The sequence below is a fragment of the Piliocolobus tephrosceles genome, chromosome 12 (genome assembly GCF_002776525.5).
Source record: "Piliocolobus tephrosceles isolate RC106 chromosome 12, ASM277652v3, whole genome shotgun sequence".
Taxonomy (NCBI): domain Eukaryota; kingdom Metazoa; phylum Chordata; class Mammalia; order Primates; family Cercopithecidae; genus Piliocolobus; species Piliocolobus tephrosceles.
Window position 1 is genome coordinate 124,192,498 of NC_045445.1, and position 64,353 is coordinate 124,256,850.

General features: G+C 43.0%; 1 protein-coding gene across 1 annotated transcript; it reads left to right on the plus strand.

Annotated features, from left to right (window-relative positions):
* The first annotated feature begins 12,301 nt into the window (after nt 1-12,301).
* KLHL15 (kelch like family member 15) lies at nt 12,302-59,672 on the plus strand. The gene is made up of 4 exons (XM_023202605.1): nt 12,302-12,474; nt 12,558-12,759; nt 32,016-32,727; nt 54,367-59,672. Exons 3-4 carry the CDS (start codon nt 32,023-32,025, stop codon nt 55,474-55,476), a joined length of 1,815 nt encoding a protein of 604 aa, XP_023058373.1. The 5' UTR covers nt 12,302-12,474; nt 12,558-12,759; nt 32,016-32,022; the 3' UTR covers nt 55,477-59,672.
* Nucleotides 59,673-64,353: the final 4,681 nt, after the last annotated feature.

Below are 64,353 nucleotides of genomic sequence, written 5' to 3' on the forward strand. Positions count from 1 at the left end.
ACCCAGCTGGGTGCCCATTTTTTTTTGAAAAATTTAAAAATTTTTTTGAAATAGAATCAGGGTCTCACTATATTGCCCAGGCTGGTCCTGAACTCCAGAGCTCAAGCAGTCCTCCCACTTCGGCCTCCCAAAGTGTTGAAATTATAGGCATGAGTCACCGCACCAAGCCCATGTTTAAATTGGGTTATTTACTTCCTTAATATTGGGTTGCAAGAGATTTGTTGTTTTTTTTTTTTAATATTCTGGATACAAGTCCTTTATCAGATATTTGATTTGTAAATGTTTTCTCTCAGTCTGTAGTTTGTCTTTTCATTTTCTTACTGGTGTCTTTGAAGAGTAAAAGTTTTTAACTTTCATGAAATCAATTTATATATTTATTTTCTTGTTTATGGATCATGCTTTTGGTATCATATATAAGAACACTTGGCCGGGCGCGGTGGCTCAAGCCTATAATCCCAGCACTTTGGGAGGCCGAGACGGGCGGATCACGAGGTCAGGAGATCCAGGCCATCCTGGCTAACACGGTGAAACCCCGTCTCTACTAAAAAATACAAAAAACTAGCTGGGCGTGGTGGCGGGCGTCTGTAGTCCCAGCTACACGGGAGGCTGAGGCAGGAGAATGGCGTAAACATGGGAGGCGGAGCTTGCAGTGAGCTGAGATCTGGCCACTGCACTCCAGCCCTGGCCACAGAGCAAGACTCCGTCTCAAAAAAAAAAAAAAAAAAAAAAGAACACTTTGGGCCAGGCGTGGTGGTTCACACCTGTAATCCCAGCACTTCAGGAGGCCGAGATGGGCAGATCACGAGGTCAGGAGTTCGAGACCAGCCTGGCCATCATAGTGAAACCCAGTCTCTATTAAAAATACAAAAAATTAGCCAGGCATGGTGGCAGGCACCTATAATCTGAGCTACTTGGGAGGCTGAGGCAGGAGAATCTCTTGAACCTGGGAGGAGGAGGTTGCAGTGAGCTGAGTTTCGCCACTGCACTCTAGCCTGGACGACAATGCGAGACTCCACCTCAAAAAACAAAAAAAGGAACACTTTGCCTAACCCAAGGTCACAAAGATTTATTTTTATGTTTTCTTCTTAAAGGTTTGTAGTTTTAGCTCCTACATTTAGGTATGTGATCCATTTTGACTTAATTTTTGTGTATGGCTTGAGGTGAGGTTTTTTTTTTTTTTTTTTCTTTTCTTTTCTTTTGAGACGGAGCCTGGCTCTGTTGCCCAGGCTGCAGTACAGTGGCGCGACCTCAGCTCACTGCAACCTCCACCTCCCAGTTTCAAGTGATTCTCCTGCCTCAGCCTCCCGAGTAGCTGGGACTACAGACGTGCATCATCATGCCTGCATCATCAATCAATCGCTCATCATGCCATTTCAAGCGATTCTCCTGCCTCAGCCTCCCAAGTAGCTGGAATTACAGGCATCTGGCACCATGCCCAACTAATTTTTGTATGTTTAGTAGAGATGGTTTCACTGTGTATTTTTTGTATTTTTTTTTTTTAGTAGAGACGGGGTTTCACCATGTTGGTCAGGCTGATCTGGAACTCCCGACCTCGGGTGATCTGCCCACTTTGGCCTCCCAAAGTGCCTGGATTACAGGTGTGAGCCACTGCACCTGGCCAAAGTGAGGGTTTAAGTCCATCTCTCTTTTTGCCTGTGGATATCCAGTTGTCCCAGCACTATTTGTTGAAAAGACTACCCTTTCCCTATTGAATTGCTTTGGCACCTTTGTCAAAAATAAATGGACCATTAAAAAAAGAGTTTATTTCTGGACTGTCAGTTCTGTTCCATTGATCCATAAGTCTATCCTTATACCAGTATCACACTGTTTTGATTTTTGTAATTTTATATCACATTTTGAAATTGGGAAATATAAGTCCTTTAACTATGTTCTTTTTCAAAATTATTTGGTTATTTTTGGGGCCTTTGCATTTCCATATCTATTTTAGGATCAGCTTGTGAATTTCTATAAAAAAGCCTGCTGGAGGCAGTTGGGACAAAACTATAGAGCCCAGGGGCAGTCCCTGAATGACCAGGCCAGTGTTGCCCCTGGTGTCACTGAGTGGTCCCCTGCTGGTTTGCTGGGAGTGAAGGGAATCCAGGCTGGCAGAGCTGGAGCCAGTTGGGGAGCAGGGTTCTGGGAGCTCTGCAAAATCAGTAGCAAGTGCTGGGAAAGGTGCATGCTGGAGACACTTAAGAGTTCCCAAGACTTGCTTGAGGCTAGCCCAGTGAAGAAAAATGCAGAGACTCATGTTTTCCAGAGGTCAGTCTGTCAAGCAGGAAGGACCCAGGGTTTGAACCCAGCTTCAGTCTGCAGGCTCTGAGGCTGCTCAGGCCGGGAAAGTTCAAGGAAGGGGCCTGGTGGTGCTCCACTTCCAGTTCTTTAAAGAATGTTGCTTTTTATTCTCTTAACCCCTTCAAGTGGGTGCAGACTTCTTATTAGCAGCTGGAAGACATTCCTCCCACACTACTCTTCCTGGCCCAACAGAGCATCCAGAAGGCAGTAGGACTTGGTTTTTCAGGTACTGGGAACAAGGGGCTCACTGCTTGGACTCTGCTTAGAGTAGGGATGGTAAATATCCTGCTTGCATGGCTTTACCTTCCCTCTAATCCCAAAGCAGGTATGTTCTGGTTGTCACAGAGTTTCATTGAGCCCAGCTGCAGCCACGTGGCCATCTGGAGCTGGTGCTGTAGGTGACCATCTGGTACATTGAGGGGACCGGTTTTCCTCCTTCACTCTATAAGCTGTCATCTTGGGAGACAGGGAAGAGAAGGTGGGCCAGTCCTGTGTCCTCCTCCACTTCCCATGCCCCTACGTTACCCTCTGTGTCTCCTCTGCAAAAGGAGAGGGAGAGGCATTAAGGGATGAAGGGTGATTATGTATTACTTATCCATTTCTGAATAAACATTTGTTATTCCAAAAAAAAGAAAAAGCCTGTTGGATTTTCTTTTATTGTGGTAAAAATTTACCATCATAACCATTTTTAATTGTACAGTAGTGTTAGTTTTTGTTTTTTTTTGTTTTTTTTTTTTGTTTTTTTTGATGGAGTCTAGCTCTGTCATCCAGGCTGGAGTGCAGTGGCATGATCTCGGCTCACTGCAACCTCCGCTTCCCAGGTTCAAGCGATTCTCCTGCCTCAGCCTCCCAAGTAGCTGGAATTACAGGCATCTGGCACCATGTCCAACTAATTTTTGTATGTTTAGTAGAGACGGTTTCACTGTGTTGGCCAGGCTGGTGTCAAACTCCTGACTCCGTGATCCGCCTGCCTCGGCCTCCCAAAGTGCTGGGATACAAGTGTGAGCCATGGCACCCGGCCAGTAGTGTTAGTTACATGTGCATTGTTGTGCAACTGATCTCTAGAACCTTTTCATCTTGCAAAATTGAAACCCTGTACCCATTTAATTTTTAAGACAGGGTAACGCTATGTTCCCCCCAGGCTGGCCTTGAACTGGGGTTTAAGGGATCCTCCCGCCTTAGCCTTTTGAGTAGCTGGGACTACAGGCATGTGCCATCACACCCAATTAAGTTTTACCCTGCTCTCCTGTTGGATTTTTTTTTTTTTTTTTTTTTTTTGAGATGGAGTCTCGCTCTGTCGCCCAGGTGGAGTGCAGTGGCGCCATCTCGGCTCACTACAAGCTCCGCCTCCCAGGTTCACGCCATTCTTCTGCCTCAGCCTCCCGAGTAGCTGGGAGTACAGGCACCCGCCACCACACCCAGCTAATGTTTTGTATGTTTAGTAGAGTCTGGGTTTCACCATGTTAGCCAGATGGTCTCGATCTCCTGACGTCGTGATTCGCCCGCCTCGGCCTCCCAAAGTGTTGGGATTACAGACGTGAGCCACCGCGCCCGGCCATCCTGCTGGATTTTTAATGGGAATTGTTTTGAATCTGTAGATCAATTGGGAAGAACCATCACTTGACAACATGAGCCAGGCGCGGTGAGCCAGGCGCGGTGGCTCACATCTGTAATCCGAGCACTTCGCGAGGCCCGAGGCGGGTGGATCACGAGGTCAGGAGATCGAGAGCATCCTGGCTAACACGGTGAAACTCCGTCTCTACTAAAAATACAAAAAAAAAAAAAAAAAAAATAGCGGGGCGTAGTGACGGGCGCCTGCAGTCCCAGCTACTCAGGAGGCTGAGGCAGGAGAATGGCGTGAACCGGAGAGGCGGAGCTTGCAGTGAGCCGAGATCGCACCACTGCACTTCAGCCTGGGCGACAGAGTGAGACTCCGTCTCAAAAACAACAACAACAACAAAAAACCTCCAATCACAGAGGGCTATCCTGCCTCACCTATGCTTAACATTCTCACCTCCCTCACCAAGACAGTGCTGCCTCTTCTCCCAAGTCCCTAAGACAGCATGAAATTCACTCCTCCTTTTGTCCAGGCCTGTGCCAAGACGTCTATGTGTGAAATTATACCCCTACTTTCTCTTCCACTACCCACACACAAAGCTGAGGAGGCCAGAATTGACTTACCTAAAGTCCCTCTCTGCCCTGTATCTAGAAAGAAATTCTGTCTTAGAGATAGTTTTGCAATCACTAGGTTTCTATTTGTTTTTTTGTTTTGTTCTGTTTTTTGAGACAGAGTCTCACTCTGTCACCCAGGCTGGAGTACAGTGGTGCAATAACGGCTCACTGCAGCCTTGACCTCCCGGGCTCAAGCGATCCTCCTACTTCAGCCTCCTGGGTAGCTGGAACCACAACTTCACAGCATCACGCTGGGCTAATTTTTTGTATTTCTGTAGAGATGGAGTCTCCCTATGTTGCCAGGCTGATCTCAAACTCCTGGGCTCAAGCCATTCGTCCCCCTCGGCCTCCCAAAGTGCTAGGATTACAAGTGTGAGCCCCTGCACTCAGCCTCACTGTTTTTCAGTTTTTTAAATTTTAATTTAATTTTTTTTGAGATGGAATCTCACTCTGTCATCCAGGCTGGAGTGCAATGGTGTGATCTCGATTCACTGTAACCTCCGCTTCCTGGGTTCAAGCAGTTCTCCTGCCTCAGCCTCCTGAGCAGCTGGGATTACAGGTGCCTGCCACCACGTCCGGCCAATTTTTTTTTGTAATTTTAGTAGAAACGAGATTTCACCATGTTTGCCAGGCTAGTCTTGAACTCCTGACCTCAAGTGATCCGTCCGCCTCTGCCTCCCAAAGTGCTGGGATTACAAGCATGAGTCACTGCGTTTTTGTTTCGTTTTGTTCTGTTTTTTAGACGGAGTCTCGCTCTGTCACCCAGGCTGGAGTGCAATGGCATGATCTCGGCTCACTGCAACCTCTGCCTCCTGGTTCAAACGATTCTCCTGCCCCAGCCTCTTGAGTAGCAGGGATTACAGGCGCTCGCCACCACGCCTGGCTAATTTTTGTGTTTTTAATAAAGATGAGGTTTCACCATATTGGCCAGGCTGGTCTCGAACTGCTGACCTTGTGATCCGCCTGCTTGGGCCTTCCAAAATGCTGGGATTACAGGCGTGAGCCAACGTGCCCGGCCATCACCGCGTTTTTAAAAGAACTTAGTTTTAGAAACAATAAATAACCTAAGAGCCTACATTCAATCTTGTCTCTATCCTTAACCACAGTCCCCAAACCCTGAAGTTGTGCTGCTGGCAACAGTAATTACTGGAGTCCGTCCGTCCTTCCTCCCTCCCTCCCTCCCTCCTTTCCTCCCTTCCTTCCCTCCCTCCCTCCTTCCCTCCTTCCTTCTTTTCTCTTTCTCTTTCTTTCTTTTTCTTTTTCTTTCTTTCTCTTTCTTTTTCTTTCTTTCCTTCCTTCCTTCCTTTTGTTTCTTTTCTTTCTTTTCTTTCCCTCCCTCCCTTCCTTCCTTCCTTCCTTTCTTATTTTTCCACTTCTTTCATCATACAACACCATGTAGCAGCTCTTTATTCCTGCTACTCACCTCAGCTCTGGCACTCACTTAGAATGTGTGCATGTTTGGGTACACATCTACTGAAATGCAGTACTTAAGAACATGTAGCTTGGGCTGGGCATGGTGGCTCACGCCTGTAATCCCAACACTTTGGGAAGCTGAGGCGGGCAAATCACCTGAGGTCAGGAGTTCAAGACCAGTTTGGCCAACATGGTGAAACCCCGTCTCTACTAAAAATACAAAAAATAAGCCGGGCATGGTGGCGGGTGCCTGTAATCCCAGCTACTTGGGAGGCCGAGGCAAGAGAATCACTTGAACCAGGAGGCGGAGGTTGCAGTGAGCCAAGACTGCACCATTGCACTCCAGCCTGAGCAACAAGAGCGACACTCCATCTCATAAAAACAAACAAACAAACAAAAAGAATATATGGCTTGTATCTTGAGGCTTCTAAACCATAGTGCTATTTTTCATTGGTTCATAAAGAACTTAAAAGTGATTAATTTTTGCTGGGAACAGTGGCTCAAGCCTGTATTTTGAGCTACTCAGGAGACTGAGGCAGGAGGATCCCTCGAGCTCTGGAGTTCTAGGCTGCAGTGAGCTATGATCACTATGATCACACCAGTGCACTCCAACCTGGGCTACAGAGGGATACCTCATCTCTTTTAAAAAAAAAACTTTTTTTAATGATTAATTTTGGGAAAGGGGGTGTGTTACTCCTTTTAACATTTTCATTTACTAAGAGGCATTGTCTACGTTGCATTTCAAAGTAAATAGATTTAGTTAAAATGGTGACATTCATTTCATCTTTCATTGATAGTGGATGTTTAGCAATTACAGTATTTTTCTATCTGGCTTAGCATAGCACAGTCTTTGTCTTACTCTTATCTCACTGGCTGCTCCTTCTCTGTCTCCTTGACAGTCCCCTATCTTGTCCCAGATGACTCCCTCACATTGCTGTGCCCCAAAGCCCAGTCCTCGCTGTACACTCAGCCCCTTGATAATCTCATAACTGAAGCTGAAGCATAATGTTATTTTTCATTGGTTCATAAGGAGCACAAAGATGATTACTTTCTTTGTAAGGTTTTCATTTACAAGGGGGCATTGTCTACACCATATTTCAAGGTAAATATATTCCGTTAAAATGGCAATATTCATTGCATCTTTTATTGATAGTGGATGTTTAGCAACTTCCAGTAACTTTCTCTCTAGCTTGTAGCATTTCACACTCTTGTCTGATCTCCTAGAACCAGTTCTCTCTGTTCTCCAGGATGGCTCCCTAGCCCAGGCATGCCTCTGGGCCCAGTCCTTGCAGCTTTTCCTTCCTCCCCACTCCCTTCAAAACTGATCCTCCTGAGGTCTTTGCGATGTCAGGAAATGACAATTTCATCCTTCCAGTTGCTCAGGACGGAAAACCTTGATGTTATCCATGACTCCTCTCTTTCCCTTATCCCTGCCTCCAGGAAATCCTGTTGGCTCTTCCTCCAGAATATCTGCAAAGTCTAAGCACTTCTCACCATCTCCACTGTAGCCTCCATCCCATTCCATTCCATTATCGTAATAGTCTCCTAACCCATCTCCCTGCTTCTGCCCTAGTCCACCTAAATTCTGTTATTTACATAGCAGCCTGAGTGTCAAATCATATTGGTCCTCTTCACAAAACCTTCCAGTGGTTCCCAGTTTCTCACAGGCCAAAGACCTTACAATTGCCTACCAGGCTTTATACACTCTGGTCCCTAATTTCATTCAAGTCAAGGCTCAAATGATACCTCCTACTTTGATCATCCCAGTTAAAATTGGAACACCCTTCCCAAGCTCTGTTATTTTCCATAGCATTTATCACATTCTGATTGGGGGAATAGATGCCACAGAATTAGTCCAGGCTGACCACCACACAAACAACAAATCTAAAAACAGCAAACCCCACCACCACCTGGATTGGGAGTGGGTTAATGAAGAGTCCAGAGTTGCTACAACATATTATCTAAAAGAAACAGGATGTACAAAGAAAAAGCAAAGTGTGACCCATACTCAGGAAAATAAGGAGTCAACAGAAAACTGCCTCTGAGGGGACAGTGTTATTGCGATCAGTGCAATTATAGTTTTTTTTTGTCCTGCATTTTCACATAAGATTATATTAGAAACAATTTCATAAGTCATTAAAACTTCTGTAAAAATAATATATATATATATATTTTGAGGCAAAGTCTCCCTCTTTCGCCCAGTCTTCTGGGTTCAAGCACTTCTCCTGCTTCAGCCTCCTAAGTAGCTGGGGTTAACAGGCATGCGCCACCATGCCTGGCTAATTTCTTTGTATTTTTAGTAGAGATGGGGTTTCCCATGTCGGCCGGGCTGGTCTTGAACTCAAGTAATCCACCCACCTCAGCCTCTCAAAGTGCTGGGATTACAGACGTGAGCCACCGCACCCAGCCACATTTACCACATTCTAACAGGCCACATAATTTGCTTATTTATTTTGTTTATTGGCTGACACGTGTAATCCATACAAGAGCTAGTTTTCATATGTTTTATTCACTGATGGATCCCCAGTGGGTAGAACAAGACTTGGCATGTACTAGGCACTCACAAATACTTATGGAATGAATAACTAAATAGTATAGTAGATTGCAAACCAACAATTTATGGAATTAAGTAGGAATAAACATAAAACGATGTGAAGATCATTTACTATGTTAATTAATATAATAACATGGTACAGTGGAAAGATCATGGGGTGACTGGGTGCGGTGGCTCATGCCTGTAATCCCAGCAGTTTGGGAGGCCGAGGTGGATGGATTACTTGAGGTCAGGAGTTTGAGACCAGCCTGGCCAACATGGGAAAACCTATCTCCACTAAAGTGACAAAATTTAGCCGGGTGTGGTGGTGTGTGCCTGTAGTCCCAGCTACTTGGGAGGCTGAGGCAGGAGAATCACTTGAACCTGGGAGGCAGAGGTTGCAGTGAGCCGATCATGCCACTGCATTCCAGCCTGGGTGATAGAGGGAGACTCCGTCTCAAAAAATAAAAAAATAAAAAAAAAATATAATAATAATAATAATAATAAAAAGTAAAAAGAAAAGCGATTACCAAGACAACTACCGCAGACTGGGAATTTCTGAAAAGCCTCAACTTTATTTATTTATTTTTTTTGAGACAGCTTCTAGCTCCGTTGCCCAGGCTGGTGTGCAGTGGTGCAATCTCGACTCACCGCAACCTCTGCCTCCTGGGCTCAAACCATACTCCTACCTCAGCCTCCTGAGTAGCTGGGACCGCAGGTCCGCGCCACCACGCCAGCTAATTTTTAATAGAGATGGGGTTTCACTATGTTCGTCAGGCTGGTCTCCAATTCCTGACCTCTAATGACCCCCCCCCCGCACCCTCCCCCTTCCCCTCGCCCGCACCCTCCCTCCCCGCCCGCCTCGGCCTCCCAAAGTGCTGGAATTACAGGCGTGAGCCACCACGCCCGGCCTGAATTTCTTAAAAAACAAAAACAGGAGGGAGGAGGAGGGTATGCAGTATCCTAAATCCTCAGAACCCCTGCGGAGGAACCTTATTCCAACTCCACCAGCACTCCCAGGCCCAAGCCTCTAGCATACTTCCGACCTTGCTGGCTGCTAGATAGCTATTGAGGAATGTGTATTCTCAAATACTTAGGCTACAGGGCTAAGAAAAGACTGCTTCCATCTGCCTCAGTGGGACTCTACCAGTGTGAAAGGATACTCTCAAGGTATTTAACGACTCCCATTACAGTCCAGAAATTGGTGGGGAAAGTTAAAATATCTTTTCTTTTCTTTTTTTAGAGACGGAGTTTTTGCTCTGTTGCCCGAGCTGGAGTGCAGTGGCTCACGCTTGTAATCCCCGCACTTTGGGAGGCCGAGGCGGGCGGATCGTGAGGTCAGGGGTTTGAGACCAGCCTGGCCAACACAGTGAAACCCCGTTTCTACTAAAAATACAAAAATTAGCTGGGCGTGGTGGCAGACGCCTGTAATCCCAGCTACTCGGGAGGCTGAGGCAGGAGATTTGCTTGAACCCGGGAGGCGGAGGTTGCAGTGAGCCAAGATGTGCCACTGCACCCCAGCCTGGGCAACAGAGTTAGACTCCATCTCAGAAACAAACAAACAAAAACAAAAACAAACAAACAAAAAACAAGAAAAGTTAGCCGAGCATGGTGGGACGCGCCTGTGGTCCTAACTATTCGGGAGGCTGAGGTGGATGGATCACTTGAGCCCGGCAGGTCAAGGCTGCAGTGAGCTGTGATCATGCTTCTGCCCTCCAGCCTGGCCGAGAGTGAGACCGTCTCAAAAAATAATAACATGAAAATAAGAAATAAGAGTGAAAGAGGCATCATTGATTGAAGATAACTTTGGGGGGGGTTTTACATAGTAAACGTATAGATTGATTGAAAGACACAGCAGTTTTAGAAACTACAATAACTATCCAAAAAAGCACATTTGAAATTCCCCATATGAGACCTTGCAATGTCAAAATAAGGAGGGGTGGGGGGCACGGTGATCACACAATGGCTATGACATCACTCACTACATTTATACCTGGTACACAGAGCGCAGAAACATTTCAGCTCTTGCTTGAATGAAGAACAGAAGCCTCTCTTTAGACAGGTCAGTGCCAGATAGTAATGTATAGCTTAAAATGTCTGTTAGTTAATGTACAAAAATCCAAATTCAGCGTTTAGATGTTCGGGAATACTGTATGAAAATTTCAATATTCAAAGTGGAATGTATGCATTTTTAAAGTTTATGGTTTAATTTTTAAAATTTTGTTCTAATGTGATAAATTCTGGGGTAATTTGTCATGTAGTCACAGATGCAAATACAGCAAGCAGGGATTTTAAAATAATGAACAGAAATACCTTAAAGGAGCTATTGGAAAAGATGGAAAGAAAGTGTGAACAACTTGGGAATTTCAGTGTCTTAGTTTTTTTTAGGCTTGTAAGTTTAAATCGGAATAAGGAAGCTTATTTCCAAAAGATTGAGGTGATTCTGTTATCTCTCCCACGAAGTAGTCTACTTCAGCAAAACAGTACACCGTGTGCTGTTTTGCCCTCGGGAAAGATAGAATGTTCGAGTTTGCTAGAAAGAGATAATGATCGCTTTTAGCGACACCTCTCACGGAAAGTTCATCGGGATATTGGTCTAGAGAGAAAATGGCGGCGGGGGGTGGGGGTGGGGGAAGCCGAAATACCTCACTTTAGGATCTGCTATGGGCAATGGATGCCCTAATTTAAGGTTAATTGTAGAATCACGGGCTTCCAACTGTGTATTTCCGTCATCTACACTTTTCCCACAAAGAAATGCCATAATAAATTTACAAAACAGTCCTATAGTCTAGTTTTATATTCTTAAGTCAAGAAAAGGTAATATTTTAAAAGTACCAGCTAGAATTCTATAGCTGATGTGTTAAAAACGAACAACAAAAATCACTGCCCTCTGAATGTTCGTTCTTATTTTGACGCAAGTGGAGACAGAACAGCTTTTTTAAATCCGGCATTATCTCCGGGTGGTGCAGACATGCAATTTTTTATGAATTTTCCCACCCCTGGGAAATCGATTTCTGAAACGTGTAATTGTTGTGCAGTAAGCCAAGTGGACAGTGACGCAATAATCCACTGCAAGTTGCCTTACAAAAATGATGTCATTTGGCGCAGATCTAGTCACTTTTATAACAGGTAGCTATGGAAAAGCTCCCTGCACGTTGTCCCCGATTCCCCCACCCCCACCGTGGCCAAGATGCAAAAAGACACTTTCCTGGCTTCCTAGCCCTCAACTTGTCGAGGGTGGGCACACCGCAGTGGCTCGGGGCCCATCGCTCGTGCAGGCGGAGAGGGACCAAGGGGACGAGGACAGCTGAGTGTCCTCAGCCCCGACGGCGGCGCCGCGGGGAAAGCTGCGTCGGGCCCAGTCCGGGGCCGCGACGCGCGGTCGCCTGTTTTCCTGGGTGGGAAACCGCTGGCGTGGCGGGCCGGCAGCCGGGACGCGGGGCGCCGAGGGCGCGGGACGGCCTTCCCCGCCAGCCCCCCACCCCAGTTCCCACACCCGCTCCCGCTCCCGTGGCGCCGGAAGTGACGCGCTTTAGGCTGAAAGATGGCGGCATTGGCGCTCGACCAGGGGGAAGGTAAACACCCGCCAGGCCACAGGCTGGCCCCCTCGGGGCGCCAGCAGGGGCCGAGGGGGGCCTCCCGGGCCAGCTCCCCGCCCCCAACGGCTTCCCACCCTCCGCCCTCTCTCCCAGCGTGGCGGGCTTCCGCGTCAAGACGACGGCGCACGGGGCCCCGTGCCGACCAGCCCCGCCTCCCTGGGCGGGCCCCGGGCGGCTCCCGCGGCCCGCAGGGGGCGCGCGGCCCGGAGCGGCCCCCGGCTCGTGGCCCCGCACGCCCCGCCCCTTCCCCACCCCTTTCCCGCCTTCCTCCACCCCCGGCGTGGGTGATCCCGAGGCTCGGCGCGCTTCGGGGCAGAAGCCTGGAGACGCCGTCCTCGACGCTACCTTCTCTGGTGCTTCTGTCTCTGCCTGCTGCCCCCCCAGCCCTTTCCCCCGCCCGCGGCCCCACTCGGCCCTCCGCCGAGCCCCGCCGGGTGCTGCGAGGTCCCCGGCGTTGGCAAGGTCGGTCCGGGCCCCGACGCCGCGCCGCCTCGTGCGGAGCCCGACTGTCTGGTTTCGCGACTCAGCGCTGTCTTCTTTCCCAGGACTTATCCAGAAGGTGCTGCAGGCGAGCACGCTCGTGCCCCGCCGGAGCGACCCGGCTCGTGCCGGGAGCGGCCGCTCGTAGACGTCCGAGGAGCCTGCCGAGTGCCGTCCCGGCGCCCGACCGCCCACCCATCGGCCCGCCGGCCCGGTTCTTCCTGATGCAGACTGCCGTCCACTAGAGGCTGGACAGGACCCCCCGAGGTACGTAGCCGCCCCTGGCCGCCGGCCTGCGGAGCCCGGGCTTCGCCCGCGGCCCCGAGCTAGGCACAAATTCGCCGGCCCTCTCTACACGGACCCGAGTCAAACATTTGGTAGACGCCGGGACCTCATTTGTCTTTGAGTTTACTTAAATTGTTTGAAATGTAATTTTTTTTTTCCCCCAGAGAGAGCGAGAAAGAAAAAGGAAGAAGCATAATTCAGCCATTTTTTGCAGCACACAGCTGCAGGTACCATGATTATTTTTTCCCTAACCCGTTCCTTCCCTTTAACAATTCAATTTATGCCTGAAATAGAACTATGCGAAATGCGAGGCATAAAACTAGGAATCGGAAGGTCTGGGTTCGACTTGGGTGACTCTGAGAAAAAATCGCGTACCGAGCCTCGGTTTCTTATCTATGAAATATAGTCGGTAGTACCAACATCGCAGGGTTGAGAGGACTATATGAGGTCATATATGTGAAAATAATCCTTAACAGTAGAGTGTTGTAAGAATGCAAGGCCGTTTTTTAAGTAACCTTTGCTAGAGTGGTTAATGTAGTGGCTAACTGTTGCTGCCTCTTTATTTCTATATTACAAATATAAGCAAATAAGTACGGAATGATAGTAAAGCAGTGCTGTGAATCCATAGATCTATAATAGTCACGTTGCTTGGCCTTCCTCCTACGAAGTGCTAACTGCTTATTTAAATAACGGTATTCTTTAATTCAAATGTAACGTTACTGTGGGCGCTTTGCTTTTCCTCGTTCTAGGCCGCTTTAGGCCCCTTTTCTTACTCTGAATATTTAGTTAACACCTTACATTTGTTTAGTCTTTTCTGTTTTCTGAATTTGTTTGCCTTTGGTGATCTGATTAAGTGGTAATTTAGAAAATGCCTTGCAGACATATATACCCTAATTTTAATGCCTGTTTTTCATATCTAGGGAGCAGGATGCTCTAATACTTCTACTAATTTGAAAATTGGTTAAGAGCTTATCAATGCATTCATGTTTCAGTAATCCTTAATAGATCTAGAAATGTATAGAACATTTCAACTTTTTAGCACTTAATGTAATTACATAATTTGATTCTCATTTTTAATCATCACAACATGTAGTAGGTGCTTAGAGTCACAGTTTATCAGTGGTAGAGGATGTTAACTTGCACTCTTGCTGATTAATTTGGGGAAATAATAGGATAGTAAATATTTGTGGTTTGAAAATTGAATTTATTTTGCCAGAATTTATATGTGTAACAGATCAGTATGGATCATTTTTACTTGGCACATCAAAAATACAGTATGGTTTGGCTTAAATGGTCCACAAAAAGTGAAGGAGAAGCATTTTTGGGTATATTGTTATTTTTAGCTAACAAATGGTTTTGAGTAGTTAAGTGTTTTATTAAATTTATAATCGTCTAGTCCAATATCAGTTATCTTTTCAGAGTATGCTTTTGTGTTTTGTAAAAAGGCAGAATAATAGAAGTTGGACAGGATTAACATAGTAAAAGGAAGAGCCTACTTCAAAGTGGTTGGTTTTATAGATTGGATTTATCACTTAACTTGAAGATAAAATTTTGACAAATCATTGCTTTATTGGGAATTTCAAGGTTTGACCTTCTCTCTACCTCGAGTCGGGTTATCTCAGAAACCTAACCTTGACCAGGGCAGGCTTGGCTTCATGGATGTTCAGAAGGGCCCCACACTTGGTTTAATAATCTGCATGTAAAACTGGGATTGTACAGTATAAGGGTGAATGGTAAAAGTCATGCTAATTTAAATTTTTAATTTTCCTTTACTCAGAACGACATTAAACATAAAATTTAAAAAACACCCATGAGAGCCGGGAGCGGTGGCTCACGCCTGTAATCCCAGCACTTTGGGAGGCCAGGAGTTTGAGACCAGCCTGACCAACGTGGAGAAACCCCGTGTCTACTAAAAATACAAAATTAGCCGGGCGTGGTGGCACACGCCTGTAGTCCCAGCTACTCTAGTTCCAGCTACTCTGGCGGCTGAGGCAGTAGAATCTCTTGAACCCTGGAGGCGGAAGTTCTGGTGATCCAAGATGGCGGCATCGCACTCCAGCCTGGGCGACAAGAGCAAAACTCCGTCTCAAAAAAAACACCATGAAATAGTCGAGAGACACAGAAGAAAGGAAAAAGCTTTATATTTTACTGCCTTTAACGACTTTTTTTTTTCCCTTTTAAGACGGAGTCTTGTTCTGTCGCCCAGGCTGGAGTGGAGTGGCGCGATCCTCGCTCACTGGAACCTCCACCTCCTGGCCTCAAAGGATTCTTGGGCCTCAGCCTGCTGAGTAGCTGGGATTACAGGCATGCGCCACCACGCCCGGCTAATTTTTGTATTTTTGGTAGAGACGGGGTTTCACCATGTTGGCCAGGCTGGTCTCAAACTCCTGGACTCAAGTGATCCGCCTGCCTTGGCTTCCCAAAGTGCTGGAATTACAGGCGGGAGTCGCGGCACCCAGCTTTTTTTTTCTCTCTCTTTTGAGAGACAGCCTCGCTCTGTCTCCCAGGCTGGAGTGCAGTGGTGCGATCTCGGCTCACTGCAACCTCCGCCTCCCGGGTTCAAGCTATTCTCCTGCTCAGCCTCTCCAGTAGTTGGAGTTACAGATGCGCATCACCATGCTCAGCTAATTTTTGTATTTTTAGTAGAGACGGAGTTTCATCACATTAGCCAGGCTCCTCTCGAACTCCTGACCTCAAGTGATCCGCCCGTCTCGGCCTCCCAAAGTGCTGGGATTGCAGACGTGAGCCACTGCGCCCAGCCGTCGCCCAGCCTTTTAACGCCATTTTCCCCTGATTTTGAACAAGAGTCCCCGCAAATGATGTAGGTGGCCTGTTGTCAAGCCTGGCCTTTCCCAGTGCAAATGTTTTGAGAGTGAATAATGTTAACTGTGAGGAGAATGAATCTTTAGCTTAGAGGAGGTGGATTACTTTATTAGCATCTATTTTCTCTGAATTGGAGTGCTGTATCTCATGTGGTTTTTATTGAAGAGAAATGAAAGATGGAGCAATGCGTGAGGCATTGTAGAACAGTGTTTAATCAGGAAGGCTCTGAAGTCAGGCGGACCCCAACTTCACAACTTACTAATAATTATATAGCCTTGGGCAAGTTACCTAACCTGTGAGCTTTGATGTTCTCATCTTTAAGTCTGGGATGGATACAAAACATGGAAGGTTGTGAGAATTAAATTTATCCGTCTTTCCAACAAATATTTATTAAGCACTTATTATGTGCCAAGCACTGTTTTAGGTGCTGGAGATATAACAGTCAATGAAGCAAAACCGCCAAATTGAAGCAGAAAGGAAACTAAGTAAAATGGATAGTCTGTATTGCCATTTAATATACTGCAGAGAAAAATAAAGAGGAGGAGCATGGGGATTGTCTGGTTGATGGGGCAGATGGGGTTTTGCGACATTAAAAGAGGGTGTTTGAGGAAGGCCTCACTGAAATGACACCAAAGACCCTAAGGGAACCATATATATCTGGGGATAGTGTGATCCTGGCGGAGGGAACAGGGTGTAGAGAGGCCTTAAGTTGGGAGTGTAGCTGGTTTTCAAGGAACAGCAGCACCAAGGGAGATAGTAATATAAGATTATTATTATTGCCATTTTAAGAATCATTGGAAAGGCTCTCATAATTCATTTCTGCCAAGGGTATATGTTGTATTGCTGCTGGTCCAAAAGTGGAAGACCTTTTCAGAATTTGAAATTTTAACTTTGGAAACAAGAAATTAGGAAAGGCAAAATATGTTGTCAGGTTTTCTGTTTTTAATGTAAGACCCTTAAAACTCATCAGGCTCAATCACTGAAACATATAAGAATATAAGAATGGATAGAAAAAAAATTCTTTGCTCTGATAAGATCTTTGAATTTAGTTAATGATACATATCGTAGACTTTTAATGATTTGCAGGAAATCTGTATCATAACAGCAAGACCTTCCAAAATATTTAGTTTGGTTGTATAATTCTTATGAGGAACTGAAAGGCTAACATTACAGTATTTGTGATTTCATGTTAGAATAGAACTTAGATGATTTGGGGTTTTATTCCCCAGTAGAGGCTTTTCCTAGAATTCTCACTGGATCCAATCTCTAAAGGCTAAGGGAAGCTGTTTTCCATGACATCACTCTTGGACTACTACTAGTCATAGTGTGGAATAAGCAGAGAAGCATTAAATTAAAGTCTTCTGATGAAAAATAGCATTCAAGCAGGAGTGTTTTTTTCTTATAAGGCTTCTTGTATTATAGGATGACTAAATGCTAAACATACCTGAAAAGTGAAGTAATTTGGTGCCGGTCTGGAGGCTGGAGGACCCAGGGCCCTCCTAATAGTTTAGTTAAATGGTCATTTGCAGTTTGGTCCTGAGTTATAAAAATATTTTGATGACAAGAAAGAATTTCCAGTATTAAACACATTAAAGTTAACTTACACAACCGCTCCTCCCATATTAAAGTGAGTTTTCAATTTGAGTAGTGTATTGAGAGTAAAGTGACCACTAATAGAGCTAAAAATTTAGTCTGTCTTTAAATTTGTCTTTTGTTTTAGATTGGTATGTTGAGAAGTTGGCTGCTTTGTGATTGTCGAATTTACATTTTTTTGCTTTATAGGTTACAGAAGTGAGAAATGTTATGACTCAGAAATTAATTCTGTTTTTATCTGTAGTAAGCCTTTGCATTCTCTTTTCAGTATGCAACTGTGGCATTTTCTGCATAGACATCAATTTTGGTAGGAGAACAGTTTGGGGATGAAGATAGTATGAAATTATTTAAATTTTTCATTGAGGATAAGTATATTATATCAACCTCTGAGAATCTAGCTTTTGCATTGAATACGTTAAGCTTTTGTATGAATTTTCAAGCAGCTGTGGAAGGAATGTGAAAGCAATAAATTATTGCTTATGGCATAAACATAGAGGTTAATTTTGAAATGTCTTTTAATTAATTGCCTAGAATTTTGCCTTCACATCAGAATGACAGCCTTATAACTGAAAAGGAAGCATTTAATTTATTTGCCTTTAATTTCCTGTCCAGTTTTACACCCCCCCAGACTTCTTTTTTTACTGGTCACTAGAGAGTTTGAAGTGTTCAAAATTTCTGTGACATAAATAGCAGTAATAGTCTTCCAGGGCAGAGGTAGGAGTAAGAAGAGGTTGAGGTTTGTACGTGCACGTGTGTGTGTGTGTGTGTGTGTGTGGTCACTTATCTCTTATACTTTCAGTTCTCAAACCTGTGGTCTCAGGACTTCTTTTTACTCTTAAAAATTAGTGGGGGCCGGGCTTGGTGGCTCATACCTGTAATCCCAGCACTTTGAGAGGCCAAGGCAGGTGGATCGCTTGAGGCCAGGAGTTTGAGAACAGCCTGGGCAACTTGGTGAAACCCGGTCTCTACTAAAAATACAAAAATGAGCCAGGCGTGATGGCGGGCGCCTGCAATCCCAGCTACTCAGGCAGGAGAATCGCTTGAACCCCGGAGGCAGAGGTTACAGAGATCATGCCACTGTACTCCAGCCTGGGTGCAGAGTGAGACTGTCTCAAAAAATAAACAAATAAAAATTAAGTCTGTTGCATGGTAACCTAAATAACTTTTTTTTAATGAAAAATAACTTTTCTAAAACAGTTAAGAACTTGGTGGAAAGATTAGCATTGTTTTAAATTTTTGTAAATCTCTTTAATATCTGGCTTAATAAAAGCCAGTGAGCTTCTCATCAGCTTCTGCATTCAGTCTGTTGCAATATCACATACCATGTGTAAACCTCTGGAAAACAATGAAAGTGAAAAAGACAAATAACTATTCTTTATTTGTGTATTTATTTTGAGAAGGAGTCTTGCTCTGTCGCCCAGGCTGGAGTGTGGTGGCGCAATCTTCGTTCACTGCAACCTCTGCCTCCCGGGTTCAAGCAATTCTCATGCCTTACCCTCCTGAGTAGCTGGGATTAGAGGCACATGCCACCACCTCTGGCTAAGTTTTGTATTTTTTAGTAGAGACAGGGTTTCACCATATTGACCTGAGCTCAAGTGATCAGCCCACCTCTACCTCCCAGGGTGCTAAGATCGTGGATGTGAGCCACCGTGCCTGGCTGACCAATAACTTAAAAAAAAATTATTTTGATAATAATTTTGACATTGGGAAGCCCCTTTAGTGGGGACTGGAATCTTTTAGGACAACTGGATTCACTTGTCCCCAGATCATGCTTTGAGAATCCCTATACTATTCATTCTTAGGCACAAAAATGTGAGGCTTTCTTTTATTTAGTCAGTACCAAGTTTATGAAACAAGATACATTCTTCAGTATTTCCTTCCTGGTAGTATAAGTATGCTTTGTCATTTGGTCTAATTTAGGTTGGTTCCCCTCTCGGGGAAAAAAAAACCTACCATTTGAAATTCTGAAGGGCATGTATAAAATGTTGATAAACCTATATGTGAAAAGTAAGGATACAGAATTTTTGTACATTGAACATTTTGTCAGTAAATGTTTTTTTCTCAAAGCCTCTTAAATTTTTCCTCCAGCACTCACTGATTTAAAGAATTCTTATATAAGGTTTTTGTGTTTTACAATGATTCGTTTTCTTTTGGGAGAGTGGGGCTACACACTTCTTGTTGAGCATGCTGCTGCCGCCGCTGCTGTCTCTGCCATTGCAAAGTAGTTCTTATAATAGTTTTCTTCCTTAAATTGATATAATTCTGTACTTACATTTCTTTTTAGAGACAGGGCCTTGTTCTGTCGCCCCGGCTGGAATGCAGTGGCTTCATCGTGGTTCACTGCAGCCTCGACATCTTCAGCTCAAGCGATTTTCCTGCCTCAGCCTCCCAAGTAGCTGGGGCCACAGGAGCATGCCACCAAGCTCTGCTATTTTTTTTTTTTTTTTTTTTTGAGACGGAGTCTCGCTCTGTCCCCTAGGCTGGAGTGCAGTGGCGCAATCTTGGCTCACTGCAAGCTCCACCTCCCGGGTTCACGCCATTCTTCTGCCTCAGCCTCCTGAGTAGCTGGGACTACAGGCGCCCGCCACCGCGCCCGGCTAATTTTTTGTATTTTTAGTAGAAACGGGGTTTCACCGTGGTCTCGATCTCCTGACCTTGTGGTCCGCCCGCCTCGGCCTCCCAAAGTGCTGGGATTACAGGCGTGAGCCACCGCGCCCGGCCAAGCTCTGCTATTTTTTAAAAAATTTTTTTGTAGAGAAGAGGTCCAGCCACGTTGCCCAGGCTGGTCTTGAACTCCTGTATCAAGTGATCCTCGTGCCTTGTCTCCCAAAATGTTGGGATTACAGGCATGAGGCTGCTGCACCCAGTTAAAGAGTTATATACACAGTTTTGTTTGTTTGTTTGTTTGTTTGTTTTTGAGACACGGTCTCACTCTATTGCCCAGGCTGAAGTTCAGTGGTGGATTATAGCTCAATGCAGCCTCGGCCTCCCGGGCTCAGTTTATCGTCTGACTTCAGCCTCCTGAGTAGCTGGGACTACAGTCACACACCACCACATCTAACTAATTTTTGTGTTTTTAGTAGAGATGGGGTTTTACCACATTGCCCAGGCTGGCCTCGAACTCCCGGGCTCAAGTGATCTGCCCACCTTGGCTTCCCAAAGTAGTGGGCTTACAGACATGAGCCACCACGCCTGACCCTGATCTGTTGTAAATCTGCATTATGATAAACCCTAGGGAGGCATGCGATCGGTAGAGAGGAGATTGAGGGTTCTCACTTAACGTTAATTCATTTATTCACCACCCTAACTTGATAATAAGATGACGATGATTATTAGTAATGTATGGATGGAAACCAGTATTAGGAAGTTAACAACATTTCTCTAGGTCACACAGTAAATACTAGTAAGCACTTTGATTTCAGAGGTTTTGCTTTTTCCGACCACACTATTTTGTATTTTTTGCAAATAGACTCTAATCTTTTTTTTTTTTTTTTTGAGACAGGCTCTTACTCTGTTGCCCAGGCTGGAGTGCAATGGCGCCATCTCAGCTCATTGCAACCTCTGCCTCCTGGGCTCAGGCAATTTTCCTGCCTCAGCCTCCCAAGTAGCTGAGACTACAGGCACACACTGCCACGCCCAGATAATTTTTGTAGAGACAGGGTTTTGATATATTGCCCAGGCTAGAATCTAGTCTTAACTTTATTTCTAACTACTAATTCTATGACCTTGAATAAAAAGTCAGTTCACCCGTGGACATTACAGTCTTTATCTGTGGAGTTAGAGTTGACCTGGGTCCTGAGTCCTGAGAAACTATACTCAGAAGGTGGGCTGGGGAGTTTCTTCAGAGTTAACTATATCAGGCTTACTATTTTGGCTCTAGTAGCACAACATGAAGGGGCATGATAATAAGCCTTAATATTACAGTGTACTTAAGGTCCATGCACCGTTCTGAGTGCTTTACATCCTTTAATTCATTTAATCCTCACGGCAACCTGTAAGGTAGGTTCTATTGTTAGTACCCCAGTTTTTTTTTTTTTTTTTTTTTTGAGACAGGGTCTCACTCTGTTGCCCAGGCTGGAGTGCAGTGGTGCAATCTCTGCTCATCTCAACCTCCACCTTGTGGGTTCAAGCAGTTCTCCCAGCTCAACCTCCCGAGTAGCTGGGATTACAGGCGTGAGCCACTGCACCTGTCCAAGTACCCCAATTTTTTTTTTTGAGATGGAGTCTTGCTCTGTCACCCAGGCTGGAGTGCAGTGACGCCATCTCGACTCACTGCAAGCTCCACCTCCCAGGTTCACGCCATTCTCCTGCCTCAGCCTCCCGAGTAGCTGGGACTACAGGCACCCACCACCATGCTCGGCTAATTTTTTTTGTATTTTTAGTAGAGACGGGGTTTCACCACGTTAGCCAGAATGGTCTCGATCTCCTGACCTTGTGATCCGCCCGCCTTGGCCTCCCAAAGTGCTAGGATTACAAGTGTGAGCCACTGCACCTGGCTTGAGGTACCCCATTTTTAAAGTTTTCGATTTTATACTTTTTAAATTAATTAATCAATTTGAGATGGAGTTTCACTCTTGTTGCCCAGGGTAGAGTGCAATGAACTGATCTCGGCTCACTGCAACCTCCGCCTCCCAGGTTCAAGCGATTCTCCTGCCTCAGCCTCCCAAGTAGCTGGGATTACAGGTGCCAGCCACCACACCTGGCTAATTTTTGTATTTGTAGTAGAGACGGGGTTTCACCACATTGACCAGGCTGGTCTAGAACTCCTGACCTCAGGTGATCTGCCCACCTCGGCCTCCCAGAGTGCTGGGATTACGGGCGTGAGCCACTGCGTCCGGTTCAGATTTTGCATTTTAGAGCACAGAGAGGCTGAGTAGCTTGCCCCAATGTTACAGAGCTAATAAGAGGTAGAACCATGCTTCAAACCTAGGCATCTGACTCCAGACCTATACCCTTACTTACTACTTCCATCTAGAGACTATCATTTTGGTCACTTAATCACTGAGTATTTCACTGTTTTCTACTTCATACATGGTTACCATAAAAGTAAAATACTGCTCTCTAAAGTTGTTAGTCTTATTGATAAATGCACTGAGCTTTTTAGGTAGAAAATAAGTTACTGCATATGTCTTGGCTATTGCAGATTAGTTTTAGAAGTCTGTTTAGATCAGGTAAACTTCACAAATGTATTGCTGATACTTTAAAAGTAACTATAGTTTATTTAACTGGCATGCGTATTTAGTGCATTGCATATTTACAAAATCATATGAAAAGAATGAGAATTTTAGGACTAAAAACATTTTAGAGATCATGTCTAGTGCTCTTGTTTTTACAGATGCAAAGAGAAGGCCAAGAAAGTTTGAGTAACTTATAGATATTTCTGTTCTAAAACTATTAGTTAGGACCCTTGGTTATAAGTAGGAAAAATCAACCTAAGGTAGTAAAGAGGAAGAATTTATTCTAAGAATGTAAGGCTCTCTCAGAACCCAAGGGCAGACATAGAACTGGGTCTAGCAACTGGGAGAATGAGGTGTTCAGGAACGCTCCCTGTCCTTCTTTTGGCTTTGTTCTTTCTCAGTTGACTGCCTTTCTATGATCTTCAGCCCACATGGCAGACAGAAGTGGGTGCCCACAGCTGCTCTTTGACATGTTCCAGTTCCCGTCATACACAGTCAATACACATCTCTCTCTTTTTCTCTTTGTTTCTCTCTTCTCTCCCCTCGCCTTTGCTAAGTTTCTGTTCATCTTGATTCATATTTCCCACTCCTGTATGACCATGAGTGACTGTGGCCAGGATCACAAATTGGGAGGCTGCCTGCTAGGAGTCCCTCTCGGCAGGCTGGGTGCCCAGAGGAGAGTGCTGTGTACTTAGGCAGGAGCTGTCTTTACAAGTATGTCTTTGGGGTCTTTTGACTCACAGTTTACCAATCCTCTTCCTCCTCCTCCTGTTTTTTCCCCCGCTGCTTCTCTGCCTTACAATATTTCCACCATAGTAAGTATCTGGAACCTTGATTGTTGGTTGTTTTTTTGTTTTTTGTTTTTTTGAGAAAGCATAGTTTCTCCTTTTATAAATTTAGATGGAGTATTTTTCAGAAATGTGAATGCTGGCCGGGCGAGGTGGCTCACGCTTGTAATCCCTGCACTTTGGGAGGCCGAGGTGGGCGGATCACGAGGTCAGGAGATCGAGACCATCCTGGCTAACACGGTGAAACCCCATCTCTACTAAAAATACAAAAAACTAGCCGGGCGAGGTGGCAGGCGCCTGTAGTCCCAGCTACTCGGGAGGCTGAGGCAGGAGAATGGCGTGAACCCGGGAGGCGGAGCTTGCAGTGAGCCGAGATCGCGCCACTGCACTCCAGCCTGGGAGACAGAGCGAGACTCCGCCTCAAAGAAAAAAAAAAAAAGAAATGTGAATATTAACTGTTTTAGACCTTTTCAGGTAGTGATTAACTGTTGAATAGAGAGGGTGACTTTGACATGAAGTATGGTATTTTTAGGCATTGTCAAAATAACAGATTAACGAAGCACAAAGTAGTTTACTCTCAAGTATATGAACACTGATTTCCAGCCTTCTATTATTAAATCTTCATTAAATGTGACCAATAAATCTTTATTTTTGCTTTTAGATTTGGGTCTTGTTCTACTGCGCAGGCTGGAAAGCAGTGGCATGATTATGGCTCACTGTAGCCTGAAATTCCTGCCTCAGCCTCCCGAGTAGCTGAGACTGTAGGTGCATGCCACCATGCCCATTTGATTTTTTTTTTATTTTTATTTTTTTAAGAGACGGAGTCTCGCTCCGTTGCCCAGGCTGGAGTGCAGTGGCGCGATCTCGGCTCACTGCAAGCTCTGCCTCTCAGGTTCATGCCATTCTCCTGCCTCAGCCTCCCGAGTAGCTGTGACTACAGGCACCCACCACCACGCCCAGCTAATTTTTTGTATTTTTAGTGGAGACTGGGTTTCACCGTGTTAACGAGGATGGTCTCGATCTCCTGACCTTGTAATCTGCCCGCCTCGGCCTCCCAAAGTGCTGGGATTACAGGTGTGAGCCACTGCGCCCGGCCGATGTTTTTTTTTTTTTTTTTTTTTAGAGGGGGTCTTGTTTTGTCGCCCAGGCTGGAGTGCGGTGGCCGGATCTCAGCTCACTGCAAGCTCCGCCTCCCGGGTTTACGCCATTCTCCTGCCTCAGCCTCCCGAGTAGCTGGGACTACAGGCGCCCGCCTCGTCGCCCGGCTAGTTTTTTGTATTCTTTAGTAGAGACGGGGTTTCACTGTATTCGCCAGGGTGGTCTCGATCTCCTGACCTTGTGATCCGCCCGTCTCGGCCTCCCAAAGTGCTAGGATTACAGGCTTGAGCCACCGCGCCCGGCCTTTTTTTTTTTTTAATTTTGTTAGAGATGGGGTCTTTGTTTCTCACGCTGTTCTTTCAAGTGATCCTCCCACCTCAGCCTCCTGAGTTGCTTGGATTACAGGCACAAGCCACAACTCCCTGCAGACCAATACAGCATGACAAGGCAGAGTGATCGTTGGTGACCATAAGGATCCTGAAAAAAAAAATGTAATATCAAATTTTTCATCCGGTTTAATTTGTTGTTTTTAATTATATATTTTTCTATTATTACTTTTTTTAGAGATGGGAACTCACTATGTTGCTTAGGCTTGTCTCAAACTCCTGGGCTCAAGCAGTCCTCCTCCCTTGGCCTCCCAAAGTGTGGGATTACAGGTGTGAGCCCCACACCCAGCCCTATTCTAATTATTTGGAAAACTGGTAATTAGTGTGATGTTGATAGCCCTCTTAGACTGGTTATTCAAACACCACACTGTATGAGATTCCTTTTGTTCCCAGTATGCATTTGTGTGTGTAGGAAAATTCTAAGCTCATCAATTTTACCTTTGAAAATAATTCAAGCCTGGGAATGGTGGCTTATGCCTGTAATCCCAGCACTTTGGGAGGCCGAGGCAGGCAGATCTCTTGATGTCAGGAGTTTGAGACCAGCTGGCCAACAAGACAAAACCCTGTCTCTACTCAAAATACAAAAAAAAAAAAAAAATTAACTGAGCCTAGTGGCGCGTATCTCTAACCCCAGCTACTTGGGAGGCTGAGGTAGGAGAATCGCTTGAACCCAGAAGCTGGAGGTTGTAGTGAGTGGAGATCGCACCACTGCACTCCAGCCTGGGCGACAGAGTGAGACTCCATCTCAAAAAAAAAAAAAAATTTTTTTTAAGCTGGATGCAGTGGCGTGCCTACTGAGGAGACTGACGTAGGAGGATCGCTTGAGCCCAGCAGTTCAAGACTGTTGTGTACTGTGATCATGCCTGTGAATAGCTACTGCACTCCAGCCTGGGGAACATAGCAAGACCCTGTCTCTAAAAACTAAATCAGTAGTTCAGATAAACAAGACCAAACTTGTAGCTTACTTTGTTCTTAAATGTATTAGTAAAGGTGTTTTGCCAAGCATTGATTACAGTTTCCAGAATTTATTTTTTTCCAAATTATAGATAGCCCTCTTGTGTTCTACCTTTCCAAATGAAATGGTACAGCTTTCGATTAATGGAGTACTAATAAAAATTTGTTATTTCATCTTTTACATACTTTGCGGTCTTAGATTAGTGAACCTTTAATGTGGTAGAATCAGTAGGACTTAAAGGTAGGTTAGGGGAGAGAAGGGAGGAAAGCGGGAACCTCAAATGCCTCTTGAGAAGATGGGGAATACTGAAAAATCTGATGTGGGGGCAGAATAGAATTATGATTGTTTAGACATGTTGCTTTTGAGATGGCAAAATAGGATCATCCCAAAATGGAGCACCCAGAAGTGTCTGCTAGGCAGTTGATTCCACATATATATGGACTGGAGTAAGGATGGAGATCTGGACAGAGATTATCAAGGTACTGGTGAAAGTGCATATAAGTAGAAACCATGGATTTAGGTGAGCTCATTTAGGGAGACAAAGTATTTAGATGAGAAAAGAGGCAAGAACAGAATCCTGGGGAATACCAATGTTTAAAGGATAGCTCAAGAAAAGTGAGCCCATGAAGGAGATTGAGAAATGAGCAGCCCAGAACTAGGAAGAGAATCAGGAGCACAGTATCATGGAGCTGAGAGTGTGAAGAGCTGAGCATAATTTATGCTGCAGAAGGATCCAGGGAAATGGGGACTAGAATGTAACCTCTGAATTGGACCAATTAGGGCCTTTTAAAGAGATTTTTATGAACTTTTAAAAAAGCAGTAATACACTTTTATTGGAAATAGATTAGAAAACACAGATTAGCAAATAGGAAGGGATAAAAGTAAAACTACCTGTTTTATTTATCTATTTTTATTTATCTACCATTTTTTATTTTTTATTTTTTTGAGACAGGGTCTTGCTCTGTCATCCAGGCTGGAGTGCAGTGGTACAATCTCAGCTCACTGCAAGCTCCACCTCCCAGGTTCAAGCGATTCCCCTGCCTAAGCTTCCTCCCACCCGAGTAACTGGGATTGCAGGCACCTGCCACCAGCTAATTTTTGTATTTTTAGTAGAGACAAGGTTTCGCCATGTTGGCCAGGCTGGTCTTGAACTCCTGACCTCAAGCAATCCGCCCACCTTGGTCTCCCAAAATGCTGGGATTACAGGCGTGAGCCACCGCACTTGGCCTGCTCTACCGTTTTTAATGTTTTTGGCATTCTATCCTTTTAGACTCTTTTTATTTCTTTCTTTCTTTGAGACAGGGTCTCACTGTATCATCCAGGCTGAAATGCAGTGGCATAATCATGGCTCTGCAGCCTCAACTTCCTGGACTCAGGTGATTCTCTCACCTCAGCCTCCCGAGTAGCTGGGACTACAGATGTGAGCCACCGTGCCCAGCTTTTTTTTTTTTTTTTTTTGAGACGGAGTCTTGCTCTGTTGCCCAGGCTGGAGTGCAGTAGTACAATCTTGGTTCACTGCAACCTCCACCTCCCAGGTTCAAACAGTTCTGTGTCTCAGCCTCCCAAGTAGTTGTGGTTAAAGGCATGTGCCACCACGCCTGGCTAATTTTTGTATTTTTAGTAGAGATGGGGTTTCACCATGTTGGCCAGGCTGGCCTGGAACTCCTTACCTCGTGATCTGCCTGCCTCGGTCTCCCAAAGTGCTGGGATTACAGGCATGAGCCACAGTGCGTGGCCCCATCCCCCCCCCCCCGCCTTTTTTTTTTTTTAAAGAGACAGTGTCTCACTATGTTGCCGAGGCTGGTCCTGAACTTCTGGCCTCAAGCAATCCTCCTACCTCAGCCTCCCAAAGTGCTGGGATTATAGGCATGAGCCACTCATGCCTGCCTTTTCTTATTTATTAAAAAGGGTTTTTTGTTTTGTTTTCTTTCTTTCTTTTTTTTTTTTTTTTTTGAGATGACTTTGGGCTGGGATAACTATTGAATAAACGGGTTAATCTGTCAGGAAGTTGAATAAAGGGTATCATGGACAACATATTGATGACACAAAGTAGTAAATCTAGTGATAGTTTATTCATGGGAGTGGAGAAGTGGCATCTTTTTAGTGCGTACATGGATACCACCTTTTCCTTCTCGGCAACTGAGGGCTCAGCCGAACCCAGAGTACAGAGGGATTCCCAAATGGCACTTACCTCCATACCTAACACAGTACCTGGCACACAGAAGGGCTCTTCCTTTTAGTAAATGAAATGGGAAGGCATTGACAGAGTGGTAACACTGGCAGTGACAACCTCCCTGAAAAAGGAGGTAGAACAAGTGACAGCAGTTGACTGCAGTGCCAGCTGCTTCTCTGGACGGCTCGGGGTCCATCCAAACACCTAACCAGGGGAAGGACAGAACTTCGGAGATTAGGTCCCACAGTGTCACTGGTGGAAATTCAGAGCCGTAGATGTTGGCTGCCACATCCTTAGTGCTCTTTTAGGCTGGTGTGGTTTATAGATCATGTTCTAGCAAATACCTCCAACATATGATCCCAAGTCATGAGGTATTCTAGAAGGTGCTTAAAAAATGGCTATAGTATCCCAGAGATTTGTCCATATCTGTTGTTCTTAGTTTGGGAACATCTTTCATGGTCCATCAGTGTTGTATCAGCAGGGAATAACAACTGTTCAGTGGATGAAACTGCCCAGAGGCACTGAAGATTGGCCCATGATTAAAGGGCCAGTCAGCATAGTTTTTGTTTAGCAGGGCAGGGATGGAGGACAGGCAGAGAGTTAAGGGATGAAGGCCCTAGTTAGAAAGTGGTTGCTCTGATATGGGAAGGTCTAAACTGGAGAAGGACAGAGGGTAAAGTTATATCATAGACCAAGTGAAAGGAGAGTAGGAGGGTTAAGTAAGAAGTTGACAGTTAAGATTTCAGATGTAGACCAGTTCTGGATCAGGGACAGGTCCAAGTTGGGTGGGAGGAGGGTTTGCAATGGAATAAGTCGGGAGGTTGTAGGAGTTGAGATGGTCAGGGAGTTTTGACTTACAGTTTTTGGATGGGTGATCTCATGTGAACATTGAAGAGGTGTGAAAGATGACTTAGCCAGGTGTTGAAGTCTTTTTTTTTTTTTTTTTTTTTGTGATGGAGTCTTGCTCTGTCTCCCAGGCTGGAGTGCAGTGGCGTGATCTTGGCTCACTGCACCCTTCGCCTCCCGGGTTCCAGGGATTCTCCTGCCTCAGCTTCCCAAGTAGTTGGGATTACAGGTGCCAGCCACCACGCGTGCCTAATTTTTGTATTTTTAGTGGAGACGAGGTTTTGCCATGTTGACCAGGCTGGTCTTGAACTCCTGACCTCAGGCGATCCGCCCTCCTAGGCCTCCCAAAGTGCTGGGGTTACGGGCGTGAGCCACTGCGCCTGGCCCTTTTTTTTTTTTTTTGAAATGGAGTCTCGCTCTGTCGCCCAGGCTTGAGTGCAGTGGTGCAGTCTTGGCTCACTGTGACCTCCACCTCCTGGGTTCAGGAGATTTCTCCTGTCTCAGCCTCCAGAGTAGATGGGACTACAGGCACCCACTACCATGTGCAGCTAATTTTTGTATTTGTTTTTTATTTTCTTTATTTTGAGACGGAGTTTCACTCTTGTCGCCCAGGTTGGAGTGCAGTGGCGCAATCTCGGCTCACTGCAACCTCTGCCTCCTGGGTTCAAGCGATTCTCCTGCCTCAGCCTCCTGAGTAGCTGGGATTACAGGGGACTGCCACCACGCCTGGTTAATTTTTATATTTTTAGTAGAGATGGGGTTTCACCATGTTGGCCAGGCTGGTCTCAAACTCCTGACCTCAGGTGATCTACCCACCTCGGCTTCCCAAAGTGTTGGGATTACAGGCATGAGCCACCACGCCTGGCCTTTAATTTTTGTATTTTCAATAGAGACACGGTTTTACCATGTTGTCCAGGCTGGTCTTGAACTCTTGACCTCAAGTGATCCGCCTGCCTCAGCCTCCCAAAGTGCTGGGATTACAGATGTGAGCCACCGTGCCTGGCCCAGGTGTTGAAGTCTTCATCAAATGTTTGAGTGTGATTGGGGAGAAGATGTGTATGGAAGTGATAAGGGGTGACAGAAGATGAATTTTTATCTGAACAAAAGGCCAGGTTTTAGAAAAAGAACAATAGAAAGCTAAGAGAGAGAAAGCTTGGAAAGTAAGTCTGTAAGCTCTAACAGTTTTTTTTTTTTTTTTCTAACGTGCGTGGGAGTAGGGATAGAGGTTGGAGGCAGGAGGCCTGGAAGCTGTGACTTTTAGGAAAACTATGTCTCATTTAAATGAAGTTGAGGAGGGAACTTTCTGTGACCAACCTGAGCACGTAGGGGAGTTTTGTTTACATTGAAGTAAGGTTCCACGGGGCACAGTGGAAAGGTTTGGGAGGGAATTCAGGGATGGAGGATGGGTCATTGGGGAAGAAGCTGGGAGCTGTGTAAGGATGAGAATTAAAAAGATAGATGGCCTGGGAGGGGGTATGTAAAAAGGAGAAAATTAATTTGCTTCATAAATAGCCCAGTAGACTGAATTAGTGACTGGGCTCAGTGGCTCACGCCTGTAACCCCACCACTTTGGGGAGGCCGAGTCAGATGGATCACCTGAGGTCAGGAGTTTCAGATGAGCCTAGCCAACATGGCGAAACCCGTCTTCACTAAAAATAGAAAAATTAGCTGGGTGTGTGGCAGGTGCCTGTAGACCCAGCTACTTGGGAGGCTGAGGCATGAGAATCACTTGAACCCGGGAGGCGGAGGTTGCGGTGAGCCGAGATTGTGTCACTGCACTCCAGCCTGGACGGCAGAGCTAGTCCGTCCCCCAAAAATCAAAAAAGTAGACTGAATTAGTTTATTCTGCTGTATTTAAGAGATCTAATTATAGTTCTCTGCTGTTTTACCTTCATTTCTCTGATATGGAAAGATTTGGTTTAATTTCCTTTAAAATTATATATTTGTATTTTTAAATATATACGCATCACATCATTATTGTTTTTCAAAGTAAGGGTAATGAGGTAAATGAAAAGAAAGCCTCTCCTGAAAACCCACTACCCAGGGACGTTATTTTGGTACATATTTCTCCAGACTTTTTCTCAGCTAACAAATATATGTGTATTTAGTTTTTGAAGATGTACTCAGTATACTGCGGTCACTTGCTTTTTTTTCCCATACAATATCTGGTAAATATTCTTTGTAAAAATAGTTAAACTGTTGGCATCATTTTAAATGGTTAATTTATTGTAGGACCGTATCATGTTTTAATAATTTGTTATTGGACTTTTGAATAGTTTCTAATTTTTTAATAATAAGCCTAGATAGAAAAACCTTATATGTACAGCTTGGCTATTTATTTGAATATTTCCTTTAGGTAAATTTCTAGGAGTTTTAAGGTGTACTTTTTAGTTTCATTTTTGTCCCTTTTCTCATAATTTAGTGTTTGGCTGTGAAATCCTTTTTATGTTGCTAATTTTGGAACATGTTTAAAGTATATTTGATTAACAGTATGAAATCAATGGAATAGGCATATATTATTTGTAAGGTAACAATTTACCATTGTTTGACATATATATGTGTGTGTGTGCGCGCGCGCATATATATATATATATTTTTTTTTTGGAGATGGAGTCTCGCTCTGTCTCCCAGGCTGGAGTGTAGTGGCGTGATCTCGGCTCACTGCAGCCTCCACCTCCCAAGTTCAAGTGATTCTCCTGTCTTAGTCTCCTGAGTAGCTGGGACTGCAGGTGCATGCCACCACACCTGGCTGCTTTTTGTATTTTTAGTAGAGTCGGGGTTTCACCATATTGGTCAGGCTGGTCTTGAACTCCTGACCTCAGGTAATCCACCCACCTCAGCCTCCCAAAGTGCTGGGATTACAGGTGTGAGCCACCGCGCTTGCCCGACATATGTATATATTTTTAAGAGAGAGGGTGTTGCTCTGTTGCCCAGGCTGGAGTGCAGTGGTGCTATCATAGCTCACTGTAGTCTCAAACTCGTGGGCTCAAGGGATTCTCCCACCTCAGCCTCTGAAGTAGCTGGGGCTGCTGGCAGTGTACCACCATGCCCAGCTACTTTTTATTACTATTATTTCATAGAGACAGGGATTCGCCATCTTGCCCAGGCTGATCTCCAACTCCTGGGCTCAAGCGATCTTCCTGCCTTGGCCTCCCCAAGTGCTGGGGTTACAGGCATGAACTATTGAAGTATCTTTAATAGATTCTTTTCCTTAGGTAGGGAAGCCAAAAACATTAGTCTGCAAACCTTCAGTTTGTCTTCTCCCAAAGGACTTGTACATTTTAGACTTACGTAGTGGAATTGAGATAATAGCAAACATTGTTAAAACTCCAAGTTAATACGGTCTTCTGAATGCATGGAAGTGTTTAACATTGTTGTCTTTGATTACTTTTTTTCCAGGTGATTCATGGCAGGGGACGTGGAAGGATTCTGTTCCTCCATCCATGACACCAGTGTCTCTGCTGGGTTCAGAGCACTGTATGAGGAGGGATTGCTTCTTGATGTCACTCTGGTTATTGAAGATCATCAGTTCCAGGCCCATAAAGCACTCTTGGCCACCCAGAGTGACTACTTCAGAATTATGTTTACTGCAGACATGAGGGAACGAGATCAGGACAAAATTCATTTAAAAGGTCTAACAGCTACTGGTTTCAGCCACGTCCTGCAATTTATGTACTACGGTACTATAGAGCTGAGTATGAATACCGTTCATGAGATTCTTCAGGCTGCCATGTATGTTCAACTTATAGAAGTGGTGAAGTTCTGCTGCTCTTTTCTCTTAGCGAAGATCTGCCTAGAAAATTGTGCAGAAATTATGAGACTCTTAGATGATTTCGGCGTAAACATCGAGGGAGTCAGGGAGAAGTTGGATGCCTTTCTGCTAGACAACTTTGTGCCACTCATGTCTAGGCCTGACTTTCTGTCCTATCTGAGCTTTGAGAAGCTCATGTCTTATTTGGATGATGATCATCTGAGCAGGTTCCCAGAGATAGAGCTGTACGAGGCTGTGCAGTCTTGGCTGCGGCATGATAGAAGACGCTGGAGACATACCGATACCATCATTCAGAATATCCGGTTTTGCTTGATGACCCCAACCAGCGTTTTTGAGAAGGTTAGTGTGTTTGAAAGCAATAGACAGTACTCATCATTTAGTTAAGGCAGTGTATGTCTTTATGGATAAGATTCACAGACTTACTTAGGAGCCAAGAATGAATAAGTTATAAGAGTACTTTATGTGTAAGAAGCCTGATTTGTTGTGCATTTAGGTTTTATAAAATACATTTTGTGGGTGAAAGATAAACCACGTAGGTAGTAGAATAGTTTTCTTTTAAAAGTACTTTTAAAGTTGAAGCATAATTATTTTATGCAAAATATTACATGTTTGCTGTAGCTTTTCATTTCACAAATTAAATTGGAACCGAGTCAGACTAGATCTCTTTTTAAAAATAAATATAAGTAATACATGCAGAAATTGGCATTGAGAAGAGTTCTGCATGGTATACATTAATAGAGTTTCTTATTCTTCTAAAATATAGCAAGGACATACAAAATAGCTCTTGAAAACCAATAGGCCCTAATGGTGATTTTCTTCCCTACTCTTACTTTCTGGTTTTCCCTGTTTTACTGTGAATAGTAACTAAATTTGACAATGAAAACATGTTATGTGTCTAAAAACATCATTTTGGCATTCCTAAACAAGTAGACTATAAATCCTCTATCTACATTGATCGACCATCCCTGGGCACATTTTACCATCTCTTAAAAATAGTCTTTCTCTGAAACAGCCTTGCCCTTTTTTTGCATGTAAGCATTTTCATTTTTATATCAGAGTTTCACTTGTGATCCTTTCTTGCCCAAGGGTCATAGAGCAGTTTTAGTAATTGCTTAATAACTTAATTGGTTTCTAATCACATGGTTACCTCTGGGGTTCTGTTTACTTCTTGCATCTTCTCTTTTTTCTAGAAAGCACACTGAAAACTTGGTCGGTCACCTTTCATGTTAAATAGTTCCTCAGCTTTAGTTATTAGACCTGGTTATAAAAATATCTGCAAAGGAGGGTTGTTTATGCCATTTGAAAAATAAACCCATTTGCACCTTTGAATAACAGCAGCCTGACATATTTTTTTTCTTCCAAAATGCTGTGAAACTGAGAATTCAGTTTTGTGGATTTTTATCTTTTATTCTCCGAATGTATTGATATAGCAAAAATAATTGAAACGAAAGTATGTGTATATGTATATATAATTTTTTTAAAAATTTGAGATGGAGTCTTGCTCTGTCGCCCAGGCTAGAGTGCAGTGATGTGATCTCGGCTCACTGCAAACTCCGCCTCCCGGGTTCAAGCGATTCTCTTGCCTCAGCCTCCCGAGTAGCTGGGATTACACAGGTGCCCGCCACTGCACCTGGCTAATTTTTGTATTTTTTAGTAAAGACGGGGTTTAACCATCTTGGTCAGGCTGGTCTCGAACTCCTGACCTCATGATCCACCGGCCTCGGCCTCCCAAAGTGCTGGGATTACAGGCCTGAGCCACCCCCTGCCCGGCCAAGAATATATTTCTTAATTATATTTGGTTTAGTGATAATCAGCCCCACATCAATTATGTAAATCATTTGTCTCTGATGTTTTGATTTTTTTTTTTCCTTTTGTTTTTATTGCTCTCTTTCCCTAGGGAATCCTGTTTTGTTTTGGGGTTTTTTTGGTTTTTGTTTTTTGTTTTTGAGATGGAATCTCACTCTCGCCCAGGCTGGAGTGCAGTGCCATGATCTTGGCTCACTGCAGCCTCCACCTCCTGGGTTCCAGTGATTCTTCTGCCTCAGCCTCCCGAGTAGCTGGTATTACAGGTACCCACCACCACGCCTGGCTAATTTTTTGTGTGTTTTTAGTAGAGACGGGGTTTCACCATCTTGGCCAGGCTCGTCTCAAACTCCTGGCCTCAAGTCATCCACCCGCCTTGGCCTCCCAAAGTGCTGGGATTATAGGCATGAGACACTGTACCTGGCCCCTGTTTTGTCTTTATACATTAAATGCAAATTCTTTCCCACTACTAGAACAAAACCCCTTCAACCTCAGTCTAGATGGAAGGTACTGTGAAATAAAAGGTAAGATTTTCCCTCTTGTCAGACAATATGATAGATAATTGATAGCAGTAGATTTTCTTTTTTTGAGACGGAGTCTTGCTCTGTCACCCAGGCTGGAGTGCAGTGGCGCTATCTCGGCTCACTGCAACCTCTGTCTCCCAGGCTCAATCGAATCTCATGCCTCAGCCTCCTGAGTAGCTGGGATTACAGGCGTGAGTTACCGTGTCTGGCCACAGTAAATTATTTTAAGTGCTGAGCTTCAAAGCCTTCTTATAGTCCAGTGATCAGTTCAAGGCAAACAAAAGTGACAGTAGCTGAAAATTAACACTAGACTATCAGGTAATTTTGCAAATTGTAAAAAACGTCAGTTATATCTACTGGTGGATTCCTTTGGCATGTGCAGCATAAGAGGTGGTTATTACCCATTGGCCAGACATTGGGAGTTATCAGAATAAACATGTTGTTAAGGCTTCCTTCTGGAATTATTTTCTCAGGAAAATTTAGTAAGGACCTAGCCACAGAGAGATAATTGGTTTTTGTTTTTGTTTTTAGTTTTGGAGACAGGGTCTCGCTCTGTCACCCAGGCTGAAGTGCAGTGGCACGATCATGGCTCACTGCAGCCTCCCTCTCCTGGGCTCAGGTGATCCTCCCACGTCAGTCTCCTGAGTAGGTGGGACTGCAGGTGTGCATAACCATGCCTGGCTAATTAAAAGAAAAAAAATTTTTTTTAAAGAAATGGGGTCTCACTATGTTGCCCAGGCTGTTCTCAAACTCCTGGCCTGAAGTGATTCTCCCAACCTGGCCTCCCAAAGTGTTGGGAGATGTGAGCCACCATGCCTGGCCTATGTCTCTTTTAATCTATGAGGATGTTCAAACATACAAAAAGTTGAGTAAATAATATAATGACCGCTTGTATAGCTATCACTTAGATTTAAGAACTGTTAACATTTGCTGTATTTGCTTCATATCGATTTTTTTCTGGGTCGAACATTTGAAAATGTTATAAACATCACGACACCTCCTCCTAAATACTTAACATGCTTCTCCTAAGCATAAGAACTTTTTCCTACTTAAGTACGATACTAAAATACTATTCTACCTAGGAAAATTAGGAAGACCCTAATATCGTTATCTAATCTTTCTTCATCTAGAACAGTTCTTCGCTCTTTTTTTTTTTTGAGACCAGACCACCAGTTGCCTCAGTGTGTCCTACATTCTGGATGTCTCTGATAACTTCCTTGTGTTGGTGTTAACTTAGTTCTTCTATTCCCTTTATTTCCTACTAACACATCTTTTTAGCACCATGTTTTTCAGGAACAGTTACAGGAAAATGTTGAATGCCAGAGAAAAACTTGGAAAACTACTCTAATCAAAGTAGCTAAGTAGTTTCTATGAACTTTGTATTATGAAGCGAAGTAGCCCAATTCTAGGACTAAAATCAAGAATTTTGTTCATACTATTCTGTATTAGGTTTCTTTTCGATTCCTAAAATCCCCTCCCTCTTTTTGATTTAGAACACTTCCATTTAATGTATTGGGATTAAAACTAGCTGAAGTGTCAGTGACTCTTGAACTGCATTGTTCAATATAGTTGTCACTTGTGGCTCTTGAACACTTGAAATGTGGCTACTCTGAATTGAGATTTCAAAGACTAAGATGATAAAATGAATGTAAATTACCTCAATAATTTTTATATTGATTACATGTTGAGATTATATTTTGGATATATTGAGTTCAACAACTATATTATTAAAATCAACTTCACCTTTAAAATGTGGCTACTAGAAAATGTAAAATTGCATCTTTGACTCACATTTGTGGCTCAGATTCTATTTTTATCTCACAGCCCTGCTCTAGAAGTTAAGATGTGTTGTTCAATAGAAACTGAATGTGCATACGGTAAATAGCCTTTCTCACATACTTAACCCTTCTCCCAGATTTCTAGCCTTTAGAAACGTTATGTACAATTAGTGTTAAATGAACTTTAACCTACCTGATGATTCTGTGGATTGGCTGGTGAAGATAACTGTTATTGATTATAGCATCTTTTTGTCAGGATCCACCACGCACGGCTAATTTTGTATTTTCAGTAGAGATGGGATTTCTCCACGTTGGTCAGGCTAGTCTCAAACTCCTGACCTCAGGTGATCCGCCTACCTCAGCCTTCGAAAGTGCTGGGATTTACAGGCATGAGCCACCGCGTCTGGCTGGAGATTCTTAATTCTTCCTTTGGTAGTAACAGATTTGAGCAGTGACTTAATAGTGTAGGGAAGGGGGCATTCTGCCTTTACCCAAGGAAAAGCCCCCATTCGTTCTAGGGACTCAAGTCATGTGCTCTAGCTGTGCTGAAATCTTTGGGTTTATCCTTCTGCAGTATCTATGTAGTCCTCTACTGGATTTTCTCCTTAGGTGAGATAAGATTGTCTTAACTTTTTTTTCTTTTTTTTAGTATACTTTTTTTTTTTTTTTAATATTTAAAATTTTTTTGTAGAGATAGGGTCTCACCTATGTTGTCCAGGCTGATCTTGAGCTGGCCTCAAGTGATCTTGCTGCCTTGGCCTCCCAAAGTGCTGGAATTCTAGACGTGAGCCACCGTGCCTGGCCAGATTGTCTTAATTTTTGTACTCAGTATTCTGTGGAACCATCCCTGAAGAGGTCAAGGCTTCCAAATTTCCTGAGTTCCTTAGAGGCAGCAATACTGTTTATCTGAACACTGTGTGCGTGCGCGCATGCACGCGTACATTTATGCTACGTCATGCACTGAATGCTCTACTGTACATATAGGTAGCATCTACACGTTATCCCCATTTTGTAGATAAGGAAACAAGCACAGAAAGGTTAAGGATCTTATTCCAGACCAAGTGGCACTGTCCAGACTGAAAGCCAGGGCAGCTTGCTTCCCAACCTGGGACTTCCTGTTACAGCTGATAGAATAGGGAGAAGACCCTAAAGTGCTGGAAGCATGCTGTTAACCTGTGGCCCAGCCTGGGTCATTCAGAAGTTGTTACAGAGCTATGAAAATTCTAAGCTGTTTACATTAACAAAACATAGCCTAAGGGGCAGGTGTATGTTACAGAGTTGTAAAAATTCTAAGGTGTTTACATGAGCAAAACATAGCTGAAGGGCCAGGAAGGGTGGCTTATGCCTATAATCACAGCACTTTGGGAATCCTAGGCAGGAGGATCGTTTGAACCCTCGAGTTGGGGACCAGCCTAGGCAACATAGGCAAACCTATCTCTACAAGAAATTTAAAAATTAGTTGGTTGTGGTGGTGCATGCCTGGAGTCCCAGCTACTGGGGAGTTTGAGGTGGGAGGATTGCTTGAGCCGGGGAGGTCGAGGTTACAGTGAGCCATGGTCGTGCCACTGCATTCCAGCCTGGGCGATAAAGTGAGAACCTGTTCCTCCCTACCCCCCCCTCAAAAAAAGAAAACATTGCCTAGGAAATTTAATGGCACTGAAAAAATGCATATAAAGTGTGGCAAAACTTCGATATGAAAGCACAAATCTTGGGTTTTCACTGAAATAATCAAATTGAAATTTTAAGGATCGTGTCCTTTTGACATAGTTATTTAAGGGTTTTTATGACTCATTTGATCTATAGTGGATTCCTAGTTTTAAAACTAGACTACAGTTTCAGTTTTTACTTACGGAAATGTCTGTGGCATGTATTTTTTACTAGCTCTGGTGGTCTTTGCACATGTTAACAGATAAGGCCTGACATTTGTCATTCTGAATTTCAGTGATATGAAGATTTAAATAGTTGAAACTGCTTTCTTTGGTCTTTGGTTTTTAAAAAACAATTACTGTTTTATTGAAAACATTGTGTGAAGTAAATGTATATTTGGCAAAATGCATATTATACCTGTCTTTTATTTATTTTTGTTTTTTTTTTATTTATTTTTTTTTTGAGACCAAGTCTAGCTCTGTCACCCAGGCTGGAGTGCAGTGGCACGATCTCAGTTCACTGCAAGCTCCGCCTCTCGGGTTCACGCCACTCTCCTGCCTCAGCTTCCCGAGTAACTGGGACTACAGGTGCCCACCACCACGCCCTGCTAATTTTTTCGGAGATATATATTTTTTCCTTTTTTTTTTTTTTGAAACGGAGTCTCGCTCTGTCTCCCAGGCTGGTGCAGTGGGGCGATCTTGGCTCACTGCAACCTCCGCCTCCCAGGTTCAAGCGATTCTCCTGCCTCAGTCTCCTGAGTAGCTGGAATTGCAGGCATGTGCCTCACGTCCTGCTAATTTTTGTGTTGTTAGTAGAGACGGGGTTTTGCCATGTTGGCCAGGCTGGTCTCAAACTCCTGACCTCAAGTGGTCTGCCCACCTCGGCCCCCCAAAGTGCTGGAATTACAGGCGTGAGCCACCGCTCCCAGCCTATACTTGACTTTTTGTACATAAAATATTTTTTAAAGAAAATTGTTAAATTATTCGTTAAAATACCCATATGTTGATTCTCTAGTACAGTGACATTTTAATATTTTTGAACCCAGGGTATCTTCAGTATCATAAATATGCATAAGGTAAGATTCAGCATCCCAATGCTCCCCTTAGAAGTTGTATTAATATGTAAAATACAGTGTCTTCATAATCATAAAATCTTTCAATTTCTCAAAGGGAAAGAAAGCTATTTTAAATCCTGTAAAGAGAAAAAACACATTAGTTCAGCTTTGTATTTAGGATTTTATAGTTCATTTTTCACTGGCTATTAAGGAAGTAGATTATATAGAAGTATCTGCTTTAAAGCCATCATGCTTATTCAAAATATTTTATTTTATAAACTGGCTCATGATAGTCAGACCCCCGAATGTACTTTTTCCCCTGTCTGTTAAATGTAATTCAGAATATCCCCCCAAAATTGGATTTCCGTAACAGAGAATTTGTTATGAGAATATTCACAACTTTGAGATAATTTTGATAACTGATAAAGATGACTTCACTATTTTGGAAAACCTAAGCATCTGTAAAAATTAATGCCTCAGAAAAGCTTTTTATTTATTTATTTATATATTTTTTTGAGATGGAATCTTACTCTGTTGCCCAGGCTGGAGTGCAGTGGTATGATCTCAGCCCACTGCAACCTCCGCCTCCCGGATTCAAGCAAGTCTCTTGCCTAAGCATCCCTAGTAGCTGGGATTACAGGCGTGCACCACCACACCCAACTAATTTTTGTATTTTTAGTAGAGACGGGATTTTACCCATGTTGGCCAGGCTGGTCTCGAACTCCTGACCTCAGATGATCCATCTACCTTGGCTTCCCAAAGTGCTGGGATTAACAGGTGTGACCCACCGTGCCTGGCCGGAAAAGCTTTTTAACATTAAAAAATATATATATCTAATTTAGGGAGCAGAATTAGTTTTTGTTGTTGTTGTTGTTGTTTTAAGACAGGTTCTCGCTCTGTCACCTGGGCTCAAGCGATCCTCCCACCTCAGCCTCCCAAGTAGTTTGGACTATGGGTGCACACAACCATGCCTGGCTAGTTTTTTGTAGACATGGAGTTTTGCCATGTTGTCCAAGCTGAATCTGTGGCTTTAAATGCTACATTTTAAAATGAGGATTAGGTGTCTTGGACTCACCTTGAAACTGACAGAATTAAAAAATGACAAATTAGGCATCCAAAGTACACATTACTTAGAATGCAGTAGCTCTCACAACTGGTCTTCACAAAGCACTAATAATCTTCCACATATTTTCTCTATGAGCATAGTTGATCTATATAGTATTAACAATAGCCTATGACACATAAGGACATATATTGTCCTTAATATAATCTCATGCTTAGGTGGTATGCTGTTCTGGTTAATTGAGGCACAACCCATTTGGTAAATGAAACTGCCTGGGCAAAGCCACATCTATGTAAAGTGTAGGTGCTGTATGCCCCTCCAGAATTCCTTCACTTAGGCATTGGAACATGTTTTGACTAATCCAGCACTTGACCAATGCAAAATTTCTGTCCAGGAACCAAACTGTCACCTGCAGTGTTACCATAATTTAGCCAAAAATTCTTTGGAGAAAAACAGTTCATTTATATCTAATGACTTCAGCTAGAGCCAGATAAATCTACAGAAGTAGAAATTTCCCTCTAACCCTCAGTTTTGGAAGTACATGAGAAATACAAGCTCTCAGTTTTAGAAGTACGTGAGAAATGTAAGCAGTGCTGTGTTTGACAGTAACAAACTTTTTTTTATTATTTATTTATTTTGAGATGGAGTCTCATAGGCTGCAGTGCAATCTCAGCTCACCACAACCTCCAACTCACTGGTTCAAGCGATTCTCCTGCCTCAGCCTCCCAAGTAGTAGCTGGGGTTACAGGCGGGCACCACCACGCTCTGCTAATTTTTGTATTTTTAGTAGAGACAGGGTTTCACCATGTTAGCCAGGCTGGTCTCGATCTCCTGACCTCGTGATCCGCCCTCCTCAGCCTCCCAAAGTGCTGGGATTACAGGTGTGAGCCACCGCACCCGGCTGGGCCAACTTTTTTAAAGATAGTAACCTGTATTTCAAATGTGAAATTTGATTCGAATTTCTAATAAGCTTGAGTTGTTTTTGGAAAAGTTTCAAATCTCCTTCAGATATCAGATAATACACAGCCAGAACTTGAAATTGCTTAAATTAACAACTCACCTCTTGGAGTGAAAACAGAGATGAGCAGGTTTTCTGTTAGAAACTAGGTCAGTGGGTTAAGTGTACTTTCTCAGTTAACTTAATGTCTTTTTCTACATCAGACTCCTTTTTGCCAACTCTTCCTCCCCAACCCCATGGACTTGGAAGACTGTAATTAACGCATGTTCAGTTCTTTAGAAATCATGCAGGTGTTTTTCTTCTCTGAAGTTTTCTGCCTTTTATGTGTAGACGTAGAGTGCTCTTATTTTCTACCTTTGACTTGTATTCACCCCAGATGCACAGATTCCTGAAGAGTACCTGTAATCTAGGTGTTGACTATATTAGTGTCCTAGGAAAGATAGTATCTTGGGTAGTGTATTAGACAAACAGGAACCTATTGAAAATCGGAGTGTAAAAATTCAGTCTTACTTGCTGATTCTCTTTTTAAATAAAAGATAGATGAAAACAAGCATAGGACAATTGGAAATTAAAAAGGAAGGTGTGGAACAGGGACAGCTTTGTTGACATTTAAAAGAAGAAAACCGTGGCCAGGCGCGGTGGCTGGAGCCTGTAATCCCTGCACTTTGGGAGGCCGAGGTGGGCGGATCACCTGAGGTCAGGTGTTTGATACCAGCCTGGCTAGCATGGTGAAACCCCATCTCTACTAAAAATACAGAAAAATTAGCTGAGTGTAGTGGCAGACGCCTGTAATCCCAGCTACACGGGAGGCTGAGGCAGGAGAATCGCTTGAACCCAGGAGGCGGAGGTTGCAGTGAGCCGAGACCTCACCATTACACTCCAGCCTGGACAAGAGTGAAACTCTGTCTCAAAAAAAAAAATTTTTTTTAAATGAGAAAACTTTTAAGAAATTGGAAGGAAAAAGCATATGGTAAGCAGAAATTGAAAAGGATCAGAGAGTCTGAAAATGACTAGAGAAAAGGTTTGGAGCAGGAAAGGAAAAAGGGGGAAGTACTATGAGTTAAGTTTTATTTTCAAATTTATTATTCAGAAAATACCATTTGTGTAATAGGTAAGCATTGCTCATTGAAAAGTTAGTTTTAGAATGAAACCTTTTACTTGGCTTTCCTGTTCTATCATAAATAGGAAAAAAAATTCCTCATAGAAGTTGTGAATTCTAGAACTTAGTTGTACTGTCTAAATATTGGTATAACCAGAAAATAAAAAGATGGTTCTAAGTCTTTTTTAAAAATACATTATTAGGCCTGGTGCGGTGGCTCACGCCTGTAATCCCAGCACTTTGGGAGGCCGAGGTGGGTGGATCACTAGGTCAGGAGATCGAGACCATCCTGGCTAACACGGTGAAAGCCCATCTCTACTAAAAATACAAAAAATTAGCTGGGCATGGTGGCGGGTGCCTGTAGTCCCAGCTACTCGGGAGGCGGAGGCTGGAGAATGGCGTGAACCCGGGAGGCGGAGCTTGCATTGAGCCGAGATTGCACCACTGCACTCCAGCCTGGGCGACAGCAAGACTCCATCTCAAAAGGCATGGTGGCACACGCCTGTAATCCCAGCACTTTGGGAAGCCAAGGTGGGCGGATCAAGGTCAGGAGTTCAAGACCAGCCTGACCAACATGGCAAAACCCCATCTCTACTAAAAATACAAAAATTAGCCAGGTCATGGTGGCACATGCCTATAACCCCAGCTACTCAGGAGGCTGAGGCAAGAGAATCTCTTGAACCTGGGAGGCGGAGGTTGCAGTGAGCTGAGATTGTGCCACTGCACTCCAGCCTGGGTGACAGAGCGAGACTCCGTCTCAAAACAAAAAAAATTACAAAAAAACATTATGTTCTACCTTTGAGGTTTGTTAGGATTTTTTGTTTGTTTGTTTTTTGGTAGGGATGGAGTTTTGCCATGTTGTCTTGGCTGGTCTCAACTCCTGGCATCAAGCCATCCTCCCATCTCAGCCTCCCAAAGTGCTGGGATTACAGGCATGAGCCATGGCACTTGGCTGAGGCTTGTTAGTTTCTTTTTCTAAAATTTAAAAAAAAACCAAACCTTTTTTTTTTTTCTTTTTTGGAGACAGAGTCTCACTCTGTTGCCCAGGCTGGAGTGGAATGGCACAATCTCAGCTCCCTGCAACCTCCACCTCCCGGGTTCACGTGATTCTCCTGCCTGAGCCTCCCGAGTAGCTGGGACTACAGGTGCACACCACCATGCCTGGGTAATTTTTGTATTTTTAGTAGAGATGTGGTTTCACCATGTTGGCCAGGCTGGTCTTGAACTCCTGAGCTCAGGTGTTTGCCCACCTCCCAAAGTGCTGAGTCTACAGGCATGAGCCACCCCGCCCGACCAGAAATTGTATTTTTTTAGAGATGAGGTCTTGGTTTGTTGCCCAGGCTGCAGTACAGTGGCACCATCATCGCTCACTGCTGCCTTGAATCCCTGGACTCAAATGGTCCTCCCACCTCGGCCTCCTGAGTAGCTGGGACTACAGGGGTACACCACTATGCCCAGCTTTTTAAGTTTCTAATAGTGTTCAATTACTATTGCACTGAAATTGGAAGGAAATTAGATTTTGTAAGCACATTTATTTTTTAAATATTTTTTACTCTCTAGAAGGGTTGAAGGGATAGAGAACTTTACCAAATTGTGCTGAAACTTAGAATCTTGCCCTGAGGGGGCGTCTCTCCCTCACCCCTATTTACCCTGGTCACTTTATTTCTGAAGTTCAGTTCACTTTTGACTTTGCCTGCTTGGAGAGAAGAGGGTGAGTAAATTCTTACTACAATTTGTCTTTATTTACCATTTGGTATTTGACTATAAATACAGTATTACTGAAAGGATTTGTGCTTAGCATGAACTGATTTTTCATAGCTTTATCCTTGGTCATTAACTCAGTTTTTCAGGACAAAGGGATTAATTAAAGGCATATTGCACCTAGCTTTTTTTGTGATGATTTTGTTTTACATAAATCAATATAAGCTTTAGTTCTGAGCAAGATTTTACAAATAAAGACATCTTATACCAGGGTAGATAGTTTTGCAGTATAGCAAACATCTAAACATGCAATGTAGGAACATCTAAAGACTGTTCCATGTTTTACTGAGAATCAAAATTATATCAAATGTAGCTGACATGGGTTTTTGTTTGTTTCTTTGTTTTTGTTTTGTTTTGTTTTGTTTTTTGAGATGGAGTCTCCCTCTGTTGCCCAGGCTGGAGTGCAGCGGTGCAATCTCGGCTCACTGCAACCTCTGCCTCCCGGGATTAAGCAATTCTCCTACCTCAGCCTCCTGAGTAGCTGGGATTACAGGTACCCCCACCACTCCCAGCTAATTTTTGTATTTTTAGCAGAGACAGGGTTTCGCCATGTTGGCCAGGCTAGTCTCAAACTCCTGATCTCGTGATACGCCCGCCTGGCCTCCCAAAGTGTTGGGATTACAGACTTGAGCCACCGCACCCAACCTGATATGGTTTATTTCAGCATTAGAGCACCACAATAGTAACTACTTGGGAAGATTGCATCATGGTGGAGAGGAGATAAAACTGACAACCAAGACTCAGTCTTGATTACCTCTTTTATAGGGCCAGGCACCATCTTAAGTTCAGGAATTGCTCCCCCACTCCCACCCCTTCTGATAGACAAGCTAGTAAAAGGTATTTTGTTTCTTTGACTTAATATATTGGATATTTTAAAAATTATTTCGTGGTCGGGCGCGGTGGCTCATGCCTGTAATCCCAGCATTTTGGGAGGCCGAGGCAGGTGGATCACCTGAGGTTAGGAGTTTGAGACCAGCCTGGCTAGAGTGGTGGAACCCCGTTTCTACTAAAAATACAAAAAATTAGCCGGGCATGGTGGCATGTGCCTGTAATACCAGCTACTCAGGAGACTGAGGCAGGAGAATCCATTGAACCCAGGAGGTGGAGGTTGCAGTGAGCCGAGGTTGCACCATTGCACTCCAGCCTGGGCAACAAGTGAAATCTGTCTCAAAAAAAATTTTTTCCCCCCAAAAAGTGTATCTTAAATTGGCTGGCTAGGCCAGGCACGGTGGCTCACGCCTGTAATCCCAGCACTTCAGGAGGCTGAGGCGGGCAGATGAGGATGTCAGGAGTTCAAGACCAGCCTGATCACATGGTATTCAAATTGTTAAGTTTTAAAGGTAATTTGTATATACCTTCCTTAATTTTGAGAGAATTAAAATGTAACTTGCAATATAATTAAAATAGGGATTTCCACAGAGTTTACTATTTGATTAAAAAATCTGGAATTAAAAAAATATATACTCTAACTGGCTACAGTCTAGATTATTTTAGGATTTTAACCAGCCTTTTTTTTTTGAGACGGAGTCTCGCTCTGTTGCCCAGGCTGGAATGCAGTGGCGTGATCTTGGCTCACCACAACTTCCACCTTCCGGATTCAAACGATTCTCCTGCCTCAGCCTCCCGAGTAGCTGGGGTTACAGGCGGACGCCAACATGCCTGGCTAATTTTTGTATTTTTAGTAGAGACGGGGTTTCACTATGATGTAACATTTTGACAGTGAATGGAGAAACATGAAATTTTTCCCCAGTAGTAATGGCTAGTTATTTCTTCAACTTTTTATATCTATATATGTGTGTGTGTGTGTGTGTGTGTGTGTGTGTGTGTGTGTGTGTGTATATGCGTGTGTGCGTATGTGTATACCTATTTACAGGAACTGTATTCAAAATTATTTCTCACACTTCATTGTCAACTATATGCATACGTGCATACACAATTAACATTAAAATAAAAGATGTTTAGATGAAATGGCCAATTTACATTTTCAGGCTGGGCATGGTGGCTCATGCCTGTAATCCCAGCACTTTGGGAAGCCGAGGTGGGAAGAACACTTGAGCTCAGGATTTTAAGACCAGCCTGGGTAGTATAGTGAGACCTAATCTCTATTTTATTAAATAATCAGTAAATTAAAAAAATTTTTTTTCAGACCACTGAAATTGTATATATAATTATATAATATATTCAGAATAAGACAAAATGTTTTTCATTATACAATTTTTTAAAGTATCAAAGCAACGAAAGTGGTAACATTATTCTTTCCAAGCTTAAAAACATGACAGTTATTTAATCCTATGAAAGGCAAAGGAAAGTAATTCAGACCATGAAAGAAATGTCATTCTTTCCATACGTCTTTGAGAGTACCTGATATACAGATAGTTAAACTGTTATGTGAGAAATGAAGGATGGGAGAAGTGCCTTCTCTATGAAAAGATGAGCCATGTACGAGCCACGTACTGTTCTGCAGTTTTCTCATTTAACATTTTGAATATCTGTGTTAGTGCATATGGATTAACCTCACTCTTTTTCACAGCTGCATATGGTATATTACCAGAGTATATCCAACCAATGTCTTATTGATAGGTGATTGGAGTTATTCCCAGGTTTTGTGCTCTTACAAACAATAATGCAATGAGTATCCATTCTCTTGACAGTTCTTACTACAGAACTTTTTCTTACGTTGGTGTAAAATCTTCCTCTTAATGGTCCTGAAGATAGTTGCCATCTTTCTGAGTCTTCTCTTGTGTTGAAACATTCCTCACCCATTTGACCATTCTCCCTTTGGATCCCTTCACTGTCTTCCAGATGTGGTCCACTTTGTCAGTGTTTAATAGTATAGTGATATAACTTAGCACTGTCTTGGTTGTGGTTTTACCTGAATGGAGAGGGTGGGCTTGCCTGTTTTCTTTTCTTTTTTTTTTTTGAGACAAGGTCTCACTCTGTTGCCCAGGCTGGAGTGCAGTGGCACTATCATGGCTCACTGCAGCCTCACCCTGGGCTCAAGCTATTCAGTTCTCCCACTTCATCCTCCCAAGTAGTTGGGACCACAGGTGCATGCAGCCACCATGCCTAGCTATTTTTTATTATTTTTGTAGAGACGGGATTTCACCATGTTGCCCAGGCTGGTGTCAAACTCCTGAGCTCAATTGATTTGCCTGCCTCAACCTCCCAAAGTGCTGAGATTACAGGTGTGAGCCACTGTGCCCGACCAGGATTGTCTATCCTTTTCCTTTAGTTTACAGTTTTGTTAGTTCCTACAGCTGCCATATTACTTTAGTTCATTTTGAGGATAGTCAGTTGAAGCTTTACATATGGAGTTCGTGGGTCCCTGGAGCACCTGGTAAAAACTGTGGACTTCCAGTCACCTCACCCTACCCCCCAAATGGATTAACACACAATTATTGCTGCAATTTCAGGTGGTTCATGGGTCCCTGGTGTTTCTCTTTTCTTTATGATTAGACCTTGTTGATTACTGAAGTCATAGGTTCTCTCATTCTCTTCCAGTGCTGTTACATCATCAAAAATTAAACAGGAAACTGGGTCAGCCTTGGCATTACCTAGTGAGGTCGTGCTGCCTCCAAGTGTGGGGTGCTTTTTTGTTTTGGAGGGCTATTTTTCAACAATACAGGATCCGTCAGGCTAACCAGTCTGTAGTTCAGGAATCTGTCTGGCTTCTAGTCCTCTCCCATTCATCACAATTCTACACAGATTGCAAAAAGCAATTAAGCAGCCTTATCTACAAAGCCTCAGGATCCCAGGACATGATTTGTGAGATCGAATGACTTGAACTTGCTGAGAATAACTAGCTAGTTTTTCTTTTTGTTCTCAACCATCTTGGATTTAAGTTTCTTCTTAGTAATTGTATTTAATCCTGGATTAGAAAGAATAAGACATTATTAGCTGAGAATGGAAATAAAATAGGAGTAGGGTTGTTTCCCTTTGTTATTTGTTAATACATTAACCACCCCATGGGATGGGGGTAGGCTTCACTCTTCCTTTAACGTATAAAATGCCATTTATTCCATGTCTCTTACTTTGTCACATCACAGTTCATCCTGAGGCTTTAGCTTTATTCACTATATTCTTATATCTCTATTTCACTCATTATAATACTTGTTTTATGTGCCCAATTTTTACCATCTGTTGTAAGTGGTTTTTTAACATCTGAATTCCAGAAAGCTCTCTGTGCAGCACATCAGATTTTTTAGATACATTCCCCTTTTCTTCCTCTTATCAGTGTATTTTGCAATTATGCAGTCAGCGTTATGCTTTTGAGAGCTTCCAAGCCTTCTTGAGCTTCCTTGCACAGTTTCTGATCTTGGAATTGATCCTAATTTTCCTTTGAAAAACTTGAAATCTGCCTATCCAATATGTGCAGCATTCTCCTTCCTTTGTTTCTTGATCTCCAAACAACATGGCTTCTTTCTGTAAAGCTTCCTCCCATTTGTACATTACCAGTCATGTTTCACCAGTGAGGATAGGTCCAAAGTAACTGTTTCTCTCATTTCTCCTCGATCTTCTGAAAGACTAAATTTTTACACCGGCAAAAGCATGTCATGAGAAGCACTGATTTAAGCTGAGTGACACTTTCACAAATGTCCCCTGGTCATTAATAATAGCTAATAATAGCTGATACTTTTTGCACACTGCCACATGACAGGCACCATACTAAATCCTTTTCACGTACTCTCACTTATATCATAGGGTTATGAATGTGTTATCCCAATAATACAGTTGAGGATATGGGCTTAAAGATACTGAGCTCTGTGCCCAAGATTGCCACAGCTCCTGAGTGCCAAAGTCAGAAATTGCCTAAATTGGATCCTTAATCACCAGACATGGTGCTTAATTACCATGCTGGACAGGATTCTATTACTTGAAAACCTGTGTAGCTCTCAGACCACTGGCTGTGCACAGTAGGCACTTAAATATTTAATTTGAGGTTTATGATTCTTGCTGATTTTCAGAGTATTTCCTTTTCAGCTTCTACAACTCAATAAGAAAAAGAGAAAAAATGGGCAAGGCATACTATTAGGCAATTTATAGAAGAAATGAATGGAAAATGCTCAGTTTTGTTTTTTGTTTGTTTGTTTTCGGGTTTTTGTTGTTTTTTTGAGATGGAGTCTTGCTATGTCACCCAGGCTGGAATGCAGTGGCATGATCTCAGTTCACTGCAACCTCCACCTCCCAGGTTCAAGCGATTATACTGCCTCAGCCTCCCGGGCAGCTGGGATTACAGGCAGGCGCCACCACGCCCGGCTAATTTTTGTATTTAGTAGAGACAGGATTTCACCGTGTTGGCCAGGCTGTTCTCGAACTCCTGACCTTGTGATCCGCCTGCCTTGGCCTCTCAAAGTGCTGGGATTACAGGCATGAGCCACCGCACCCAGCCTGTTTTTTTTGTTTTTGTTTTGTGGAGATAGAGTTTCGCTGTTGTTGCCCAGGCTGCAGTGCGATGGCACGATCTTGGCTTACTGCAACCTCCCCCTCCTGGGTTCAAGCGATTCTTCTGCTTCAGCCTTCCAAGTAGCTGGGATTACAGGCATGCACCACCACACCCAGCTTTTTTTTTTTTTTTTTTTTTTTTGAGACGGAGTTTTGCTCTTATTACCCAGGTTGGAGTGCAATGGTGCAATCTCAGCTCACTGCAACCTCCGCCTCCCAGGTTCAAGTGATTCTCCTGCCTCAGCCTCTTGAGTAGCTGGAGTTACAGGTACCCGCCACCATGCCCAGCTAATTTTTGTATTTTTAGTAGAGACAGGGTTTCACCATGTTAGGCTGGTCTTGAACTCCTGACCTCAGGTGTTCTACCCACCTTGGCCTCCCAAAGTACTGGGATTACAGGTGTGAGCCACCGTGCCCGGACTGTTTTTTGTTTTGTTTTTTGAGACAGAGTCCCGCTGTGTCACCCAGGCTGGAGTATGGTGGCATGATCTCAGATCACTGCAGCCTCTGCCTCTTGGGCTCAGGTGCTCTTCCCACCTCACCCTCCCAAATAACTGGAACTACAGGCCTGCTCTACCACACCCAGCTAATTTTTGTATTTTTTGTAGAGACAGGGTTTTACAGTGTTGCCCAGGCTGGTCTCGAACTCCTGGGCTTTTAAAATCGTTTTGATGGAGAACCATTTTTAAATGGCAAGAACTCTTTCTGTTTATAAATATAATATATAAAAAAACAAAGAATGCAAAAATGTTGGTGTGAACTGTGCCCAGCCCACTTTAACTTTTTATGTGTGAAGTAAAAGTAGTAAAATGGAAGATCTTAGGTTGTTCTCACCTTTTTTCCTTTATTATTTGTTTTATTGAAGTTACTTGTTTACTAGTATTCATCATTTGCTATGATTTTTCCAGAGTTACTGTTTTTGCTAGGAAGAATTGGGCTGGATGCCCAATCACTGTGATTCATATGACTGATTTTTTTTTTTTTTTATTACGAGCAATTCTACTTTCTTTTCTTTCTTTCTTTCTTTTTTTTTTTTTTTTGAGACGGAGTCTAGCTCTGTCGCCCGGGCTGGAGTGCAGTGGCCGGATCTCAGCTCACTGCAAGCTCCGCCTCCTGGGTTTATGCCATTTTCCTGCCTCAGCCTCCCCAGAAGCTGGGACTACAGGCGCCCGCCACCTCGCCCGGCTATTTTTTTGTATTTTTTAGTAGAGACAGGGTTTCACCATGTTAGCCAGGATGGTCTCGATCTCCTGACCTCGTGATCCGCCCGTCTCGGCCTCCCAAAGTGCTGGGATTACAGGCTTGAGCCACCGTGCGCAGCCTCTGCTTTTATTTGAGAAGGGTCATTAGGCTCATTCACTGAACATGTTGTTTTAATAAATGAGTATATAATGTAAAGATTTTTCTAAAGAATAATGGAAGCTGTGTTGTAATGTTCTGGAAATTACATGAGCTTTGAAGTAAAATTGTCCTCATTCAAGGTTCAGATCACAACTCTACCAGTTGTAGTTACATAAACAATTTGGGCAAGTCACTTCACATTCTAAGCCTCAGTTTTCTTATCAGGAAAACGGGGATGGTTATTGCACTCTCACAGGAGGAATAATTTAATGTGAGATGTACATGTAAAGCACCCAGTGCAGTAACAACAAAGTTAGTTTTTTTTTTTCCTGTTGGGACAGAGTCTCGCTCTGTCGCCCAGGCTGGAGAGAAGTGGTGCAATCTCAACTCACTACAACCTCCACCTCCCAGGTTTAAGCCGTTCTCCTGCCTCAGCCCCCCGAGTTGCTGGGATTACAGGCACACGCCACCACAGCCAGCTAAATTTTGTGTTTTTAGTAGAGACGGGATTTCACCGTGTTGACCAGGCTGGTCTTGAACTCCTGAGCTCAAGTGATCTGCCCGCCTTGGCTTCCCAAAGTGTTGGGATTACAGGCGTGAGCCACCGTACCCGGCCAGTGTTAGCTTTCTCTCTTACGTGATTGGACAAGGGGTTCTCAGCCTTTTTTTGTGCTATTTACCCCTTTGCTGATCTTGTGAAGCCCATGGAAGGACCTCTTCTCAAAATAATGATTTTAATGATAAAATGCCTGACATTACAAAGGAAACTAGTTATATTGAATACAGTTATCAAAATACTTAAAACAAATTTGTGGTGCTTTTTGTTGGACCACTGTTTTGGACTAAGGTGAGGAATAAATTAATGAATGGGCTAAAGAAAGGAAGGAGGAAAGGAAAGAGGAGAAGGAAGGGGAGGAAGCTCTTAAAATTATACACCTGGTTTTTTTTTTTTTTTTTTTTAGACAGAGTCTTGCTCTGCCCCCAGGCTGGAGTGCAGTGGTGCAATCTCGGCTCACTGCAAGCTCCGCCTCCCGGGTTCACACCATTCTCCTGCCTCAGCCTCCCGAGCAGCTGGGACTACAGGCGCCCGCCACTTCGCCCGGCTAGTTTTTTTTGTATTTTTAGTAGAGACGGGGTTTCACCGTGTTAGCCAGGATGGTCTCGATCTCCTGACCTCGTGATCCGCGAGTCTCGGCCTCCCAAAGTGCTGGGATTACAGGCTTGAGCCACTGCGCCTGGCCTATACACCTGGTTTTGACTCCCTCCCTAGCTGTCATCCCAGATTTCCAACAGGCTCTTAGACATTTCCACCTCAACACCCTACCAGGGAAGTTGAATACCTCTCTCAAACCAGCTCATCTTCCCTGCTTTCCCTATTGATATCACCACTCTCTCCATCACCTCAAGTCTAAATGCTCAAGTCACATTTGAGTCCTCATTCTTTCACCCTATTTCAAATCAGTCATGGTTGTCTGTAGATTTTACCTCTACGCTAATTCCTGTTACCCAAATTTAAGACCCTCGGCCGGGCGCGGTGGCTCAAGCCTGTAATCCCAGCACTTTGGGAGGCCGAGACGGGCGGATCACGAGGTCAGGAGATCGAGACCATCCTGGCTAACACGGTGAAACCCCGTCTCTACTAAAAATACAAAAAACTAGCCGGGCGAGGTGGCGGCGCCTGTAGTCCCAGCTACTCGGGAGGCTGAGGCAGGAGAATGGTGTGAACCCCGGGAGGCGGAGCTTGCAGTGAGCTGAGATCCGGCCACTGCACTCCAGCCTGGGTGACAGAGTCTCACTCTGTCACAAAAAAAAAAAAAAAAATTTAAGACCCTCTTATCCTTGTCTTATGACACAGGATTTTTCTGCTTAGTCCCCTACTTCTTACATCTTCCACAAAGTATCTCTTGAATGTCTTGGGCCAGTTTAATATAATCTTTATCTCTAATTCTGCCGCACTCACAGATGTGCTGTTTGGCTTCATACCTAATTGCCACCTGACTCATTTACCTGTTGGTAAATTTGTATTTGTTTCCACTTTCCCAAATACATTCTAGGTTCTTTAAGGAAATGGATTACATCTTATACTTAATTTTGTTTCTCCCTATAGCACTTAGCACAATACTTAAAGGTGCTTTATTTTAATTTTATTTTATTAGTTTTTGTAGAGCTGAGTTCTTGCTTTGTTGCCCAGGCTGGTCTCAAGTGATCCTCCCACCTTGGCCTCCCAAAGTACTTGGATGACAGGCATGAGCCACCACACCAGGCCAAAAGTGCTTTATAAAATCTTGGTAGTCATCATAATTGGGTAGTTCCAGCTCCAGAAGCAAAAAGGAAAATGTTTGCCAGGTATAGTGGCTCACACCTGTCATCCCAGCAGCTCAGGAGACTGAGGCAGGAGGATCACTTGAGCCAGGAGTTCAACACCAGCCTGGGCAACAGAGAAAGACCCCATCTCTAAAAATATATAGTAGTAATAATTTTAAAATAAAATGTTAAAAATTAAACAAAAAGTTTGACCTAATATCTACTGAATTCTTTTTTTTTTTTTTTGATGGGCTCTTGCTCTGTCACCAGGCTGGAGTGCAATGGTGCGATCTTGGCTCATTGCAACCTCCACCGCTGGGTTCCAGCGATTCTCCTGCCTCAGGGATTACAGATGTCCATCACCACGCCTGGTTAATTTTTGTATTTTTAGTAGAGACAGGGTTTCACCAAGTTGGCCAGGATGGCTCGATTTCTTGACCTCGTGATCCGCCTGCTTCGGCCTCCCAAAGTGCTGGGATGACAGGCGTGAGCCACCGTGCCTGGCCTGAATTCTTTTAGAAGTTGATATCAGACCAAGTCTTTATGTCAAAACCCCGAAATTTTACATGTATTTAAATTTTCACTAACTTAACTCCCCAAATGATTCGGTCACAGCTTTATGGTGTTACTTGTGATTAAGAAAACTGTGGATATGGTTTCCTCTACTGTGAAGCCCTGTACTTTTCCTCATATTCCTTCCTTGTAGCCCAGGGCTTGACATAATAGGTGCCTAATTGTTTGTTTACTCTTAAAAGCTTGGGAATGTACATAGATCATTACAAATAAAGAAAACATAGGAGGCCATATGTGGTGGCTCACGCCTGTAATCCCAGCACTTTGGGAGGCTGAGGCAGGTGGATCATTAGGTCGGGAGTTCAAGACCAGCCTGGTCAAGATGATGAAACCTGGTCTCTACTAAAAATAAAAAAATTAGCCGGGCGTGGTGGCAGGCGCCTCAGGAGGCTGAGGCAGAGAAGTGCTTGAACCCGGGAGGTGGAAGTTGCCAGTGCACTCCAGCCTGGGCAGCAGAGCGAGACTCCATCTCCAAAAAAAGCTTTGTAGAAAACAAAAGAAAGTAGGTGATCTTAGCAGGAAAAGCAGTTTTAGTAAAGTGAGCCTAAGATGATCGTGTTAGTCGGCTTTGATAATTTGTTTGCCGCTGATGCTTTTTCATTTGGTTGAATTCTTTTTCTTGTGTTCTTAGGTTAAGACATCAGAATTTTATAGATACTCCCGACAGCTCCGTTATGAAGTTGACCAAGCATTGAATTACTTTCAGAATGTTCACCAGCAGCCTTTGTTGGATATGAAGTCAAGCCGCATTCGTTCTGCAAAACCACAAACTACAGTATTTCGAGGAATGATTGGACATAGCATGGTTAACAGTAAAATACTTCTCTTAAAGAAACCAAGAGTCTGGTGGGAACTAGAAGGCCCACAAGTACCTCTGCGACCTGACTGCCTTGCTATCGTCAATAATTTTGTGTTCCTGTTAGGCGGGGAAGAGCTGGGCCCGGATGGTGAATTCCATGCTTCTTCCAAAGTATTCAGGTATGACCCGAGACAAAACTCCTGGCTGCAGATGGCAGATATGTCTGTACCACGCTCTGAATTTGCTGTAGGTGTTATTGGGAAGTTTATTTACGCCGTAGCAGGCAGAACCAGAGATGAGACTTTCTATTCAACTGAGAGATATGACATCACCAATGATAAATGGGAATTTGTAGATCCTTATCCAGTTAACAAATATGGACATGAGGGGACAGTGCTCAATAACAAGTTGTTTATCACCGGTGGAATCACCTCATCTTCCACCTCCAAGCAAGTGTGTGTGTTTGACCCCAGCAAAGAAGGGACCATAGAACAACGGACCAGGAGAACTCAAGTGGTTACCAACTGTTGGGAGAATAAGAGCAAGATGAATTACGCGAGATGCTTTCACAAGATGATTTCTTACAATGGCAAGCTTTATGTCTTCGGTGGCGTCTGTGTGATCTTGAGGGCCTCTTTCGAATCTCAGGGATGCCCTTCTACAGAAGTATACAACCCAGAGACTGATCAGTGGACCATCTTGGCATCCATGCCGATTGGTAGAAGTGGTCATGGTGTGACTGTGCTGGACAAACAAATAATGGTTCTTGGAGGCCTTTGTTATAATGGTCATTACAGCGATTCCATTCTCACTTTTGATCCTGATGAAAACAAGTGGAAGGAAGATGAGTACCCTCGGATGCCCTGCAAGCTGGATGGTTTACAAGTATGCAACCTGCATTTTCCGGACTATGTACTGGATGAGGTCAGGCGTTGCAACTAATGACATCCTTCTCCCTAAAAGAGGCAAACAAAGTATTTGTTTGTGCAGAGTAGTTAAAACATATAAAGAAAAACCTCACCAGTTTTACTATCAAAGCCATTGGTCTAACATCGTAAGAATTTTTCTTTCCGTGCTAGCATCCTTTTTTTCTTTTCTTTTCAGTGGCCTCAAACTCATGCAATAAGTTAATTCTAAGTGCTAGCTCTTGAAACTACTTCCAGAAGCAGTTTAATAGAATGCTCCACTTATCTGGGAAATTGATTTTCTGCTTTAAACATTTCTTTCAGATGTTAGCGTAGGAGTCATGTGTCTTCTAAGAGAAGACCTGATAAGTGTCACTGGATGTGATTTCAGTCCCTGTCTCTATCTGAAACCTTTTTGAAGATTTATTTCAGTGTATTTCAATCTGTTATACTTTTTGGTTTTATTATTTAAAAGTTTAAAACTCTTGACCTTTTTGCATGGCTTTTTGCTGAAAATGCAAAAATATAAATTTTCTACAAAATTAACTTTTTATATTCAAAACACTATTTCTAAGCTGCCTTCTCTTATCCGCATTGCGTTAGTGAAAGCATATTCATACTCGCATACAACCTATAAACACACAAGGCACATCCCTTTTATGCGTGGTTAGGATTCTATATTTTTAAGCTAGTGCACTTGCACACACAGTTCGCCATACTTGTTGAATTTTAGATGTAACGTCTTTTCACATATTAACATTTTTAGAAAGTTAAAATAACTGGAGTCCTCATTTGCTATCAAAGTAGCCTATCTTCAGTCCATACTGATTCAGTAATATTTGAATTCCTTATATTTCTGAAACATGTATGGTTATGAAAACTAACATTTTATAGTTTATTTTCAAAAGCAACTGTTAGTGTTCTTTGTCGATGTGTGTCTTTTCTTTTTGAAAATGTTTTTCTTTGCAGTCTGTTTAACATTGCCCTGTTTTTAGTGAGAATCGAAGTGGTATATGACAAGTTCTGGCCCTGCAGCATGCAAGCACTTTTAAAGAGCATTTAGGTAATACCAGACTCCTAAATCAAGGCCCCTTAAAAGTAAGTGCAACTCCCGTTTTTTACATTCAGTAAGGCTGCTGCATTTGTTATTGAATGGAAGGTAGAAACTGTTAGAAAATTTGAGCTCAGTTTTGACTTAGAGGTAAGAAATAGAATTATAATGTTACTGGTTTTATCTACTTGTTTATTTTGTACAAAATACCCAGCGACACTAGGGATGTAAGCCCTCAGTTTTGTTTTATTTACTGAAAGCTATTAGCATGAAGGATAGTAACCACAAAGTTCAGAATGGATCAAGAATAGCTGTTTAAAAGCATTTATAATAAGTGTTTTAGGATTAGCTGCACCTTTCAACTCTTTAAATGCAGAGGAAAAAACAGTTGACAAAGTTAAGCAAGAATAACCTGGGAGTGGATCATTGAAATTGATGCCATTTTCACATGAGTAGTCTATATCTGATACAGACTAGATCTATACTGGCAAAACTTGCCAGATCTTAGAATATTGGTGCAATATTGCAATGCCTTCTATATGGCTGCTGATGTATAAATTTTCTAGTTTCACTTTGTTTGTTTGGTGTTTGTTTGTTTGTTTGTTTGCTGCTGCCACCATTGAACATAAAATGGAAGTGTGAAGTCGTGGAAATGTGAAGACTTTGGGTTTTGGGGTTTTTTTGGGCAGTTTTTAGACATACTATGAGATTAAACCTGATCTTCAAACTCCAAAATTGGAGGCATTTGGGTTTAAGAAACAGTCAGGTACACAAGTAGCTTTTGAAAAAACCATTGGCATTGATTTCAGAAATCAATAATAATCTTATTTTGTATATGAAACTTAAATTTTCATTAACTAGTCCTATCATTTACTTACAGTTTCCAAACATGAAATTTGGTTATCTTGTTTCCCATGATAATATGGGTAAAAAGTCTTTTTCTACATTTAAAAAAAGCTATTATTTTATTTTTGAAAGCTAGGAATAAGTTAACCATTTAATTTTTTTTTCTACTACGTTAGTTTAGTGGCTTTGTATGTGTGCTGTTTTGCTTTAAAGAAAATAACGTCTTCATTATTTTCCTCATTGATGTCTTTTGCTAGAAAAGACCAAGAAAGAGCCATCAGGCCAGGTATCCACATCAAAGGCTTTACACTATAGTGGTGGTTCTCTTTAATTGCTTAGATATGACTTTATGGCCCTAGTTAGGGTGACATTTGGGCGAACATTTGAGTATTCTTGGTCTTCAGTTTTAAAGACAGAGGCCAAGATCAAAGCTCATGTTTTGTAAAATTCATAAAATCTTAACTTGAACTAACTCTGGGTTCAGCTTCACGTAAGTCACGTCGGACCTGATGTTAGCTGTAATCAGTTTTGAGCTTTAAGAATAGTTGCTGTTGCTTGGGTTCTGAATGTATGAGAAAACTCCCTGTTTATATGTAGTTCTAATTTAGGTTATTTTAAATCCATGATTAACTTACATTCCCTTTTAAAATTATGGTTTAATTGCTGCAAGAGATTTATTTTTGTTATACTAAACTATGGAAAAGTTTTTCATAGCATTTTTTTCAAGTTTATTTTTTGTGTGCTTCATCTGGAATTTTTGTTTATATACTTTGCGCTCAAAAAAGTAGTTTTTCGAAAAATTCAGTAAGAGATTTGAATCTATACAGTTTAACTGTTATGACCTTTATGCGTGTTGTTTTCACTTTATATCTTAAATGCCAGAGTTCACAAAAATAGCTGATCTTCATTAATTACATCTTAATTAGAACTGTTGTTCTCTTCCGTGTCTTTGACCTTCTAAGTTTTGATTTTAAAGAAATTCCTTGCACTACAACCTTTTCTTAAAATGCAAGATTCTCACATTGAAGGTTTTGTGTTGGAAGAAATGCTACTGGTTTTTAAAAAGCAAAGCTTAACTAATAGAATTACTAGCTTTTCTTGAGACAGCTTTCTGTGTCCTCATTACTCTGCTCTGTGTGAGTGTTACTAGAATTTGTGAAATACTGACTGAGCCCTTCACTTATCTTTTCTAAAGCAGCACCTTTGGACACCTCATTCTGGGAAGCCTGCTCGAGTCATAGTAAAGGACACACGCTTTATGTGGGGAGAAGTGGTAAAAATGGAGTTTTGTCTTAATTACATGAAACTAAGCTTTAAAATATTTTATAACAGATTATTTGAGCTGCATAATCTAAACATGTCAAACGTTCAGTGGGACTATTTTTATATATGTATATGTGGGTGTAGGTCATAACATTTCAGTTTATAATATAAATTGTTATTTCAGTTTATAAGCTATCTCTCAAAGGAGACTAGCTCTTTTGAGAATTCATAATTTAAAGTTTTAGACTGAAGTAAAATACAACATAGATAATAGTGTAAATCAGATATAATTGAGGGCTATATGGCAGTAAAACTGCTAGTGCCAGTTTTCTTGTTTGCCTGTTATACATTTTTGATTTTTGTTTTGTATTCTGAACATTTTGAGAGATCATATGTTTGTTCAATTACATTTAGAGTTGGTTTGGGAATAAATATCTTCTAAAAAGAGATTTATCTTAAAAATGGAAGTCCTAAAAATTAGTTTATCCAGAGTTTATAAAGTCAAATATTCACTAGGCATAGACTGGAATAGATAAATTCATGGAAATCATATCCTTTCAGTACACCATATAACTTCAATATTACACAAGTAACATTGAGGAGAATGCCATCAGCTTTGTTCTCCCTTAAATTCTTAGGTTTTCTTTTTACATTTTGGGAACAACTACATTTAAAATGTTATTAATCAGTATATAGTAAGGATTAGGTGTTTGCTTTCTGAAGGAATGGTCCAGTGAGGTGATTGGGAGAGGTTATTTTCTACCTAACTTGTATATGCCCTGTACCTGTTGGGCATACTTTGTCTATAGAAAAATATTTTGACCTTTAGGTACATTTTGGGCCAGTAGTCAAATAATCCTAGGGCCGATATAAAAATCTTAGAATAATTTAAGGTTTGCCTTTTATACCTGTTTTGAAAGCCTTTACATTTTTGTCAGGTAATTTTTCCCAAGCCGTGGATATAATCTATTCAAACATGTTTATGCTATCCATTCTGTTTTTAAATTGAAAAAAATGTTAAAAGTGTTTATGAAGAAAAGTTTAAATAAAATATTTTTAATCTTTAAAATATACCTCTTTATCTCTGATTATTTGCTGTTTTTTTTTTATATAATCCATCACTTTCAAAGTCACTAATGACTTGATTAGCAGAATACATTTTGTTTTCCTTCAACATGCCAAGGAAGTGCCATGAAAATGTGATTTCTGCCAATGCTTTCAGCCGCAGATTCAAATGAGAGCATTAGAGTGAAATTATTTATACTCTTATATGCAATGGAAATTTTATAATGAAGCCAAGTAATTAAAGTTCTAACAGAGTTTTGCAGTCTTGCAAAAGGAAAATATAGAACTGAGAAAAAGCGTTTACAAGCCTCAAGCCTTAGTTTGGCGATTTTTAGATTTCCTTTAGCATTTTTGATTCATTGGTCTTCCAGGCATTTCTGAAATTCAGAACTTGGTGGAGGCCTTGGGTATACATCGACACATGTGTGCCATCTTTCAAACGGACACCTAAGAAACCGCAACAGGATTCCCAAGCACCTAGATCCTGGCCTCAGGCAACCTTTCCAGCCTCTTTCTCTCCACCACTTCCTACACTCCATTCTGTTGTGATCTTTACGTGTGTTCCTTTCCAGCCTAAAGTTACTTGCCTTTCTTTCTCCTGCCCTGCTTGTTAAAATCCACTTATTTTTGCAAAGTCCGACTCAAATGTTTCCCTCTCCCTGAAAGCTGCGTTAGCTCTTCTGTTGAATTAATTGCCTCTTCTACACTCAACACACTTACAGTTTCTATTTAACTTCATTTTGCATAATAATTGGGCATGATTCTTTCTCCACGACTAGATCATAGTCTCCTTGGGTGAAAGGATTTTTCGTTCTTTGTACCCTCGTATCTAGCATTTGTACACAGTAGGCACTGAGCTAAATGTTTATTGCAGCATATGACAAATTCCATATGTAACAGACAAATGGTATAGGTATTCAGATGAGAGATTACAGTGCCCTGGGGTTTTTGTCTCTGCCTGCTTTTCAGTCTACACACTCTGTACTATCTCATCCATACCTATACCTGTGGCTTCATTTACAACTGTTAGTTACTCTTTTGTTTTTTTGAGACAGAGCCTTGCTCTGTCGCCCAGGCTGGAGTGCAGTGGTGCAATCTCGGCTCACTGCAACCTCCACCTCCTGGGTTCAAGTGATTCTCCTGCTTCGGTGTCTCAAGTAACTGGGATTACAGGCATGCACCACCATGCCCAGCTAATTTTGTATTTTTAGTAGAGATGGGGTTTCACCATGTTGGACAGGCCGGTCTCGAACTCCTGACCTCACATGATCCACCCGTTTGGCCTCCCATCGTATTGGGATTACAGGTGTGAGCCACTGCACCTGGCCTACAACTTTTATTCTGATACCCATCATATCTGTATTTCTCAACGCAGAGTTCCAGCCATCTCCTGAACATCTCTCACGTGTTGTATTGGAATTTCAAACTGAAAAGGTGCAAATCTGAATACATTATCTCCTCCCCCAAAACATGCCCCTTATCTTCTCTGTATTATCTGGCTTTACCATTGCCTATGATTGTTCATATATAACCTCGGAATGTCTCTCCCACTTAACCCCAACATCTTAGTTCATCCAGTTCTAGCACTTTAAATTCTCAACTGCCCTCTCCTCTCCACTCATACTGTCCTAGTTCAGACCCTTGTCCTTCTTGCTGGCCTTCTGGAGCTTTCTGATCATCTACCTCCATCATGCACTTTTTTTTTTTTTAAGACAGAGTCTCACTCTGTCCCCCAGGCTGGAGTGCAGTGGTGCAATCTCAGCTCACTGAAACCTCCACCTCCCAGGTTCAAGCGATTGTCCTGCCTCAGCCTCCCAAGTAGCTGGGATGACACTCCCGGCTAGTTTTTGTGTTTTTAGTAGAGACGGGGTTTCACCATGTTGGCCAGGCTGGTCTCAAACTCCTGACCTCAAGCAATCCACCCGCCTCGGCAACCTTTTACTGATCTCCCTTCACCCTGAGACTAAGATCCAAATTCCCTAGCGTGCGTGCCACACAAGGCCCTTTGTGTGTTGCTTTCTTTGTACCTGTTCAGTTTGTTTTACATTCTGTCCTCTAGCTATGCAAACTAATTGTAGTTCCTGAATAGACTGTGTTTTCTTAAGCCTCTCTGTCTTTGCACACATGCTTCCCCTCTTCCATTCCTGCCTAACCCTTTCTTGGCCTTCAAGAACCAGCCTGGGCATCATGCCCTCTGTCAGGTTTTGTTTTTTTTTTAACCTCTTGGGCCAGGTTAACATTGTCCCCATGGTCTTACCGTAACACTTGTGGATACCTAGACCCCATCTCCCCTAACGTGATTAGAACTGTCTTCTCCATCCCACCCTTCACCGTACTCCTTGAGAGTGAATACTGTGTTATTTTCCAAGAGTCTGACTTAATGTCTGGTACGTGGTAAGTCCTCCTTAAAAATAGAACCCAGAAACTTGGAATGTTGCCAATGAAAAGTTCCGGGTGAGGGGGTACCTGTATTAGAGAGCTTGATTGTCTGCCAAAGTTGACCTCCCCGAGGAATTTCCCTCCATTTCCGCTACCACTGCTCCTGTGTCTAGAAGGGTAATGCATACAGCTCTCACAGCTGTCAACAAATACTTCTTCCCTGAACATCTCACTGTTTGTGATCCAGGCTGAAAAGACCAAGAGAGACCAAAGGGTGTGTTTGCAGAACATGAATCCCATGACATGCTCTGTTGGGGGAAGAAGTGTTCAGTGGTCACAGTCATCTTGGGAAACACTACGCTTCTCTTCTTGGAGAATCTCAACCAACATTAGCATAGTAAAGGCTCCCAAAAGTCCTGCTGTTAACTCATTTTGATTTTGTTTAGCTCAGTATAAACCAAACATTTGACTATTTGTAAAGCAGTCCAAGAACTGAGTTCTTTTTCATGGAATATGTGTGATGCGTGAATGCTCTTGGAAAAGCCTTGCTAAGGAATTACTGAAAGAAAACAACCCAGGTACTTGGGAGGCTGAGGCAGGAGGATCGTTTGAGGCTGCAGCAAGCTATGATCACACCACTGCACTCCAGCTCAGGTGACAGTGAGATCCCGTCTCTAAAAAGAGGATTTCACCATGTTGGCCAGGCTGGTCTTGAACTCCTGACCTCAAGTGATTCTCCCACCTCAGCCTCCCAGAGTGCTGAGATTACAGGCATGAGCCACTGCACCCGGCCAGTATAATTAATTTTTACAACTTGTATGGTTTAAGGAGCAGTGCTTCCAAGAAGGCCAAGTAAGGAGCTCAGCGAATCCTCTCCCTAAAAAGCAGTGACAAAACTGAACAAACTTGTCAAAAAAAAAATTTTAAGACTGGAAGTTGACCAAAGCCATACAGCAAATTGAGGAGTGTTTATTCAAGAAAAGCTACTGAAGCCCCCTGTAAGAACAGCGGGAGTCTGTGATGTTTTGTTTGTTTGTTTGTTTTTGAGACGGAGTCTTGCTCTGTCGTCCGGGCTGGAGTGCAGTGGCCGGATCTCAGCTCACTGCAAGCTCCGCCTCCCGGGTTCCCGCCATTCTCCTGCCTCAGCCTCCCGAGTAGCTGGGACTACAGACGCCCGCTACCTCGCCCGGCTAGTTTTTTGTATTTTTTAGTAGAGACGGGGTTTCACCGTGTTAGCCAGGATGGTCTCGATCTCCTGACCTCGTGATCCGCCCGTCTCGGCCTCCCAAAGTGCTGGGATTACAGGCTTGAGCCACCGCGCCCGGCAGAGTCTGTGATGTTTTAACCCGGGGCTGCTCCCGTCCCAACTTCCTTCTCCCCAGGCTCTGTCATAGAAGTTCTAGGGCTGCGGGAGGGGCTGACTTTATTTGGAGTAGAGTGTGGAGAATCCCGTATCTCAGTGTGGCCAACATTGCAGCTAGCCTGAGGTCTCAAATAGTGATTTGGGTTAGCAATAGAGAGGCAGACAGCAGCGAGCAGTTTAACAGGGAGGTCTTGGGAATGTAACAGCAAAATAAGCTTGATAAGATCCTGCTTATCCCTAGTGGTCCAGAAGGCTATGCTCATCATGTGCAGGGCCGTGTGCACCCAAGAAGAGACCTAAAAGGGCCCTAGCAAGCTACTTGTCCCTGCCTGCGTGTGAAACCTTGCAAACAGAAAATCAAAACTGGAATAAATAGACTTGGAAACTGCTCTGACTTGAATGCATTCCCCAGGTCACACACATTCATCAGCAGAAGGTGAGAGCTTTACTGGCTCAAGGTGTTTAAACACAACTTCTGACCAATCATTGGCTGACCTATGCCAACTAAGAAGTGATCCCTCGGAATCCAGTCTTAAAAACAAGAATTTCAAAAACAGCAGAGACATCAGTGGCTGTACACTGAGGAGTGGGGAGAGTGAGTAGGGAATAGATGCCACAGAATTAGTCCAGGCAGATCACTAAACAAACAACAAGTCTAAAAATAGCAAACCCCACCACCACCTGGATTGGGAGTGGGTTAATGAAGAGTCCAGAGTTGCTACAACATATTATCTAAAAGAAACAGGATGTACAAAGAAACAGCAAAGTGTGACCCATACTCAGGAAAATAAGGAGTCAACAGAAAACTGCCTCTGAGGGGTCAGTGTTATTGCGATCAGTGCAATTATAGTTTTTTATCCTGTATTTTCACATTATATTAGAAATAATTTCATAAGCCATTAAAATTTCTATGAAAATAATATATATATATTTTGAGAGAGAGTCTT

Excerpts from the sequence above, each read along its gene's own strand:
- KLHL15 (XM_023202605.1), top strand. The coding sequence starts at position 32,023 with ATGGCAGGGGACGTGGAAGGATTCTGTTCCTCCATCCATGACACCAGT. Across the intron at positions 32,728-54,366 it reads CAACCAGCGTTTTTGAGAAG|GTTAAGACATCAGAATTTTA; the intron begins GTTAGTGTGTTT and ends TTGTGTTCTTAG.